At 47.8% G+C, this 72,089-nt stretch overlaps 2 pseudogenes; both read right to left on the bottom strand.

Moving 5' to 3' along the window:
* Nucleotides 1–25,128: 25,128 nt before the first annotated feature.
* Nucleotides 25,129–26,226, bottom strand: LOC147984974 (uncharacterized; annotated as a pseudogene).
* Nucleotides 26,227–38,976: 12,750 nt separating this feature from the next.
* LOC147984973 (uncharacterized) lies at nt 38,977–40,875 on the bottom strand (annotated as a pseudogene).
* Between the last annotated feature and the right edge of the window lie 31,214 nt (nt 40,876–72,089).

Genomic DNA, 72,089 nt, shown 5'->3' with positions numbered 1-72,089 from the left:
CTCTAGGCCGTGGTGGCGCGAGACGAGGTCGCGTGCGGCAGATGCGGCTTGGCAACAGCCGGGCTCGGTGGATACAGGATAGCTCGCAGTGGCTCGGGGTGAAAGTGAAGCTGGAGCAGAAGCAAGGGCAGCTCACCGCATTGGCCCGACACGATGGCGACTCACATGCAGCTCCACAGGCGGCAAAGGTAATGAATCATAAAGTACTTCTGTAGTTACTTCCCCGTAGTAGTGTACTCAGGCGCAAGATATCCAAATGTCCTTGCCACCCTTGTCATCATCGATTCACCTATGTTATTAGCAGGCTTAACCAACCCAAAGTCTGAAACTTTGACCAACGCGGCGGATGGGGCAAGAGGACGCAGGCTGGTCTCGCGGCTGTGGGTTGTGAACAGGCAGGTTGGAGGCGCGATTTGAGACCATCTCGCGGCAGTGTCTGCACCGACCGCTTGGTTGCGTCCATGGATGAAGAGCCAAAACCTCGAGGGAGCAACACAAATCATCCGTTGGTGCTCGAGGAGGCCTCAATTGGGGTGGAATTCGGTTTGTAAACGGTGATGGAGGCCGACTCTCGATGACAGAACACCCACGGCGGCTCAGAAACAAGCAGAGGCTGGAGATGGAGATACGGCTGTGGGTGCCTCCCTGGTGAGGCGAGGCAGCTTAGTGAGGCCGTGGTAGGCCATTTCAGATCGGGCAAAGGTGGCTCGACGCGGCTGTTGAAGCGGAAACAACCCGGGGCATAGGCGCGGCAGTGAGGTAAACCGGCAAATTGTTTTGAGATCCGGCGGCTCAGGGCGCGGACGGCGACGCCGCCTGGCCTGAGCGACTCAGGGCGCGGTTCGGATGACGGGGGCTCACCTTGCAGCGGCAGCAGGCGGTTTAGACCGTAGTTTCAAACTTCGGCGATTTAGGGGAGACGGCCGACCCGAACGGATTAATCCAGCATAAAAAACTGACGGAAAGCGACAGCGGCGCAGGTCCGGTTCGAGGCAGAGCGAGGCCGAGGCGGGCTGTAGCAGCGGCTCGGCGCACCGGCGAGGCCGGTTCAGGCGCGACTGGTTTGACGAAGCGGTGGCGGCTGACTCGAGGAGTGACTGCGATGGCAGTACCAGGTTAATGCACAGACGGTTTAGAAGCAGAGCAGAAAGCGCCCCGGTCTTGGCGGATCGATATAGACTCAAAGCCATGACAGCAGAGACGTGCAGCGGAGGCAGCTCGGAATCGGGTCGAATCTGTTTCCGGGTCATGACCGCGGCGTCTCGGCGGCAATCCGCGGCAGAGGAGCAGGGTGTCGAGGACTCGAGGCGCAGACAGCGGAGGAGTCCGAGTTGTATCATATTTGTTTCCGGGTCGTGGCCTCCATCAGCTTGGCATTTATTCCGTCGTTGTTTTTGCTAGTCTCACCGAGTAGTGGCAGTGGAATCTCAATTTAATAACACTACTAGTAGTACGTATTGATTGCTTTGCCCTTGGGGCTCGCGCCGATGCAACTCTGATCCGCCGGATACTAGTAGCAGAACTAATTTTCTAACGGATCAACCTTGTCTTCATAAAAAATAACATCCATGGAACCCTTTTGGGTATTGCCTACTATCATCACTGCAGAATTTAAGTTGTCATAGCGAATTCGGGTTATCACCATGGCTCGACTTGTGATCCGCCGCGTAATCCTAATTTTTCATAGACTCCTAACTCTCACATATTGTAAATCTGAATCGATGATCTTCAAGCTGATGTAGATCCTCCCAAACCGGCTCATTCGGAAAATCACAAACTTTTCGATCCCTTAAGAGATCCCTTCAAGAACTCAACACCACCGTGCGCGAGCCCCACGGTGGGCACCAACTGTCGTGCTTTTGTCACGGCAGATGTTCTTGTGAAAGGACTTAGTCGTGGAGCCATCGCTACGGGTTAGCTTAAAGGGGTTAAAGCGGACAATGGACACGAGAGTTTTATACTAGTTCGGCCCCTTACGATTAAGGTAAAAGCCTACTCCCGTTGTGATGGAATTGCTAGGGTTTCGATGACCAGGGAGCGAATCCGCTTTGCTTGGCTCTCGGGTTGTTGTCTGTTGTCCCTAAACCGCCGCCGGGTCGTCCCTTTATATACATAGGTCGACACCCGCCAGTTTACAGAGTCCCAGGGCCGGATCATCAACGTGTCCGGCTCGGTATCTATTCCTTCTACCTTACAATACAAGTTATATGTTAATGTCGGTTCATGTCTACATGCCTTAACCCGCCTTTGGGCCTTGGGCCTTCATAAAGCTCCACCATCCTTGTCTTCATGGGCTCTAAATAAAATAACCATCATGGGGATAATCCGGCCTCTTCTAGCCGGTTTACGTCCAATAGTGATATCCCCAACATTAGGCCCCGGATTGATTTGAACTTGTTCATGTCAATCTTCAACACTTAGAAACATTCTTCCCCTTGCACCTTCGCATAAATCTTGTAAACCGCCATGACGTCATCCTCCAAATCTGTAGTAAACTGCCGTGATGTCACCAATTTATTGAAGTCGAAGGTACCCTTTATTAATGAGCATCCAACCATCGAGGCGACAACTTTATTAAACATCCATCTTTGAGCTCCTCGATTCCCGCGCATGTCGCTGATCTCTTTGCCTTATAAATAGGGTTGAAGATCCCTTTCTTTTTCCTTCCGTTGCCTCTTCGTCTCTTCTTCCTCCTCGCAACGACTCTGCACCCGAGCACCGCCACCGTCGTCGAGCTTTACCTCTGCCTCATCACCGGCCGCTGCATCAACCTGCCTGGATCAGAAATACGCGGCGCACCTCCTCTGCTTCAACAGCTTCGGTAAATCTTCCCCCTTTTCTTTGTAGATCCACTTAGGGTTTTAGTGTTCATCGGAGTTCATCGAAGCTCCGGTGCTGTTCTTCTCTTTCCTTCCCAGTAGCATCAAAGACTAGTTAGATCTGTTAGCTCTTTGTGCGACTGTAGCCATAATCTCACTTTTCCTTATCACACAAACCCCTTCATATAGGAAAAACTCATCTGAACCTGATGAACTGGTATCTGAAATTTAGGTCTGAATATATTCTAGTTTTCTGTCGTACAGCATATCTGAAATCATCATATAACTCTTGTGAAACTTGTTTTCCTTCACTTAGGCATTTGTAGATCTGTACTCTTCATACCAATATAGGCGGTTTAACTTTTGAAAGTATGATAATCCGGCATATATCATTAGTCCCCTCCTAAACCGCTGATTCATTTATTCTTTCACTTCTTCCATCGCTAAACTCCAGCTTAACAATATGCATATACCTCTATTTCTGCTTATCGCTTTACTATTCATAACTGCATCGGCCTCCGATTTAGCCATTTTATCTACTTAAATTCCTTTCTCTTTACCCTGTTACACTTTATGCCTTGTCAATTACTAATCGTAAACCGGCAGTAATCTTTTCCAGCTCTTCATTTGCAATGGCCAAACAATTTTATTCCTGTAACTGGGTCCCCTCCCAGGTTACTAAGGTGCAATTAGAAGGATGTGTCAAGATTGGCACTTTACCGAAGCGGAGTGAAATCAAGTGGCATGTCCCTGGTCCAGAAAACCCTCCTACCCCCAGAGATGGCGAAGTGGTAGTGTTTGTTGACCACATAGGTTGCGGCTTTAAACCGCCTGGATCCAAATTCTTCCATGACGTACTTGCCAACTTCCAGATTCACCCTCAAGACATTGGACCAAATTCTGTGTCCAACATTTGCATTTTTCAAGTATTTTGTGAAGCATACCTGCAAGAGGAGCCAACTGTTGAGCTATTCCGGGAATTCTTCTACTTGAACCGTCGTACTGAATTTGTGGATGGGCCCAATACCGAACTGGGCGGCATTTCAATTCAGAAGAGGAAAGACGTCAGTTTCCCTCATGCCAAACTCCATAGCCATCCGAAAGAATGGAACCATACTTGGTTTTATTGTAAAGACACTTCCCCTAATGATGAAAATCCTCTGTCGGGTTACCGTCCCCACCGGCTTATGAACGCTCATCCATTTCCGCAGCGGTTGTGTACTCAAGAACGGGCTACTTATGCTCCACAGCTCTCTAAACTCAGGGCCTTTATGGTTAACGGTCTGATAGGAGTTGATTTTGTTCACTGCTGGATCTCATGGAGCATATTACCCTTAAGCCGTCGCTCCGGTTTAATGTGCGAGTATATCGGTGATGAAAATGACCCTCAACGTCACATTAATATCCAGCTGGAAGAAGCTGAAGTTACTGAACCTGTGAAGAAGATATTGAATGAATCACAGGCTGTCTGTAGTCGGACCGGGTTAAGTCCCTTCTACACCAAGAACAAACCACCAATTGTAAGCATCGTATTGGTTCTGCTTTATACCTGATATTCTTAACTGTGCAATCTTTAATACTTTCTGTCCATGTGGAACAGTGGACATGTGGCTTTTGGTGGGAGGGAGGGGGCGGGGAGATAGATATTTCCGAAGTGGCAGAGAAATTTCGCTCAGTGCCGCGAGAAACTAGCGCGCAAGTGTGGTTCAAGCGCGGGCGGTGGACTGTAGATGACGAAACTTCCAGCATAAGCCAGACAAGACGGTGCGCCAAGATATTTTATATCGCATCCCACCCGATTCTTGCTAGTAAACTGTTTATGGTATACTTGATTTTATTCATTATGTTTTGAAAGACAAAATGGTGTTACGGAGGGAAATGATGTTGTTTGAATTGCTAGAACATCTATCTACAGTGAACATGCAACTACAAGAGTGTCGTGTTAAAATTTGGAATAATTCCGGGTTCGTTTGGCATTTTTATGCATTAATTGAGTTTCTAGGCATTTAATGTGCATAATTGGAATTTGTACTACAAGCATATGTGCCAATGCACCAAAGTTTGTTGAAAAATCACATGTGTGTCTTTGGGTGAATTTATAGGTCCCATGCAAGAATGGGAATGAAATTAAAACATCTGGGTGTCGTGGCTCTGCCGAAAACATTGAGAAACTTGGTTTTTAAATTCCTGTAAATCCCAACTCGCTTGAAAATCATGAAACTTGGCATAGTGTCAGTTCATGGCACCAACATGCTGTGGTAAAAAAATTGGCCGAAACAGGACAAGTTTTTGGCATAAGCTTCTTGCAAATTGTAACTTCTCTAAAGAAGGTGTGTGGTTTCGAGAGGGAGTGTGTCACCTTTGTGTGTGAAACGACATATGCTGCCCCTCCTTGCTTTTTTACAAAGAAAGCATAGAAGTATATGAATGTCGTGTTTAAATTTGGAATTATTCCAGGTTCGTTTGGCCCTTTTTATGCATTAATTGAGTTTCTGGGCATTCAATGTGAATAATTCAAATTTGAACTACAAGCACATGCTCCAGTCCACCAAGGTTGGGTGAAAAATCACATGTGTGTCATTGGGTGAATTGCTAGGTCCCATGCAAGAAATGGGAATGAAATTCACATATCTAGGCATCGTGGCTCGACCGATTACATTGAGAAACTTGGTTTTTTTAAATCCTGTAAATTCAAAACAAAACTGAAAATCATCAAACTTGGCATGGTGTCATTTCATGGCACCAACATGTTGTGGTAAAAAAATTGGCCTAATTTGGACAAGTTTTGGTATAAGCTTCTTGCAAACCGGAGCTTCTCTCAAGAAGACTCATAGTTCCTGAGGGGGAACGTGTCACCTTTGTGTGCGAAACGATATACGCTGCCCCTTGATTTTTTATGGAGGCAACATAGAACCATATGAGTGTCGTGTTAAAATTTGGAATTATTCCGGGTTCGTTTGGCCTTTTTTATACATTAATTGAGCTATTGGGCATTTAGTGTGCATAATTCAAATTTGAACTGCAAGCACATGCTCCAGTGCATCAAAGTTGGTTGAAAAATCACATGTGTGCCCTTGGGTGAATTTCTAGGTCCCATACAAGAAATGGGAATGAAATTCAAACATCTGGGCATCGTGGCTCGGCCAGAAATATTGAGAACTTAGTTTTTTAATTCCTATAAATCCAAAACATGCATGAAAATCATGAAACTTGGCATGGTGTCATGACATGGCACCAACATGTTGTGATAATTTTTTTGGCTGAATTGGGACAAGCTTTGGTATCAGCTTCTTGCAAATCGGGGCTTCTCTCAAGAAGGCTCGTGGTTCCGAGAGGGAACGTGTCACCTCCACATGCGAAACGACACACATTGCTTTCTCCCACCTTATTTTTTACACAGGCAGCATAAACCACATAGGAGTTTCGTGCTAAATTTTGGAATTATTCCGGGTTCGTTTGGCCTTTTTTATACATTAATTGAATTTCCAGGCATTTAATGCACATAATTCAAATTTGAACTCCAAGTGCATGCTCCAGTGCGCCAAAGTTAGTTGAAAATCATTTGTGTGTACTTGGGCGAATTTGTAGGTCCCATGCAATAAGTGGGAATGGAATTCAAACATCTGTGCATCTTGGCTTGGCCGGAAACATCGAGAAACTTGGTTTTAAAATTCCCATAAATCCAAAACTCGCCAGAAAATCATGAAACTTGGCATGGTTTCATGACATGGCACCAACATGTTGTGGTAAAAAATTTGTCTGATTTGCGAAGGCGCACATATTAACAATCAATAAAGTCATTTTGGAACAAGTGTTGTCACATTACAAATCAGAAACAGAAGTATTATTGAAACCGTGGGCGTTCTACTTACCATTTGCGTGCCGCCACGCGTCCCCTTTTTTATTCGCTAGGTGGTGCCGTGCGGGGTAGCTATTTGAGTACGGGAGGCGTGCAATCAGACCCCTGCGTGTGCTCATCGGGAGGATAGCCCTTTGACCTCTATCCGTTGCCCACCTCCCTCCCAACGTCTGCATTAATGGCGCCCTAGCCCCTGTTTCATGGCGTGGCTATGTCTCACTCGACTGAGATTTAAGACAGAGAAAAGAAAATATGAAAAGAAAGGTTTGCACATATCTTGATGTAAGATCTGATGGACATATATAACATCGACTGCAACTTATAGCAAGACCGGTGAATATAAGGACGATGACAGTGGATAATAAGTGTCTTACATATTTAGGAAGTTAATTAAAGAAGCCACATGCGGCAATGCCCGAAATACACAAGGGCAAAAGATGAAGTAAGACAACGATCTGGCTTGCCAATCTCTACTTTCTTGATGCGTTGCTATAGGCCATGGGAACTAGTATCTGCGGCGAGCGGCGATAAGCTCTTTCGTGTCCTCAAGATGCTGCTTGAGAGCATCCACGGATTCCTCCACCAGCCTTTGGTGCTCGGTGCGGAGCCTGGCATTCTCGTCCATAAGTTTCTTGACGATGACGATGGTCCTCTACAACATGGTAGTGGTATCCTCGTGCTACTTCGTCCTCGGCAGGTTACGCTCGGGGCGGATCTTCGCCCTCAGCAGGTCATGCTCGGTGCGGAGCTTCACCATGACCTCCCCTAGTCCTCGGATAATGCTGGTAGCATTTTCAAACGAGGCATTCATCTTGTCATGCTGCTTCATCCAGTCAGAGATCTAACCCATCAGGTCATCGAGCATAACGCACATGCGCTTGTGTGAGTCCTCGCCTGCCCGCGAGACATTTTCCCAGGCCACCGCGGTGCTGGAGGACATCTCTGCTGCATTCACGGCGTGGCGGGACATCTCTGCTGCTTCTGTGGGACGGCCGGACTAGTCTGCTGCATCGACGGCACTGCGGGACCTCTGTGCTGCTTTGGCGGCGCGGCGGGACCTCTGTGCTGTTATGGCCTCACGACGTGACATGCCGGCTGCTTTCGTGGCGAGGCGGGACATCTCTCGTGCTTCTGCTTCCATGCTCGCCTCTCCTTGGAAGTAATCTCTCGACCCAGAACTCACGCTGGCCATGGCAGACACAAGCGAACGATGATGAATGACTTGTTTGTTTTTGTGGATGATGAGTTGAGGATGAATGTGCAATCATCTTGGAGTAGTAGTATTTGTAACCGAGTACTGATACGCTCCTAAGTGGGAAACCATTTAGGTTTTGATCCGTGTGAACAGGTTTGCAAATAAATATAACATGGTAGTAATTTGGAATGTGACAGGACGCAAGCTCAAAATTTATTGACGGTTTTATAATTTCGAAGTGCGCCACTATTCCCGAACGGTGTAACGTGGGCACGGTTTCTCGGCCGCGTACGTGGTGTTTGCACCATAGGGTGCACCGCAATAGGCAATGTCAGCACACGTCTTGTTCCAACAACCGTGCGCGCTCGTTATTACCATCGCGCATGCTTCTTTTTATTAGAATGTGTTCCCATCTAGCGCACACACGTTGATCTGTCTAACTATTTCTATTTGTTGTGGCTAATCACAAATAGTTCAATCTATCGGATTCGGGGTTCCGCAGACCCTTCAGAGGTTCGAACACTAGGGTGCGTGCGAAGAACTCTCCCCTCCCGGCCTTCCTACTCGATGATTCCATGGCCTAGCTCGACGAACCCAAGGGACTAGAGACACAGTGGTTTGACCTGGTTCGGGCCGCCTTGTGGTGTAATACCCTACTCCAGCTTTGTGGTGCATTGCCTCGAGGGGCTGAGGATGAAGTAGTACAGAGGTTGAGCAGCCTCAGGAGGTGAGGTGTTCTTGAGCTCGATGAGCTGGTGGGTGAGAGCATGACCTGAATGATCCCCCTCCTCTATGGTGGTGGCTAAGTCCTATTTATAGTGGCCTTGGTCCTCTTCCCAAATGTAGGCGGGAAGGGATTCCATAACGGCCCAATTTAAAGGGGGACAGCCAGTACAAGCTATCCTGACAAAAGTAGTCTTCGCCTGCAAAAGGCTCTGGTGGTGACGTAGCGGTGGGCTCCGCGATGACCTCCGTCCAACCGTCCTAGCGGTCTTGGTCTGGTTGCACCGATATGGAAACCTTTGCTTGATTCCTTAGGACTCCGCACCTGCGCTTGCCTCCTTAGCACCAAAAAGGAAACTGGTACACTGCGCCCGCTGGCGCTTGCCTGGCCTTGGTTGACATGGCTCACGTCATGTGAACCTCGCGAGGTGCAGCCTGCCTTGATATCTCCGCTCCCCAGGAGCCAGCCTGGTGAGGCCGCCCCCTTAGGGAGGTCTTGGTGTCGTCCGCCTCACGATGCTTGGCCCCTCGTGAGTGTCTTGGATTGTTGTTGCTGAAGCTGGGCCATACCAAGTTGTTGCCGGAGTCACGTCATGGGCCGCAGGCAGGCAAGTCCGGGTACCCCCGTTCCCAGGACGCCAACAGTAGCCCCCGGGCCCAAGGCGCACTCGAACTTGGTTTCGAGGCGAATCTAAAGGGCAAGGGCGGAGCGCCACAGGCCCCAACCGCTTGCAACCTTGGTTGACGTGTGGCGATTAATGGGACGTGGGCGCCTCCGCTTCCCTATGCTGCCTCGGCAACCGTTTGACTTGACGAGACCCTGCTGCATGCAGAGAAAACCATCATTATGCGGATCGTGGAGGCCGGCGGTTGTCCTCCTCTCGGCTATAAATGAGGAGAGGGGTGGACACCCCTTGCTCATCTCCTTCTTCCCGTCGCCCGCTTCTTCTTCTTCCTTGTCTCTCCATCTTGTTGTAGCTCCCATGGCGCTGATCAGGAGGTTCTCTGCGGTGAAAAAGGGAAAGGCCCCTCGGGAGGAGCCTGAGCCACTTCCGCCAAAGAAAAGGTTCAGCCGCCGTCACGACGTCGGGGAGAGACAGGAGGTGACGCGACCCTGGTACAAGCGGCCATCGCGTGGCTTCCCGCTCCACTTGTACGCCCGAGCGCAGGGCCCCGGAGTGGGCGCCAGCACCCGACACCGCACGGGCCATGACCATGGGGGCCAGGCTGAGGCTGCGCGGCTAGCCAGTCAGCGAACCCACGCCGAGGGCACCTCGCGTGAGTTCATGATATGGGCGGCGATGCCGCCGCGCACTTGGGTCAGTTCCCGCGGTTCTTCGCTGAGGATATGTCGCAGAGGGGGCCGCTTGAGTTGTGGCTACAGCACGCCGAGTGCTGCAGCCTAGCCACGGGGGTGGAGGTCGAGGTCGTCCCTCCGGGTGGCATCTTCAGGACCTGAGGATGGGGCGAGGTTGCCCGCGCCTGCTGCGCGGACGGGGCCCTCGCCATCCACTTCGAATACGATGGCACCTCCACGCTGTTCTTCAAGGTCTTCGACAAGGAAGGCCGCCTCCTGGAGTGCTGCCCCGGGGGAAGCCGCCAGCATGACGCGGCAGCAGGCACTGAGCCTGCTTTCGGTCATGCCGACAGCTCCTCCAGTAGCAGCGACGACTCCTGGGAGTCTAGCGACTCTCCCGAGCCCAGCGAGTCTCCTGAGTCGAGCGATGACAACTACGTGCCTTCGAGCTCTTGTCGTGCTTGGAGCGAGGCAGCGGCATCCGCACGGCGTCGACGGTGATTTGGATGTGGTTGGCGCTGGCCTCGCGAGGCCCACTGTTGATGATGGAGTCGACAGTGTCGCCCGTAGCCAGGGTTCCTTGCGTTTTTTCGTCTTTGGTTCTGTGCGAGGAATCGAGGCAAACTCCGCGGGGGCATGTAAAAACCATGTAATGCTTTCGCTCTAAAGTTTATTCCCGAGTATAAGATTGCAACTGTGTGTCCCGCTTCGACATTGTTCCCCCTTTTCATTCTCACGGTAGCTTAGCACTCTACGCTGAGAGGTCCCAGTCCCCATGCAGGTTTCATCCATCGCTGGTATGTCAGGTCGCGATGCCGTGGTCAAGGCCAGCAGGTGAGCGGCCCGAGGTCCGGTAAGAGCTCCTGAGGCGCGATGCTCAAGAGGTCCCCTTTGGCGTGCAAGCAGCTCCCTGAAGGCCGAAAATGGAAGTAGCGTTGCCGGAGCGAGTTTATGAGAGTGGAAAACTGCGGACGGAGAGGTTCGCGCTGTCATGCACAGGTGACTTATCTTTTGGCAAGCCTGAGGTGGTTCCTTGTGCGATGCCCGATTTTCGCTTTAGCGGTGGTGCTACTAGGTAGGGCTCACGCCAGCCTCCCCTTTCCTCGCTCATCTAAATGCTCTACGTCCTCGGGTCCCGACCCTCGAGCGAGGCTCAGCCGCCACTGGTATGCCAGGTCGCGATGCCGTGGTCAAGGCTAGGCGGTGAGGGATGGAGAGTCAGTAGGAGCCCCTGAGGCGTGATGCTCAGGAGCCCCCTTTAACGCGCAAGCGAATCGCGTAAAAAAGGGGCGGCCCGCGGGGCCGCCTGTAGATAAGCTCCGGAGATTCCTGCGGGTTAGTCTGAGACGAGAGCATAACTCATAATCGTGTTCGCTGCTCTGCCACTGATCTTTTCGCAAGAAGATGAAGGCATTGAGGATCTGGTGAGGTGACGTGGCCGGAGCGGGCCGTGAGCCAGAGCTCGATCTCACAAGTTTATCAGCATTGCAGGGACGGACCCGAGCATAAGCGTCGTGCCAGCATGTGCAGCCCCCATTGCGGGATGAGCAAGAACTCGGTCAGCAATGCGGGGAGCCGCGAAGGGCATCAGGCAAGCAGGTGATAACATAAATCATCTTATGGAAGGAGGTAAAGCTAGTCCTGATAGGTGTAAGAATGATACATGCCATAGGGACAGACCCACGCGGCCTGGGGATCATGCAGCCCGAGGGGCGCCCCCAACAAGGAGAATTAAAGATGCAAAAGGATACATGTCGCAGGGACAAGCCCATGCGACCTGGGCATAATGCGGCCCATGGGGCGCCCCCAACTGAGTAAACTGGAAAATGTCACCTGGCTTCGTCGCTGAAGAGATGTTGGAGTAGTTGAAGATGCGTGTCGAAGAAGTCGCTCCTCACGAGTCGCCTGGGTCCCAAACCACGGGAGGCTCTGGAGGCTCAGGAGGTTCGTGAAGAACTGTCGCCATCTCCTCCAAGACCGCATGGTGCCTGGCCTCCTGAGCCGCCACAATGCTCGGCAGGCGATGTTGGAAAGTAACAGCTGCGCTCGGCAGGCCAAAGGGCATGCGAACGTAGCTGTGAGGCGGGCCCTCACATCGACCAACGTGCGATGGCCAGAAGCACCCCTGGGATGCGGCCCTGTTGAGCCCTGGAATGTTGATGCAGATGCGCAGCTCGTTGTCCTTGCTAGGACAAGGAGCCGCGCCAGGCGGTGAGCGGCGGTCGACGCGCATGGCTCTTGCCTCTTGAAGCTCCTCGGTCGCCTTGGTGATGAACTCCTGAGCACCTGGCACCCCATGCCTTGTGCCCTCGTGAGGGAAGCGTGCGATGAAGCATGCCTCTATGTGGTGCCCGAGCTCCTCCCTCATGACATTGGCTAAGTCAGAGGCCCTCCAGAAGAGAGCCCCTGAGCCCAACCTGAGGAGGGCGCCGGGCACGCCTTTGATGACCCACAAGTATAGGGGATCTATCGTAGTCCTTTCGATAAGTAAGAGTGTCGAACCCAATGAGGAGCAAAAGGAAATGATAAGCGGTTTCCAGCAAGGTATTCTATGCAAGTACTGAAATAAGTGGTAACAGATAGTTTTGTGATAGGATAATTTGTGACGAGCAACAAGTAACAAAAGTAAATAAAGTGTAGCAAGGTGGCCCAATCCTTTTGTAGCAAAGGACAAGCCTAGACAAACTCTTATATAGAGAAAAGCGCTCCCGAGGACACATGGGAATATCGTCAAGCTAGTCTTCATCACGCTCATATGATTCGCGTTTGGTACTTTGATAATTTGGTATGTGGGTGGACCGGTGCTTGGGTACTGCCCTTACTTGGACAAGAATCCCACTTATGATTAACCTCTATTGCAAGCATCCGCAACTACAACAAAAGTATTAAGGTAAACCTAACCGTAGCATGAAACATATGGATCCAAATCAGCCCCTTACGAAGCAACACATAAACTAGGGTTTAAGCTTCTGTCACTCTAGCAACCCATCATCTACTTATTACTTCCCAATGCCTTCCTCTAGGCCCAAATAATGGTGAAGTGTTATGTAGTCTACATTCACATAACACCACTAGAGGAGAGACAACATACATCTCATCAAAATATCGAACGAATACCAAATTCACATGACTACTAATAGCAAGACTTCTCCCATGTCCTCGGGAACAAACGTAACTACTCACAAGCATATTCATGTTCATAATCAGAGGGGTATTAATATGCATATAGGATCTGAACATATGATCTTCCACCAAATAAACTAACTAGCATCAACTACAAGGAGTAATTAACACTACTAGCAACCTACTAGCACCAATCCCGGACTTGAAGACAAGAATTGGATACAAGAGATGAACTAGGGTTTTGAGAGGAGATGGTGCTGATGAAGATGTTGATGGAGATTGCCCTCTCCCGATGAGAGGAGCGCTGGTGATGACGATGTCGATGATTTCCCCCTCCCGGAGGGAAGTTTCCCCGGCAGAACAGCTCCGCCAGAGCCCTAGATTGGTTCCGCCAAGGTTCCGCCTCGTGGTGGTGGAGTTTCGTCCGGGAAGATGGCTTATGATTTGTTTCCCATCGAAAGACTTCATATAACAGAATATGGCCACCGGAGGGCCACCAGGGGGCCCATGAGGTGGGGGAGGGGGGCAGGGGGGTAGGGCGCGCCCCCACCCTCGTGGGTAGGGTGTGGCTGTTGGGGAACGCAGTAATTTCAAAATTTTCCTACGCACACGCAAGATCATGGTGATGCATAGCAACGAGAGGGGAGAGTGTGATCTACGTAGCCTTGTAGATCGACAACGGAAGCGTTTGGTTGATGTAGTCGTACGTCTCCACGGCCCGACCGATCAAGCACCGAAACTACGGCACCTCCGAGTTCTAGCACACGTTCAACTCGATGACGATCCCTGAACTCCGATCCAGCAAAGTGTCGAGGAAGAGTTCCGTCAGCACGACGGCGTGGTGACGATCTTGATGCACTATCGTCGCAGGGCTTTGCCTAAGCACTGCTACAATATTATCGAGGACTATGGTGGAAGGGGGCACCGCACACGGCTAAGAATATGATCATGTGGATCAACTTGTGTCTTGGGAGTGCCCCCTGCCCCCGTATATAAAGGAGCAAGGGGAGGAGGCCGGCCGGCTCCTATAGGCGCGCCAGGAGGAGTCCTCCTCCTAGTAGGAGTAGGACTCCTACTAGGTTGGGGAAGGAAGTGGGGAGGGAGAGGGAAAGGGGGGCGCCCCCCCTCTCCTAGTCCAATTCGGACCAGGGGGAGGAGGCGCGCGGCCCACCCTGGCTGCCCCTCTCTCTCTCCACTAAGGCCCATATGGCCCATTACTTCTCCCGGGGGGGTTCCGGTAACCCTCCGGCTCTTCGGTTTTCTCCGAAATCACCCGGAACACTTCTGGTGTCCGAATATAGCCGTCCAATATATCAATCTTTATGTCTCGACCATTTCGAGACTCCTCGTCATGTCCGTGATCACATCCGGGACTCCAAACTAACTTCGGTACATCAAAACTCATAAACTCATAACATAACTGTCATCGAAACCTTAAGCATGCGGACCCTACGGGTTCGAGAACAATGTAGACATGACCGAGACACGTCTCCGGTCAATAACCAATAGCGGAACCTTGATGCTCATATTGGCTCCTACATATTCTACGAAGATCTTTATCGGTCAGACCGCATAACAACATACGTTGTTCCCTTTGTCATCGGTATGTTACTTGCCTGAGATTCGATCGTCGGTATCTCAATACCTAGTTCAATCTCGTTACCGGCAAGTCTCTTTACTTGTTTTGTAATACATCATCTCGCAACTAACTCATTAGTTGCAATGCTTGCAAGGCTTATGTGATGTGCATTACCGAGAGGGCCCAGAGATACCTCTCCGACAATCGGAGCTCTCGAAATACGCCAACCCAACATGTACCTTTGGAGACACCTGTAGAGCACCTTTATAATCACCCATTTACGTTGTGATGTTTGGTAGCACACAAAGTGTTCCTCCGGCAAACGGGAGTTGCATAATCTCATAGTCATAGGAACATGTATAAGTCATGAAGAAAGGAATAGCAACATACTAAACGATCGGGTGCTAAGCTAATGGAGTGGGTCATGTCAATCAGATCATTCACCTAATGATGTGATCCCGTTAATCAAATAACAACTCCTGGTTCATGGTTAGGAAACATAACCATCTTTGATTAACGAGCTAGTCAAGTAGAGGCATACTAGTGACACTTTGTTTGTCTATGTATTCACACATGTATTATGTTTCCGGTTAATACAATTCTAGCATGAATAATAAACATTTATCATGATATAAGGAAATAAATAATAATTTTATTATTGCCTCTAGGGCATATTTCCTTCAGTCTCCCACTTGCACTAGAGTCAATAATCTAGATTACACAGTAATGATTCTAACACCCATGGAGCCTTGGTGTTGATCATGTTTTGCTCGTGGAAGAGGCTTAGTCAACGGGTCTGCAACATTCAGATCCGTATGTATCTTGCAAATCTCTATGTCTCCTACCTGGACTAGATCCCGGATGGAATTGAAGTATCTCTTGATGTGCTTGGTTCTCTTGTGAAATCTGGATTCCTTTGCCAAGGCAATTGCACCAGTATTGTCACAAAAGATTTTCATTGGACCCGATGCACTAGGTATGACACCTAGATCGGATATGAACTCCTTCATCCAGACTCCTTCATTTGCTGCTTCCGAAGCAGCTATGTACTCCGCTTCACATGTAGATCCCGCTACGACGCTTTGTTTAGAACTGCACCAACTGACAGCTCCACCGTTTAATGTAAATACGTATCCGGTTTGCGATTTAGAATCGTCTGGATCAGTGTCAAAGCTTGCATCAACGTAACCTTTTACGATGAGCTCTTTGTCACCTCCATATATGAGAAACATATCCTTAGTCCTTTTCAGGTATTTCAGGATGTTCTTGACCGCTGTCCAGTGATCCACTCCTGGATCACTTTGGTACCTCCCTGCTAGACTTATGGCAAGGCACACATCAGGTCTGGTACACAACATTGCATACATGATAGGGCCTATGGCTGAAGCATAGGGAACATCTTTCATTTTCTCTCTATCTTCTGCAGTGGTCGGGCATTGAGTCTTACTCAATTTCACACCTTGTAACACAGGCAAGAACCCTTTCTTTGCTTGATCCATTTTGAACTTCTTCAAAACTTTGTCAAGGTATGTGCTTTGTGAAAGTCCAATTAAGCGTCTTGATCTATCTCTATAGATCTTAATGCCTAATATGTAAGCAGCTTCACCGAGGTCTTTCATTGAAAAACTCTTATTCAAGTATCCCTTTATGCTATCCAAAAATTCTATATCATTTCCAATTAGTAATATGTCATCCACATATAATATCAGAAATGCTACAGAGCTCCCACTCACTTTCTTGTAAATACAGGCTTCTCCAAAAGTCTGTATAAAACCAAATGCTTTGATCACACTATCAAAGCGTTTATTCCAACTCCGAGAGGCTTGCACCAGTCCATAAATGGATTGCTGGAGCTTGCACACTTTGTTAGCTCCCTTTGGATCGACAAAACCTTCTGGTTGCATCATATACAACTCTTCTTCCAGAAATCCATTCAGGAATGCAGTTTTGACATCCATCTGCCAAATTTCATAATCATAAAATCCGGCAATTGCTAACATGATTCGGACAGACTTAAGCATCGCTACGGGTGAGAAGATCTCATCGTAGTCAATCCCTTGAACTTGCCGAAAACCTTTTGCGACAAGTCGAGCTTTGTAGACAGTAATATTACCGTCAGCGTCAGTCTTCTTCTTGAAGATCCATTTATTCTCAATTGCTTGCCGATCATCGGGCAAGTCAACCAAAGTCCATACTTTGTTCTCATACATGGATCCCATCTCAGATTTCATGGCTTCAAGCCATTTTGCGGAATCTGGGCTCACCATCGCTTCTTCATAGTTCGTAGGTTCATCATGATCTAGTAGCATGACTTCCAGAACAGGATTACCGTACCACTCTGGCGTGGATCTCACTCTGGTTGATCTACGAGGTTCAGTAGTATCTTGTTCTGAAGTTTCATGATCATCATCATTAGCTTCCTCACTAACTGGTGTAGGTGTCACTGAAACAGTTTTCTGTGATGCACTACTTTCCAATAAGGGAGCAGGTATAGTTACCTCGTCAAGTTCTACTTTCCTCCCACTCACTTCTTTCGAGAGAAACTCCTTCTCCAGAAAGTTTCCGAACTTAGCAACAAAAGTCTTGCCTTCGGATCTGTGATAGAAGGTGTATCCAATAGTTTCCTTTGGATATCCTATGAAGACACATTTCTCCGATTTGGGTTCGAGCTTATCAGGTTGAAGCTTTTTCACATAAGAATCGCAACCCCAAACTTTCAGAAACGACAACTTTGGTTTCTTGCCAAACCATAGTTCATAAGGCGTCGTCTCAACGGATTTTGATGGTGCCCTATTTAACGTGAATGCGGCCATCTCTAGAGCGTATCCCCAAAACGATAGCGGTAAATCAGTAAGAGACATCATAGATCGCACCATATCTAGTAAAGTATGATTACGACGTTCGGACACACCATTACGCTGTGGTGTTCCGGGTGGCGTGAGTTGTGAAACTATTCCACAATTTTTCAAATGTACACCAAACTCGTAACTCAAATATTCTCCTCCACGATCAGATCATAGAAACTTTATTTTCTTGTTACGATGATTTTCAACTTCACTCTGAAATTCTTTGAACTTTTCAAATGTTTCAGACTTATGTTTCATTAAGTAGATATACCCATATCTGCTTAAGTCATCTGTGAAGGTGAGAAAATAACGATATCTGCCACGAGCCTCAATATTCATCGGACCACATACATCTGTATATATGATTCCCAATAAATCTGTTGCTCTCTCCATAGTACCGGAGAACGGTGTTTTAGTCATCTTGCCCATGAGGCACGGTTCGCAAGTACCAAGTGATTCATAATCAAGTGGTTCCAAAAGTCCATCAGTATGGAGTTTCTTCATGCGCTTTACACCGATATGACCTAAACGGCAGTGCCACAAATAAGTTGCACTATCATTATCAACTCTGCATCTTTTGGCTTCAACACTATGAATATGTGTGTCACTACTATCGAGATTCAATAAAAATAGACCACTCTTTAAGGGTGCATGACCATAAAAGATATTACTCATATAAATAGAACAACCATTATTCTCAGATTTAAATGAATAACCGTCTCGCATCAAACAAGATCCAGATATAATGTTCATGCTTAACGCTGGCACCAAATAACAATTATTTAGGTCTAATATTAATCCCGAAGGTAGATGTAGAGGTAGCGTGCCGACTGCGATCACATCGACTTTGGAACCGTTTCCCACGCGCATCATCACCTCGTCCTTAGCCAATCTTCGCTTAATCCGTAGTCCCTGTTTCGAGTTGCAAATATTAGCAACAGAAACAGTATCAAATACCCAGGTGCTACTGCGAGCATTAGTAAGGTACACATCAATAACATGTATATCACATATACCTTTGTTCACCTTGCCATCCTTCTTATCCGCCAAATACTTGGGGCAGTTCCGCTTCCAGTGACCAGTCTGCTTGCAGTAGAAGCACTCAGTTTCAGGCTTAGGTCCAGGTTTGGGTTTCTTCTCTTGAGTAGAAACTTGCTTGCCGTTCTTTTTGAAGTTCCCCTTCTTCTTCCCTTTGCCCTTTTTCTTGAAACTAGTGGTCTTGTTGACCATCAACACTTGATGCTCCTTCTTGATTTCTACCTCCGCAGCTTTCAGCATTGCGAAGAGCTCGGGAATAGTCTTATTCATCCCTTGCATATTATAGTTCATCACGAAGCTCTTGTAGCTTGGTGGCAGTGATTGAAGAACTCTGTCAATGACACTATCAAGAGGAAGATTAACTCCCAGTTGAGTCAAGTGATTATGATACCCAGACATTTTGAGTATATATTCACTGACAGAACTATTCTCCTCCATCTTGCAGCTATATAACTTATTGGAGACTTCATATCTCTCAATCTGGGCATTTGCTTGAAATATTAGCTTCAACTCCTGGAACATCTCATATGCTCCATGACATTCAAAACGTCGTTGAAGTCCCGATTCTAAGTCGTAAAGCATGGCACACTGAACTATCGAGTAGTCATCAGCTTTGCTCTGCCAGACGCTCATAACATCTGGTGTTGCTCCAGCAGCAGGCCTGGCACCCAGCGGTGCTTCCAGGATGTAATTCTGTTGTGCAGCAATGAGGATAATCCTCAAGTTACGGACCCAGTCTGTGTAATTGCTACCATCATCTTTCAACTTTGCTTTCTCAAGGAACGCATTAAAATTCAACGGAACAACAGCATGGGCCATCTATCTACAATCAAACATAGACAAGCAAGATACTATCAGGTACTAAGTTCATGATAAATTTAAGTTCAATTAATCATATTACTTAAGAACTCCTACTTAGAAAGACATCCCTCTAATCTTCTAAGTGATCATGTGATCCAAATCAACTAAACAATAACCGATCATCACGTGAAATGGAGTAGCTTTCAATGGTGAACATCAATATGTTGATCATATCTACTATATGATTCACGCTCGACCTTTCGGTCTCAGTGTTCCGAGGCCATATCTGCATATGCTAGGCTCGTCAAGTTTAACCTGAGTATTCTGCGTGTGCAAAACTGGCTTGCACCCGTTGTAGATGGATGTAGAGCTTATCACACCCGATCATCACGTGGTGTCTGGGCACGACGAACTTTGGCAACGGTGCATACTTAGGGAGAACACTTTTATCTTGAAATTTAGTGAGAGATCATCTTATAATGCTACCGTCAATCAAAGCAAGATAAGATGCATAAAAGATAAACATCACATGCAATCAATATAAGTGATATGATATGGCCATCATCATCTTGTGCTTGTGATCTCCATCTCCGAAGCACCGTCGTGATCACCATCATCACCGGCACGACACCTTGATCTCCATCGTAGCATCGTTGTCATCTCGCCAATCTTATGCTTCCACGACTATCGCTACCGCTTAGTGATAAAGTAAAGCATTACAGCGCGATTGCATTGCATACAATAAAGCGACAACCATATGGCTCCTGCCAGTTGCCAATAACTCGGTTACAAAACATGATCATCTCATACAATAAAATTTAGCATCATGTCTTGACCATATCACATCACAACATGCCCTGCAAAAACAAGTTAGACGTCCTCTACTTTGTTGTTGCAAGTTTTACGTGGCTGCTAAGGGCTTAAGCAAGAACCAATCTTACCTACGCATCAAAACCACAACGATAGTTTGTCAAGTTGGTGCTATTTTAACCTTCGCAAGGACCAGGCGTAGCCACACTCGGTTCAACTAAAGTTGGAGAAACTGTCACCCGCAAGCCACCTATGTGCAAAGCATGTCGGGAGAACCGGTCTCGCGTAAGCGTACGCGTAATGTCGGTCCGGACTGCTTCGTCCAACAATACCGCCGAACCAAAGTATGACATGCTGGTAAGCAGTATGACTTATATCGCCCACAACTCACTTGTGTTCTACTCGTGCAAATAACATCAACATATAAAACCTAGGCTCTGATACCACTGTTGGGGAACGTAGTAATTTCAAAATTTTCCTACGCACACGCAAGATCATGGTGATGCATAGCAACAAGAGGGGAGAGTGTGATCTACGTACCCTTGTAGATCGACAATGGAAGCGTTTGGTTGATGTAGTCGTACGTCTCCACGGCCCGACCGATCAAGCACCGAAACTACGGCACCTCTGAGTTCTAGCACATGTTCAGCTCGATGACGATCCTCGGACTCCGATCTAGCAAAGTGTCGGGGGAGAGTTCCGTCAGCACGACGGCGTGGTGATGATCTTGATGCACTACCGTCGCAGGGCTTCGCCTAAGCACTGCTACAATATTATCGAGGACTATGGTGGAAGGGGGCACCGCACACGGCTAAGAATATGATCACGTGGATCAACTTGTGTCTAGGGGGTGCCCCCTGCCCCCGTATATAAAGGAGCAAGGGGAGGAGGCCGGCCGGCCCCGATAGGCGTGCCAGGAGGAGTCCTCCTCCTAGTAGGAGTAGGACTCCTACTAGGAGGGGGAAGGAAGTGGGGAGGGAGAGGGAAAGGGGGGCGCCGCCCCCCCTCTCCTAGTCCAATTCGGACCAGGGAGGAGGAGGCGCGCGGCCCACCCTGGCCGCCCCTCTCTCTCCACTAAGGCCCATATGGCCCATTACTTCTCTCGGGGGGGGGGGGGGGGGTTCCGGTAACCCTCCGGCTCTCCGGTTTTCTCCGAAATCACCCGGAACACTTCTGGTGTCCGAATATAGCCGTCCAATATATCAATCTTTATGTCTCGACCATTTCGAGTCTCCTCGTCATGTCCGTGATCACATCCGGGACTCCGAACTAACTTCGGTACATCAAAACTCATAAACTCATAACATAACTGTCATCGAAACCTTAAGCGTGCGGACCCTATGGGTTCGAGAACAGTGTAGACATGACCGAGACACGTCTCCGGTCAATAACCAATAGCAGAACCTGGATGCTCATATTGGCTCCTACATATTCTACGAAGATCTTTATCGGTCAGACCACATAACAACATACGTTGTTCCCTTTGTCATCGGTATGTTACTTGCCCGAGATTCGATCATCGGTATCTCAATACCTAGTTCAATCTCGTTACCGGCAAGTCTCTTTACTCGTTTCGTAATACATCATCTCGCAACTAACTCATTAGTTGCAATGCTTATGTGATGTGCATTACCGAGAGGGCCCAGAGATACCTCTCCGACAATCGGAGTGACAAATCCTAATCTCGAAATACGCCAACCCAACATGTACCTTTGGAGACACCTGTAGAGCACCTTTATAATCACCCATTTACGTTGTGACGTTTGGTAGCACACAAAGTGTTCCTCCGGCAAACGGGAGTTGCATAATCTCATAGTCATAGGAAAATGTATAAGTCATGAAGAAAGCAATAGCAACATACTAAACGATCGGGTGCTAAGCTAATGGAATGGGTCATGTCAATCAGATCATTCACCTAATGATGTGATCCCGTTAATCAAATAACAACTCCTTGTTCATGGTTAGGAAACATAACCATCTTTGATTAACGAGCTAGTCAAGTAGAGGCATACTAGTGACACTTTGTTTGTCTATGTATTCACACATGTATTATGTTTCCGGTTAATACAATTCTAGCATGAATAATAAACATTTATCATGATATAAGGAAATAAATAATAACTTTATTATTGCCTCTAGGGCATATTTCCTTCAGTGTCCCCCTTGGTGAACTTCTTGCGCTCAATATTTATTATATATTCTGAAAATGTCTTCTGTGAAGTTTCAGGACTTTTGGAGCTGTGCAGAATAGGTCTCTAATATTTGCTCCTTTTCCAGCCCAGAATCCCAGCTGCCGGCATTCTCCCTCTTTATGTAAACCTTGTAAAATAAGAGATAATAGGCATAAGTACTGTGACATAATGTGCAATAACAACTCATAATGCAATAAATATCGATATAAAAGCATGATGCAAAATGGACGTATCAACTCCCCAAGCTTAGACCTCGCTTGTCCTCAAGCAAAAGCGGAAATCGAAAAATATGTCCACATGTTTGGAGATAGAGGTGTCAATAAAAATAAAATACGGACATGAGGGCATCATGATCATTCTTAGAACAACAACTTACATAATTCTTGTCATATAATCTCTTATGCTAGAGTAATAATTCAATCACAATTCAAGTATGAATCGTAAACTTCATTGAAAACTAAAAAACTATAATCTCAGACATTGGAGCAATTGCAATTTATCATAACATAGGAAAGAGTCAATATATAAGAGCTTTTCAGCAAGTCCACATACTCAACTATCATATAGTCTTTCCCAATTGCTGACACTCACGCAATACTTATGGGTATGGAGTTTTAATCGGACACAAATAAAGATAGGGGCTTATAGTTTTTCCTCCCAACGTTTTACCTCAAGGGTAATGTCAACAATAATAGTTCATGAAAACTCACATCCAATTAGCCATATATACCCGGAACCTTACAACATACTGTGCTTGTAAAAAGGAAGGGTGAAGATCACCATGACTCTTATGCAAGGTAGGAGATAAAAGTAAAAGATAGGCCCTTCGCAGAGGGAAGCAGAGGTTGTCATGCGCTTTTATAGTTGGATGCACAAAATCTTAATGTGAAAGAACATCACTTTATATTGCCACTTGTGATATGGACCTTTATTATGCACTGTCGCTTTTATTTCTTCCGTATCACACGATCGTATATAGCTTATTTCTCCCACACTAATAAGTCATACATATTTAGAGAGAAATTTTTATTGCTTGCACCGATGACAACTTACTTGGAGGATCTTACTCAATCCATAGGTAGGTATGGTGGACTCTCATGGCAAAACTAGTTTTAAGGGAATTTGGAAGCACAAGTAGTATCTCTACTTGGTGCGATGAATTTGGCTAGCATGAGGGGGAAAGGCAAGCTCATCATGCAGGAAGATCCAAGACAATGTAATTCATCTCAGATGTAAGAAAACATAACCCATTATGTTGTCTTCCTTGTCCAACGTCAACTCTTTAGCATGTCATATTTTAATGAGTGCTCACAATCATAAAAGATGTCCAAGATAGTATATTTATATGTGAAGACCTCTCTTTCTTTATTACTTCCTATTAATTGCAATGATGACCAAAACTATGCTTGTCAACTCCCAACATCTTTTATTCATCATACTTTTTCTATGTGAGCTCATTACTCTCCATAAGATCCATATGGTCTCTTTGTTTCCCCTTTTTTATTCTTTTTCTTTTCTTTTATTCACTTAGGATCATGGCAAAATAATCAAGCCCTTGATTCAACACTAATCTTTATTATATATATATCTCACAGACTCGATTACATAGAGGAATTATAAAGCAAAACTCACAACTAGATCATACTAAGAACTTTTGTTCTACTAGATCAAGATATTACCAAAAGGATCAAACTAGGAAAAACGATAAAGATAGAAGTGATGGTGATACGATACTGGGGCACTCTCCCAAGCTTGGCCATTGCCAAGGTGGTATAGGGTGGAACCCTAAGTGGATATCTTTCACGAATTGGAGGGGGAATCCCCAAGAACAAGATGAACACAAGAGGGAAAACAAGAGGAACACTCAAGAACAAGTCCAATCACACATCCACTAGACAATCAAACACACAAGATCCACAAGGTACATGAACAATCAAAGGGAGATAAGATACATGGTAGATTTCATCCCAAATACTATGAAGGAGATGAGGGCTTGATGATCTAGATAGATCCTTCCCTCAAGGGGGTCTTGAATCCACTAGGGATCTTCTCCAATGGAGGCCTTGAACTCCAATGGAGTGTCTCTCTCTCAAGAGGAATCCCACAAGGGGAGATACATGAGCTAAGCTCTAGTGTTTAGATCTATTCTTAGCTAAGTCTAAATGGAGGAGATGAAGGAGTATATATAGTCCTAGGCAAAGAGAGGGATAAGTGGGGGCGAAATGGTAAAACAAGGGCAAAGCCCGCAACATCACACAGGGGCCCCCGTGTGCACGGGGTAAGTGGGGCCCGTGTGCACGGGGTATCCAGAGACCTGACGCAAGGGCCCGTGCGCACGTGGTCCGTGAGGCCCGTGGGCACGGGGTTCCCATGGGCACGGTACATGCCCGTGCGCATGGGGTCTTCAGGACCGCCAGCCTGGGAGGCCCGTGGGCACGGGGTCGGAGGGGCCCGTGTGCACGGGGTCGCCTGGGAGTTGCTGCCTTCTTCCTGGTGCTTCCTTCTCCGCTTCCAGGCTTCCCTCTTGGATGGTGTAGATGTTCTCTTCTTCTTCGACTCCTCGTCGATGAATGTGTAGCTCCGCTCACACCTATGTATGCACATGAGAGAGGGGTCAAGTAGTATACCATCCTCGAAAGGTACAAGTGGACACATGTAAAGGAGATGATTCACCTTTGTATGTATGAAGTGGATGTGGCACGTGTCACTTTCCAAATGGAATCTTGACATGGTGATGTCCATAGGATGCTCCACATCATCCCCTCCCCCTTGGGAAAGATCCGACCTCGGATCGAAATCCAAATCACCATGGGAAAGAGATGCTGCTACCGTGTAGTAGTGGACGATCACCAAGCATTCATCATCTTGTAGTTCCAAATGGGCACTCTCCGATGTCGTACCGTCTTGTAATTCCTTCAAAAGGAGCAAAGATAACAAGCACTTGGAAAAACAAATGTGGTTGGTATAAGAGCAAAACCAAGCATTCAAGAGGTGATTCACCCAACAAGTGTTGTCATCAAGCATATCATATGGTTTGACAAAGAAGTGTGGAATGGCATTTAAGCATATAAGGTGAGCACAATCAAGGACATCATGGAAACAATTATGCAAATGGGAGGTAAAGATGCTAACATGTGTAACAAGTGAATAAGCATCAACCTCAAGATCATAGCAAGAAGGCGCAATGTGCTCAACAAAAGGTCTATGGTAGGCATAGGAATCATTCACAACACCAAGTATAATGAGATGTCTAAACACATGGGGCAAGTGCAAGACAATCCGAGCATAATGTGCATACGGTGTAGTGAAGATATCGTGGCACTCAACACAAAGGAGGAGCAATTGTTCAATATGTGTGAGGCAATCAAGTCAAGCATGTAGCAGTCAATGGGACATGGCATGTGTGAAGTGATGACATTGTTGCAACCAAACATGTGTTAGGAGCAAGTAATCCAAGAATTGGATGCAACACACAAGGCATATATATCATGATGCATGGAATTGTGAAAATGACAAGTGTAAGCAAGATCTCTAACATGTGCGCAAGCAAGGGGTCCAAGATGACAAATAAGTCGCATGGTGCAAGCAACACAAGTAGTATGACCCACAATATGCATGCTCATGGTTTGGGGGTTCTAAAAAGAGAAGGATATCACCTTGAAAGCATGTTCTTGTGCGTCCTTCAGAATGCCGAAGTACAAGCAAGTGCGATGTAGAATCATCGTGGTAGAAGGTGGTTCCCTCTTAAGAGCTCGGATTGTCAACTCACGTGATGTGGAAGTCGACACGAAGTCCAAGTATCCTACACATGCACACAACAAAAGAAAGAACGCATGCGCATGGTAGATAAACACATCATCCATCATGATGGTTCTCTTCTTTTGCACATAACCATTAGAAGCACAAGTGCATGAAGAATATGATGCAACAATGGCAATATTCATGGCACTAGGTATACGGTGCAAAGAGGTAAGACAAGCATGCTTCATAAGGAATATGTCAAAATCTCCAAATATATGTGAGAATGCTATGGGGGCAAACTCATTATCAAGACTAAAGGCATAATTGCACTCAATACATGGAAATCAGCTAGCATGAGAGAGGCAACACATGGAGATATATGACAAGAAGCAATAACAATCATGTGCAAAGCATGTAGATGGTTGTCATCACCCGCATGAAGTGAGCAAGTATGAATCATCGGTGATGCAACAAGGCAAGCAATCATAAGAATCAAGTCGTGCAAGCTAGTAGTGCGAAGATGCAACATACTAGAGGAAATCATGGCAATCATGTCATGTGAGCAAATAATAAGCATAGGCAATGCACATGGCATATCGCAAGCACGAACACAAAGCAAGATGAAAGTATCATCATAGGTATGGGGCACAAAGCAAACATGGCAATAACAAGCAATATCTCCATCAAGCTTGCAAATACACATACAAGTATGAGAATCAATCATCATGTGTAATGCAAAGCATGGGTCACGAATGCATGGCAAAGGCATAGTAATGAACATATCATGCAAAGTGATCATGGCAAGATGGGCATATAATATGTAATGGACAATAACCCATAACCATGTGAGAGCCATGTAGAAGAAATGTGTGAAGTCTTTGCGTGAAGAGAGCGGTGGGAAAGGAAATCCATGGGATCCCAAGTCATCATTGCTCTCTAGAGCTCGTTCCGTCAACTCATGGGATTGTGAGGTTGACAAGTATTCATGGGTACCTACACAAAAGAGACACAAACCAAAGAAATTGTGCGCGTGGTAAATGTACACATCATCCATCATGATGTGTATGTGCATGTGTGAGTTAGCACAAGATAAGCATCGTTCAAAGAATTTTGATGCATGGTATAAGAACATGTCATCCATCATGAAAGAATAGTTATGGTGTATGACACGATGGGGATGCAAATTTAGCATACAAGTATATGGCACATCAATTGCATGTTTATTCATGGGGAGCATATGATTGTAGGATCGAAAGTATGTCTAGAGGGGGGTGATTAGATGTCTTCGTCTTGTGTAGCTCCTTGATGATTTTTCCTTCCTTTCCGAATCCTTGCTTCTCCGTGAGTATCTTCGTTCATAACGATCATCTCTACTCCTCCTCTCTCTTGGTGGTGATTCTTTGCTTCTTCTTTTTGGAGAATCTTCTCTTCTCTTGTAGGGAGCCGTACACTCATTGGAATAGTGTCCGGGTCTTCCACAACTGTAGCAATTTCGCTCTCGACTAGAAGATCTTTTGTCATTGTAGGACCTTGACTTGAAGCTTCTATCTTTGCTTCTACTCTTGTAGAACTTGTTGAAGTTCTTCACCATTAAGCTCAATTCTTCATTGAAGTCTTGTTTCTCACTTGATGATGTAGGGGCTTCACATGAGGCTTTATAGGCACCACTTGATTTGTTGTGAAGTTCCTCTTTATCCTTAAGTGACATCTCATGAGCAAGAATTCTTCCAATAACCTCCGTTGGCTTGAGATCTTTGTAATTGGGCATCATTTGGATCAATGTGCACACGGTATCATATTTTCCATCCAAGGCTCTTAGAATCTTCTTGATGATGAATCTGTCGGTCATCTTCACTTCCTAAGCCGGCAATCTCATTTGTGATGAGAGCAGGCCTAGAGTACATTTCAGCGACACCTTCACCATCCTTCATGTTGAACTTGTCAAGTTGGCTTTGAAGCACATCCAACTTGGATTCCTTGACGGAGTCGGTACCTTCGTGCATATCAATCAAAGTGTCCCAAATTTCCTTCGCATTCTCAAGACGACTGATTTTTTTGAATTCTTCGGGGCACAATCCATTGAAGAGAATATCACAAGCTTGAGCATTGTATTGCAACATCTTCAACTCATCCGCGGTAGCTTCATGGTTTGGTTCTCTCCCATCAAAGAAGTCACCTTGCAAACCAACACACGCAATAGCCCAAACGGCGGGGTTATGTCCAAGAATATGCATTTTCATTTTATGCTTCCAACTAGCAAAATTAGTACCATCAAAGTAGGGACATCTACGGTGGTAATTTCCCTCGCTAGACGCCATACTCTCCTAGGTTGTGAAACCAAGGCTATGACCACCAAAGCTATGGAGATCAAAGAAAATGGAGACCAAAGCTCTGATACCACTTGTAGGATCGAAAGTATGTCTAGAGGGGGGTGATTAGACTACTTGACCAAATAAAAGCTTAACCTTTTCCCAATTTTAGTTCTTGGTAGATTTTAGCTATTTTAAGACAAGTCAAGCAATCATCACATAATTCAAGCAAGCATGCAAAGAGTATATTGGCAGCGGAAAGTAAAGCATGCAACTTGCAAGAATGTAAAGGGAAGGGTTTGGAGAATTCAAACGCAATATGAGACACGGATGTTTTTCCCGTGGTTCGGATAGGTGGTGCTATCCTACATCCACGTTGATGGAGACTTCAACCCACAAAGGGTAACAGTTGCGAGAGTCCACACAGGGCTCCACCCACAAAGGGTAATGGTTGCGCGAGTCCACACAGGGCTCCACCCACGAAGGGTCCACGAAGAAGCAACCACACACAAAGGGTCCACAAAGAAGCAACCTTGTCTATCCCACCATGGCCATCGCCCACACAGGACTTGCCTCACTAGCGGTAGATCTTCACGAAGTAGGCGATCTCCTTGCCCTTACAAACTCCTTGGTTCAACTCCACAATCTTGTCGGAGGCTCCCAAGTGACACCTAGCCAATCTAGGAGACACCACTCTCCAAGAAGTAATAAATGGTGTGTAGGTAATGAACTCCTTGCTCTTGTGCTTCAAATGATAGTCTCCCCAACACTCAACTCTCTCTCATAGGATTTGGATTTGGTGGAAAGAAGATTTGAGTGGAAAGCAACTTGGGAAGGCTAGAGATCAAGATTCATATGGTAGGAATGGAATATCTTGGTCTCAACACATGAGTAGGTGGTTCTCTCTCAGAACATACGAGTTGGAATGGTGTATGTGTTCTGATGGCTCTCGCTCGAATGAAGAGGAGGTGGAGGGGTATATATATAGCCTCCACACAAAATCCAACCGTTACACAGTTTTCCAATCTCGGTGGGACCGAATCAACAAACTCGGTCGGACCGAAAATGTAAACCTAGTGACCGTTAGAGATTTTCGGTGGGACTGACATGCAACTTGGTAGGACCGATATGGTTAGGGTTTGGGCATAACGTAATCTCGGTGAGACCGATTACACAAACTCGGTGAGACCGAATTTGGTAATTAGCTAACCAGAGAGTTGGTCAGGCAAACTCGGTGGGACCGATTTGCTCTTTCGGTGAGACCGAAAAGTTACAAAGGGGAAACACTGAATTTACATTGCAATCTCGGTGGGACCGATTCGCTCTTTCGGTGAGACCGAAAAGTTATGAAAGGGAAACAGAGAGTTTGCAATCCCATCTCGGTGAGACCGAGATCCCTATCGGTAGAACCGAATTGCTAGGGTTTGGCAGTGGCTAATGACAAGTGAAACTCAGTGGCGCCGGATAGGAAGAATCGGTAGGACCGAGTTTGGCTTAGGGTTTAGGTCATATGTGGATATGGGAAAGTAGTTGAGGGTTTTTGGAGCATATCACTAAGCACATGAAGCAAGAGGCTCATTATGCAACACCTCATCCCTCCTTGATAGTATTGGCTTTTCCTAAAGACTCAATGTGATCTTGGATCACTAAAATATAAAATGAAGAGTCTTGAGCTTTTGAGCTTGAGCCAATCCTTTTTCCTTAGCATTTTGAGGGTTCCACTTTCACATCCATGCCAATCATTGAGCTTTCCTGAAATAATCATCTTGGAATAGCATTAGCTCAATGAGCTATATGTTGTTATGAATTACCAAAACCACCTAGGGATAGTTGCACTTTCAATCCCCCCTTTTTTGGTAATTGATGACAACATATAGATCAAAGCTTCGACAAGTGATAATAAGCATGAAACATATCGTCGCTTTGAGAAGTATGTGATAAGTAAGAGCTCCCCCTAAATTTGTGCATATTTAAAATTTGCTTTGGACTGCAAATGCACAAGGAGTTAGAGTCATGGGTTACTCTTCCATGTCACATACATCTTGGTGGAGCGCTTAAAATGATAAGAATGAAATACATGCACTCATCACCAAGAATAGTGAAAGATCACATAAGATAGATAAGATAATAGCATTAAGCAAGCATTAAGTGTAGCTTATGATCAAACACATGATCATCAATGTCTCACAAATAATGACGTAGTATCTCAAGCACTCAAAAGCAAACAAGTTTGAAAAATCACCAAATAAAGCAAGAGAGAAAAGCAACACTCTCTCTCTCGAAGCCTATGATCTATACATTTTTCTCCCCCTTTGGCAACAAGTTACCAAAAAGTTCCTAGAAAATGCATAGTACTAGATCGACGCTCAGGCTTGATCTTCTGGTGGTGGTGGAGTCCGGATCACTCCAAGGACGAAGGCTTCTGTAGACGCTGAAGTAGACGTTGGAGTTGGAGCTGAAGTAGATGCTGGAGCTGGTGGAACTGAGGCTGTAGCTGGTGCTGAGGTGGTGGCTCTTGTGTCAGCAACTGGCACGGCAGACGACCTCGGACCTCGTGGCACTCTGGCAAAGGCATGAGTGGTAGTCCTGCCTCTCCTCTCCTGCATATCATCTTGGAGCTGCTCCACTGCAGTCTGAATCTCCGTTACCTTGACATCCAAGTCATAGAACTTTTGTTCCATGATTCTCTCTAGGCTTGCCTGGTTTTGAGTTAGGGTGGCTAGTCCTTGCTCAATCCGCAGGGTGGATGCAATCAGGTAACCAAGCTGCTCTTGTCTGGTCTTCAAGAAATACTCAGATGCCTCCTCTTGAGTTGGCATCTTGGCAGCTTTCTCCTTCCTTGCCTTCTCCTTCTTTGCGTATGCTTGGGCAGATGATGGCTCGTTCTCAGTCATGACAACTTGATTGTCCTCAAAATCTGGACGGATGGGCAGGTGTTCCTTGTCCAATAAATATATGCCCGTGCCCATCTTGGAGTTAATGAGCTCCTGGATCTGAGAGGCATATCCGCAACTCCTCTTCTGATCTGCTGCAGTCCTTTTGATAGTTTCCACTATGAGGCTCATCACCTTGAACTTCTGAGGCACATCAAATACATGTAGCAAGTTGATAGCATGGCCTCTGATCATCTTGTGATCTCCAGACTTGGGAAATAAGGCGTGCCTCAAGATCCAATTGATAGTTGGCAGCCCTGACAGAAGGTAATGCACAGACCCAAATTTGAAGGTGTCAAGAGCTTCATTGGGAATTTCCTTGTACATATTTGACATCGAGTTATGGTCCATCTTCTTCTTGGCATATATGTCCAAGTCATCATCATGCTCCTCTGGGGCATTAATGATTTGTGCCCACTCAGCAACTGTGGATTGGTACCTTGTACCCTCAGACATCCATGTGATCCTCCCATCTGAATAAAAATGTGCTGTGGAGTAGAACTGCATTATAAGCTCCTCAGTCCACTTTGTGAGCTTCTGCCCAACAAAGTCAGCTACTCCACAAGCTATGAAGCTGTCTTGCACTCCAGGATAGTGCTCCTCATTGTCCTTGATGTACTGCCAGTCAACCCATCTCATATCACAGACTATTGGCTTCTTATCAAGCAGTACTGTCTCATAGAAGTCCTGCTGTTCCTTAGTGTGGAACCTGTAGTCAATAGCAGTCCTCCTCCTTGAAGCATACGGGTCTGCTTCTCTCCACTTCCTCAGCCCTGAATCTCTCCTGAGCTTCATGTCCTCAGCCACAGGATGCGCATCGTTGTGGTCTGGGATCTTGGGCTTGAGCTTTCTCAGAACTTGCTCTTCATCCTCTTCTTCAGCAACAGTCTCAGGCACTGGGGCCTTGTTCTTCTCAGCTGTAGGAATGCTCCTTGTATTCCTCTTTGGTTTTGGCTTGGAGGCAGCTTTGGTCTTAGATGCAGTAGCCCCTGATCTTATGGCATCACCCATCAGCTTGGGTGCCTTGGGTGCTGGTGCATCTACCTCTTCTTCCTCTTCCTCTTCCATGATGGAAGCCTTTCCTAGCACTCTGGCTACGGTCTTCTTGACTCTTTCCTTTCTTTTCTTTCCCTCAGCAGCAACTGGCTCTTTGGGTGCAGGCTTCTCAGTTGAAGCTCTTGCCTTTGACATGGGCTGCCTGCCTGCTGGCCTTTTGATTTTTAGCCCTGGCTTTGTGCCTTGAGCTGGCTCAACTCTCTTTGATGTGGCCTCTTCCTCTGGCACATAATCTTCATCTTCGGAATCAGAAGTTCTCTTCTTCCTCTGTCTGGTGGCAGCTTTTGGCAAGTTGCTAGGGGTGCTCCTGCTGCCCTCATCTGAAGAGCTGGAGGGACTAGTGCCCTCACTCATGTGCACCTGCTGCTCTGACATGTTCTAGCTGTCACTTTGATCAGACATGCTGCAAACTCTGACTGCTGACCCTGTGAACAGTTTATAGATGAGGTAGAAAAGATGAGCATCACAAAATGCAGAGAATTTTGCAAAAGAATGATCCAAAAACTTAGTTTTAGTTTCCCACTGAAATCATCTCAGATCTATCGATTTTCAAACTCGGTGATACCGAAGCAGTTTTGGAACCTAAACTAGTGAACTCGGTAGGACCGAGTCACAGTTCGGTGGCACCGAGACTGCTAGGGTTTCACAGAGTTCCAAAATCGGTCACACCGATAAGTAATTCTCGGTAAGACCGAGTCTCACTTGTGCAATGGCATAAGCCAAATCGGTGGGACCAAGTTTTTCAACTCGGTGGGTCCGAGATGGTTTCGGCGGAAACCTAACCCTAAAATTTTCGAATCAAAGCTAATCTACGGGCGTATTGACTAGATAGGAGTGTTTCAATCGTGGCAAGAATCATGAAGAACACAATGTGCTAGGAATCGGACGGGGAATAGCACTGTGATCGAGTCCATACCCTAGTTCGGCAGAGACTCGCTACGGCGGCAACGGCGGGGCAGAATTCCCGTTGACGGCGACGGAGACCAGCGACTGGAGGCGGCTGGCGGCGAGAAGACGATCCGGAGACAATGTTGGCAGAGCAGGCTATCGCGCGGGCGAAGGGGTTCGGAGAAATTTCCAAATTTTGCCCGTGACTATATATAGCCCGACCCTGTCGGTGTGACCGAGTGGAACAACTCGGTGGCACCGAGATTCATAACTGCAGGCAGTTACTGAAACTCGGTGTGACCGAAATGTTCAAATTGGTTGCACCGAGATCGAAAACCTAGATCAACTTAATGATCTCGGTAGGACCGAAAGTGGGGTATCGGTCAGACCGAGAATCATAAAGAGGTTTTGGAAGTTTAAGTCTATGACGAATCGGGGACTCCGAGCGCTCCTCACACAGAGTGGTTCGAATCTGACTTGATCAAATTTTGTGATACAGCATGAATAGAGTTTGAGACGAGAAAAGCATAGATAGCTAGAGGAGGTACTTAGGCATTCTTGTCCATCCACTTGGCAAAAAAAAAATAAAACCAAACAATCAAAACAACAAGTGGATGTCCTCGAATGAGTAAAATATGCAACCAGCATGCTCACACAATAAGATGGCAAATGAAATATGTGGCAAGGCATGCACAACCAATTCTAGCATCTATCAAGCAATTTGCGATGACAAGGTCATCTATATATGAGTATATTGACTTAGGAGTCAAGTGAGAGCACTTGATCATAGGTCATACTCATCGTTTAAGCTCAAGTGGGGTTACCACTTTTACATAAAGCATTGTTGTGTTCACATCTTTAGAGTTGCTTTAGCTCAAGTCTTAGAGTAAAGCTCCCCCTAGATGTGATATCCCCCCTTAGAGGGATGAACTAACCTTGGGTTTTGTCGATGATGACTTCATGTAGATGTTGAAGATGTGGATGCTCAATGTTGATGTAGATCACTTGGAGCTATCCATTTGAGTGAATTGCACTTTCAATACCTACATGGGTTAGTCCCACAAGGAACAAACAAGGATATCCATAGACATAGAGTGATGCACACAAAAGATGATGTCCATGAAAACTTTTAGGTTACCTTGTCCCTTGTCTTACCAACAAGAGGGTTTGTGACTCCTTGAACTAGTGCAAGATGTGGAAGTTGATTGCACTTGTTCTTGCCAAAATGATAAGAGTGAAGTATGTTGGCGGAGTCACCCTCAAGAACTCTCTAGTTCTTCTTCTTTTGGATCCACATCATCTTGATGGGAATCCTTGGAGTTGTAGTCGTACTTGATGAAGTGGAACTTGAAGTTGTCTTGGGAATCCACTTGACTAAGGTCTTAGGAGCTTCTTCAAATGCGTCAATTTCCTCTTGAAGCTTGCCTTGCCTTTTTTCTTGTAGTCTTGTGGTGGAAGATCATCTTGAGCTTGTGTATCCTTGAAAGAAGTATCATACTTCTCTTGTTGAGGAACAAACTTTGTCTTGGGGTATTGATCTTCTTCCCACTCAACTCCATTGGCATTGAACTTTCATTCAAAACCAACACCTTGATTCTTCCGGTGCATTCCTTGCTTGCGCACAATTTCCTCGAATTGCTTACTCCCGGTAAGGCTTTTGTACACTCCTTTCTCTATAATTCCCTTCAATAAACTATTTTCTTGCTCAAGTGTAACTTTGCTAAGAGAATCATTAGTGGAATCAAGAGAACTACTAGAAGCAACAATATTGGATTTAGCATGATCATTGTTACTGCTAGAGGAAGAATCTTTCTTGTTCTTGTTACTAGACTTGACTTGAGGCATGTAAGTGGATAAGAGTAAACGCTTGGCAATGTAAGAAGAGCTTTTCTTGCGGAGATCATCATTGATTGCTTTTAAGAACTCATGCTCTTGCTCAAGATTGAGCTTTTCAAAGCGTAATTTTCTCATGAGCTCTTAAAAGTTCTCGATGATCTTCGAAGATAGTTTCATGAGCTAACTTAAGAGTGTTTAGTTCTTTAGTTAGAGCCTCAAATCTTCTCCTTATCATTGTCATTCATTTTATCTTGATTAGCATGTTTAATTGATGTTTCATCATAGTATTCATCACTAGAGTTGTCAACAAGCAAATCATCACCTAACAAGTCATCTTCATCACTATTGAAATCAACATACTCGGGGTGTGTTACCTTAGGACCTTTGGCCATGAAGCATCTTCCAATTCCTTCATTTGGTGAGTCAAATATGTCGTAGGAGTTGGTTGACACAAGTGCTAGACCGGCAACACCTTCATCTTGAGTATCTTCGGAGTCGGAGTGATAACTTCTCTCGGAGTGGCTGTCGGAGTCGGAGCCGGATACCCATTCACCAACATGAGCTTGATGTCTTCGTCTTGTGTAGCTCCTTGATGATTTTTCCTTCCTTTCCGAATCCTTGCTTCTCCGTGAGTATCTTCGTTCATAACGATCATCTCTACTCCTCCTCTCTCTTGGTGGTGATTCTTTGCTTCTTCTTTTTGGAGAATCTTCTCTTCTCTTGTAGGGAGCCGTACACTCATTGGAATAGTGTCCGGGTCTTCCACAACTGTAGCAATTTCGCTCTCGACTAGAAGATCTTTTGTCATTGTAGGACCTTGACTTGAAGCTTCTATCTTTGCTTCTACTCTTGTAGAACTTGTTGAAGTTCTTCACCATTAAGCTCAATTCTTCATTGAAGTCTTGTTTCTCACTTGATGATGTAGGGGCTTCACATGAGGCTTTATAGGCACCACTTGATTTGTTGTGAAGTTCCTCTTTATCCTTAAGTGACATCTCATGAGCAAGAATTCTTCCAATAACCTCCGTTGGCTTGAGATCTTTGTAATTGGGCATCATTTGGATCAATGTGCACACGGTATCATATTTTCCATCCAAGGCTCTTAGAATCTTCTTGATGATGAATCTGTCGGTCATCTTCACTTCCTAAGCCGGCAATCTCATTTGTGATGAGAGCAGGCCTAGAGTACATTTCAGCGACACCTTCACCATCCTTCATGTTGAACTTGTCAAGTTGGCTTTGAAGCACATCCAACTTGGATTCCTTGACGGAGTCGGTACCTTCGTGCATATCAATCAAAGTGTCCCAAATTTCCTTCGCATTCTCAAGACGACTGATTTTTTTGAATTCTTCGGGGCACAATCCATTGAAGAGAATATCACAAGCTTGAGCATTGTATTGCAACATCTTCAACTCATCCGCGGTAGCTTCATGGTTTGGTTCTCTCCCATCAAAGAAGTCACCTTGCAAACCAACACACGCAATAGCCCAAACGGCGGGGTTATGTCCAAGAATATGCATTTTCATTTTATGCTTCCAACTAGCAAAATTAGTACCATCAAAGTAGGGACATCTACGGTGGTAATTTCCCTCGCTAGACGCCATACTCTCCTAGGTTGTGAAACCAAGGCTATGACCACCAAAGCTATGGAGATCAAAGAAAATGGAGACCAAAGCTCTGATACCACTTGTAGGATCGAAAGTATGTCTAGAGGGGGGTGATTAGACTACTTGACCAAATAAAAGCTTAACCTTTTCCCAATTTTAGTTCTTGGTAGATTTTAGCTATTTTAAGACAAGTCAAGCAATCATCACATAATTCAAGCAAGCATGCAAAGAGTATATTGGCAGCGGAAAGTAAAGCATGCAACTTGCAAGAATGTAAAGGGAAGGGTTTGGAGAATTCAAACGCAATATGAGACACGGATGTTTTTCCCGTGGTTCGGATAGGTGGTGCTATCCTACATCCACGTTGATGGAGACTTCAACCCACAAAGGGTAACAGTTGCGAGAGTCCACACAGGGCTCCACCCACAAAGGGTAATGGTTGCGCGAGTCCACACAGGGCTCCACCCACGAAGGGTCCACGAAGAAGCAACCACACACAAAGGGTCCACAAAGAAGCAACCTTGTCTATCCCACCATGGCCATCGCCCACACAGGACTTGCCTCACTAGCGGTAGATCTTCACGAAGTAGGCGATCTCCTTGCCCTTACAAACTCCTTGGTTCAACTCCACAATCTTGTCGGAGGCTCCCAAGTGACACCTAGCCAATCTAGGAGACACCACTCTCCAAGAAGTAATAAATGGTGTGTAGGTAATGAACTCCTTGCTCTTGTGCTTCAAATGATAGTCTCCCCAACACTCAACTCTCTCTCATAGGATTTGGATTTGGTGGAAAGAAGATTTGAGTGGAAAGCAACTTGGGAAGGCTAGAGATCAAGATTCATATGGTAGGAATGGAATATCTTGGTCTCAACACATGAGTAGGTGGTTCTCTCTCAGAACATACGAGTTGGAATGGTGTATGTGTTCTGATGGCTCTCGCTCGAATGAAGAGGAGGTGGAGGGGTATATATATAGCCTCCACACAAAATCCAACCGTTACACAGTTTTCCAATCTCGGTGGGACCGAATCAACAAACTCGGTCGGACCGAAAATGTAAACCTAGTGACCGTTAGAGATTTTCGGTGGGACTGACATGCAACTCGGTAGGACCGATATGGTTAGGGTTTGGGCATAACGTAATCTCGGTGAGACCGATTACACAAACTCGGTGAGACCGAATTTGGTAATTAGCTAACCAGAGAGTTGGTCAGGCAAACTCGGTGGGACCGATTTGCTCTTTCGGTGAGACCGAAAAGTTACAAAGGGGAAACACTGAATTTACATTGCAATCTCGGTGGGACCGATTCGCTCTTTCGGTGAGACCGAAAAGTTATGAAAGGGAAACAGAGAGTTTGCAATCCCATCTCGGTGAGACCGAGATCCCTATCGGTAGAACCGAATTGCTAGGGTTTGGCAGTGGCTAATGACAAGTGAAACTCGGTGGCGCCGGATAGGAAGAATCGGTAGGACCGAGTTTGGCTTAGGGTTTAGGTCATATGTGGATATGGGAAAGTAGTTGAGGGTTTTTGGAGCATATCACTAAGCACATGAAGCAAGAGGCTCATTATGCAACACCTCATCCCTCCTTGATAGTATTGGCTTTTCCTAAAGACTCAATGTGATCTTGGATCACTAAAATATAAAATGAAGAGTCTTGAGCTTTTGAGCTTGAGCCAATCCTTTTTCCTTAGCATTTTGAGGGTTCCACTTTCACATCCATGCCAATCATTGAGCTTTCCTGAAATAATCATCTTGGAATAGCATTAGCTCAATGAGCTATATGTTGTTATGAATTACCAAAACCACCTAGGGATAGTTGCACTTTCAATGATGCACACAAGTAGTGGGATCATGCAATGGATAGGATGAATCAAAATCTCCTAAAATGTATGAGGAAACTATGGGGGTCTCCTCATGAGCAATAATGGAAACATCATATGGAGAAAATGGACAACATCCAAAACAATGCATATCCGAAGCTAGGTGTTCATGGCATGGCATATGAGATAAATGATGCAAAGGGAGCATATCAATGTCATAACAAGAAAAACAAATGCCAATAACCATGGGCTTGTCATCTATGCCATAAGTGCAAATTGGGTTAATCTTAATGGCATCTGCATAGTCACTATGAAGAGATTGCAAATATGACATGTGGTCGATCTCATGCATAGCATATGACAAGTCAAGCGGATTGGCAAACATGATGTGACCGAGAGAATTAGCACAAGAAATCCTATGTAACATGGCTTCACAACTAATAGACTCCACATGGCAATCATAATACTCATCATAAATGGGTAAATCATCGCATGGGAAAGTCACACTAGCAGGAAGCATGTAAATAGGTTGATCAACATCATGCAAGCAATCAACGTCAAGAATGTCCACTAGTGGGACTAGAGCATCACCTTCACCTATGTTACCTTTGTCATTCCACTCATGTGGTGTAGGTGAGGTGGGAAAGACCAAATTGTGGTCATCTTCATCTTGATGGAACCATGTGGGGGGTGCATCACATTCCGCCATGGCCATCGTCTTGTCCAAAGGTAGGACGAAGTCGTCGAGAATCGGCGCGTCATCATATAAGGGACCTAGCACCAAATGAGAAGACACAATAGAGGTAGAGGTCAAGTCGTTAGAAATCATAGTGGCCTCACATGCCCTATCAACTACCTCACTCTCTCTATGTGGTGGTTCACTCACTCCCTCACAATAGGTGCACTCAAACTCACATATGGTGGAGTCACTCCTCTCACTCAAGAGGTGGGGGTTGTGGTTATCCTCACATGGGAATTGTGGAAACACATCATATATGGGGCTAGGGGTGAAGTCACTCTCACTCTCAATATGGTGGTAAAAGTCACTTAAGTCATCATGCGTCGCCGTGGTCGAGGTGACATACTCAACCATCTCATCGCCGTCGCCATGGATGAAGGCCGAAGATGGCACATCATCACTCTCGCCTCCTAAGATGGAAGCATCATCCTTGCTCGCCACCATGTTGCTCGCGTACAAAGCTTGGTCGTTGAAGGTCTCCGTAGTTGAACTCGTCGCCGCACCGTCTTGAAAAAGAGTCATAGGAGACTCGACATCATCAATGCCACAAAGAGGGATGGCAGTGAAGTCAAACTTGGGAGCATCGTCTTGGAGCTCGTCGGGCTTGGACATCATGGTGGTACTAGCCTCATGCTCGTCGTGTTGGAGCTTGGTCTTCGAGAAGTGTGCTTGGGGTGGAGAAGCCTTGGCCTTCATGAGTTCTTGTTCCGCCTTGAGAGCACCAATGTAGTTGTCATCGAGGGACTTGTAGTTCTCGAGGAAGATAGGCTTGGAGATGTCGTTGTTCAATCCCATCATGAAGTGGAACTTCATTGACATGGGGTCGTCCACGTCGGCACGTCGCAAGGCATGCTTCATCTCCTTGAAGTACTCGTTGATGGACTTGGATCCTTGGATGGTGTTCTCCAATTGGCGTAGAAGTTGTTCCGTGTAGGTTGGAGGCACGAACTCTCGCCGCAAAACTCTCTTTGTCTTGGGCCAACTCATGTCGTAGCTCTCCGAAGGTGTGTGAAGCCACCATGTGGACGCGTAGTCGTGGAAGTTTCTTGAGGCGCACTTCACTTGATCTTCGGGAGGGACTTGATGTAGCTTGAGGTAGTCGTCCATCAAACGCTCCCACTCGAGATACTCCTCGGGTTCTAGAGTCCCATAGAAAGGAATCTCATGGTTGGTGTCGAGGTCGTAGTAGCTCGAGGGAGTAGTGGACTTGAGCTCGTGGAGTAGGCGAAGATGTCGTACGTCCGAAGGATAAGATGCCTTGAAGTCACTTGGCGAAGATGCCAAAGGTGTTGAAGAAGCTGTAGCCTTGTAGTCGATGTTGTTGTACTGTATGGCCCGTGCGCACGGGGGTGCTGGAGGCCGTGTGCACGGGGGTCGAGGGCCCGTGTGCACGGGGGTGGCAGAGAAGCCAACTCTCGTCCAGTAGGTTGCTCTTCATGGTCTTGTCGATGTCGATGCTTGTGTGTACTTGCCGGAGATGGTAGCACGGAAGTCTTTGCACTTGAGCGTCTTCTCGACGATGAGGAAGACCGCTTGCCATTCTTGATGAGGACCTTGAGCTCCTCCATGTGCTTGTCCATCTTGGCGTTGATGACGTTCTTCATAGCATCGAACTCGTCGTCGTGGTTGTAGACCGGAGGTGAAATGCCTTGCCTATGCATCACAAAACTCGAGCAAAGGTGAGTAGGAAATGAGATAAACAATACCAAGCTACCTTTTCCCAAAGTTGAGGATGTATCTCGTATCACTCAATGTGAGATGAAAGAATAGTGGAATTGGTACCGGACTTGTTCACTCACACCTATCAAGTAAAGCTTATGGTGGAGCTCGGTGAGGATAGTGGCACAAATTTTTTATGCAAAATGTTAGCGAGAGTCAATAATGTTGGAAAAGATTCACAAATTCGCAAGTGAAACAAGTAGACCAATAGCAATATGTGGCACACGGAAACACACACACGGATAGATAAATGGGGTCGTGCAACCAAGGAATGAGCACAAAATGTGGAATCCACAGAAAATGCTCGTGTTGCACAACTCAAGAGAGACGCTAGCACGATTGCTCAATAGGCGGATACGACACTTGTGCACAACCTATAAGATGCAAAATGTATGAGCTTTCTATCCCAAGTATGCTATATGTATGATGTTCCCGTTGTTCTTCTCAAGATGATCCGATATGACCATCTTATGCGCAATGTGGTATGATGCTATGGCACTTGCTTACAAGCTCTTTGCTCTCTTTTCTTTTGCTTAAAAGCTTATTCTCTTTTTTTTTGATATGGCCACTATGCGAAATGCACAAACCAAGATAGAAATTGTGTATATGCGGGAACAATCTTGTGACACAAGAGATGATATGATGATACCAATATGATATGGTATGTATGCAATGGAAGGTGTAGATCACTAATGTGCACAAGTAACGTTGTCGGCAATACTCAAATGGCTAGTCTCGATAGGCAAGTGACGCAAAAGGGGCTATGGGTTATCAATGCAACTGTAAGGGGGAATGTACAATGGTGTCGTCGAGGTTACCGTCCTTGAAGATGGTGAGTGGTGGTGTTCTTGATGTAGATACCAAGATGATGGAGACTCATCCCTAAGTAGCCGAAACACCTTAGGAAACGGTAAAAACCGCGAACTCAAAATCTCAAGGGCAAAAGTCAAAAGGTGGTAGCGGAGATGGCAATGTGGAAGTGGTGGTGATGGATGATGAAGAAGCAACCATCCCTAAGTAGCCGAAACACCTTAGGAGACTCAAGTCACCACTCAAACAACCACAAATGCTAAATGGAGCAAAATGGGTTAGGTTGCGGAAGGCTATGGTGGTTTTGCGGATGATATGGTGGAAGGCCTAGGCAAAGATGCCAAAATGTCAAATTTTAGATGGAGTGAAATGGTGATGGAACCTATCTAGGTGGATGGGGGATGTCCAATGGTACTCATCGAGCTAAAGAATGCGAAAATCGGACTCCGGATGTGGAAGTTATGGGCGAAATGGTGAAGTACTCGCGGCTGCTGTAGGGGGGGGCGTGCGCACGGGGTCTAGGGCCTGTGGGCACGGGGTGCCGTGCGCATGGTACACACACCGAGGGCACAGGGTCACCTGGAACACACGGGTTTGGCAGATTTCTTCCCGATCTGGGCTCCAGATGGATAGATCTCGTTGCTGGGGTTTAGCTGGGAGTATGGGGGTGGTATGGGAGGGTGGGTGGTCGAAGGGGAAGCGGCCGAAACGCACTGGAAGGGTCGTGCGCACGGGGTCTGTCTGGCCCGTGTGCACGGGGTGCTCTGTGAGCGGATGAACTGCTCCGGATCCGTGGGTAAACTTGAAATTGGGGTCAAAATCGAAGGATGGAAGGTAGGGGAAGGTGGAGGAAAGCTAGATCCACTTGAAACGAAGCAAATCCATGGATCAAATCCAACAAAACATCATCAAAACAAACAAATCACAAAAAATTTTGGGGCTATTTTTGGTTGGGAATTTTTCGAATTTAGGACGAAATCAACAAAACTAGGCTAGAAAACAAAGAGGGGGGCTCCAATTTCATGCGAAACCTTGGCTCATGATACCAAAATGGTATAGGGTGGAACCCTAAGTGGAGATCTTTCACGAATTGGAGGGGGAATCCCCAAGAACAAGATGAACACAAGAGGGAAAACAAGAGGAACACTCAAGAACAAGTCCAATCACACATCCACTAGACAATCAAACACACAAGATCCACAAGGTACATGAACAATCAAAGGGAGATAAGATACATGGTAGATTTCATCCCAAATCCTATGAAGGAGATGAGGGCTTGATGATCTAGATAGATCCTTCCCTCAAGGGGGTCTTGAATCCACTAGGGATCTTCTCTAATGGAGGCCTTGAACTCCAATGGAGTGTCTCTCTATCAAGAGGAATCCCACAAGGGGAGATACATGAGCTAAGCTCTAGTGTTTAGATCTATTCTTAGCTAAGTCTAAATGGAGGAGATGAAGGAGTATATATAGTCCTAGGCAAAGAGAGGGATAAGTGGGGGCGAAATGGTAAAACAAGGGCAAAGCCCGCAACATCACACAGGGGGCCCCGTGTGCACGAGGTAAGTGGAGCCCGTGCGCACGGGGTATCCAGAGACCTGACGCAAGGGCCCGTGCGCACGGGGTCTGTGAGTCCCGTGGGCACGGTACACGCCCGTGCGCACGGGGTCTTCAGGACCGCCAGCGTGGGAGGCCCGTGGGCACGGGGTCGGAGGGGCCCGTGCGCACGGGGTCACCTGGGAGTTGATGCCTTCTTCTTGGTGCTTCCTTCTTCGCTTCCAGGCTTCCCTCTTGGATGGTGTAGATGTTCTCTTCTTCTTCGACTCCTCCTCGACGAATGTGTAGCTCCGCTCACACCTATGTATGCACACGAGAGAGGGGTCAAGTAGTATACCATCCTCGAAAGGTACAAGTGGACACGTGTAAAGGAGATGATTCACCTTTGTATGTATGAAGTAGATGTGGCACGTGTCACTTGCCAAATGGACTCTTGACATGGTGATGTCCATAGGATGCTCCGCTTCACAAGGGGAGTGCACATACCAGATGCTCAATTCTTCTTTGTTGGTGGAGAAGATGGTGGTTTTGTTGATGGCGTAGGCTTCTTCCTTAAGTTGAGCTTGAGGATAGAATTTTGGTCCCTTAGGTCCTCGATCTCCTGCTCTAGGCTCAGTATCTTTTTGCATAGTTAATGTTTGTTTTCCTGCAAGAGGCGAAAAGGGATAAACTCGATCTTAGGTGTCTTTATTTGTCAGGGAGGATTGACTTTTTGAACTCCACATGCATGTCCCCAAGTTGAGGTAGTGGGACTTCATCTTCATCTGAGCTCGTCTCCTCCTTTCCCTTGGGTTCATAGTCCTCTTCTTCTTCCATGGTACAACCACAATGCTCCACAACCCCATATACTGTATGATCTGCAAGGTAATCAGCCACATAGCTCTCTCCTTTCGGGACGACATGTTGCTCAAATCTGGGATGACATGTTGCTCAAATCTGCAGTAGGACAGCTCGAAACAAAGACAGGAGATATTTGCGTGATACGGGAGTCAAAACCCCCGGGAGATTATATAATGAATTTTTACGGACCAAAATACGTACCGTGTAAGAAAATGGAGTCCGGAAAGCACACGAGCTGCCCACCAGGTAGGGGGCGCACCAGGGCGCGCCCTCCACCCCCGTGGAGCCCTCGTGTCCTTTCCGGACTGCTTCTTATTTTTCTAATTTTCTAAATATTCCAAAATGGAGAAATATTGCCTTAAAAACTACTTTGGAGTCGGTTTACTTACCGTACCACATACCTATTCCTTTTCGGAGTCTGAAACATTCCGGAAAGTGTCCCTTATGTATTCCTCCGTTGTTACAGTTTCAATAACATTGGTTTCAATAACATTGGTTTCAATATTTATGGGATTACCTGAGATATAATGTTTGATTCTTTGACCGTTCACCACCTTCGGATTTGTGCCTTCGAAGTTGTTGATTTTTATGGCACCGGAACGATAGACCTCCTCGATAACGTAAGGACCTTCCCATTTAGAGAGAAGTTTTCCTGCAAAAAATCTTAAATGAGAGTTGTATAGTAATACATAATCACCTACCTTAAACTCACACTTTTGTATCCTCTTATCATGCCATCTTTTAACCTTTTCTTTAAACAACTTGGCATTTTCATAGGCTTGGGTTCTCCATTCATCGAGTGAGCTAATATCAAATAATCTCTTCTCACCAGCAAGTTTAAAATCACAATTGAGCTCTTTAATAGCCCAATAAGCCTTGTGTTCTAGTTTGAGAGGTAAGTGACATGCTTTTCCATAAACCATTTTATATGGAGACATACCCATAGGATTTTTATATGCAGTTCTATAGGCCCATAATGCATCATCAAGTTTCTTGGGCCAATTCTTTCTAGATCTATTAACAGTCTTTTGCAAAATTAATTTGAGCTCTCTATTACTCAATTCTACTTGACCACTAGACTGAGGGTAATAAGGGGATGCAATTCTATGATTAACATCATACTTAGCAAGCATTTTACGGAAAGCACCATGAATAAAATGTGAACCACCATCAGTCATTAAATATCTAGGGACTCCAAATCTTGGAAAAATAACTTCTTTAAACATTTTAATAGAAGTGTTATGATCAACACTACTAGTTGGAATAGATTCTACCCACTTAGTAACGTAATCAACAACAACTAAAATATGTGTATATCCATTAGAGGAAGGAAAAGGTCCCATATAGTCAAAGCCCCAAACATCAAATGGTTCAATAACGAGTGAATAGTTCATAGGTATTTCTTGACGTCTACTAATATTACCAATCCTTTGACATTCATCACAAGATAAGACAAACTTACGGGCATCCTTGAAGAGAGTAGGCCAATAAAAACCAGATTGCAATACCTTATGTGCAGTTCTATCTCCAGCATGGTATCCTCCATAAGCTTCAGAGTGACACTTGCGTAGGATCTATTCCTATTCATGCTCAGGTACACAACGTCTAATAACACCATCTACTCCTTCTTTATAAAGATGTGGGTCATCCCAAAAGTAATGCCTCAAATCATAGAAGAACTTTTTCTTTTGCTGGTATGTGAAACTAGGTGGTATAAACTTAGCAACAATGTAATTAGCATAATCAGCATACCATGGAGCAGTATGAGAAGCATTTATGACATTTAATTGCTCATCAGGAAAGCTATCATCAATAGGTAGTGGGTCATCAAGCACATTTTCTAACATAGACAAGTTGTCTGCAATGGGGTTCTCAGCTCCCTTTCTATCAACAATATGTAAGTCAAATTCTTGTAGCAAGAGAACCCATCTAATAAGTCTAGGTTTAGAATCTTTCTTTTCCATAAGATATTTAATAGCAACATGATCAGTGTGAATAGTTACTTTAGAATCAACAATATAAGGTCTGAACTTATCACAAGCAAATACAACTGCTAAGAATTCTTTTTCAGTAGTGGCATAAATTCTCTGAGCATTGTCTAGAGTTTTACTAGCATATTGAATAACATTTAATTTCTTATCAACTCTTTGCCCTAGAACAGCACCTACAACATAATCACTAGGATCACACATAATTTCAAAGGGTAAATTCCAATCAGGTGGCTGAACAATAGGTGCAGAGATCAATGCTTTCTTAAGTATTTCAAATGCTTCTGCACAATCATCATCAAAGACAAATGGTATATCTTTTTGTAACAAATTAGTCAGAGGCCGATAAGTTTTTGAGAAGTCCTTAATGAACCTCCTATAAAAACCGACGTGACCAAGGAAACTTCTTATACCTTTTATGTCCTTGGGACATGTCATCTTCTCAATAGCATCAACCTTGGCTTTCTCAACCTCAATATCTCTTTCAGAAACTTTGTGCCCCAAGACAATACCTTCATTAACCATAAAGTGGCACTTTTCCCAATTCAAGACAAGATTAGTTTCTTCACATCTCTGCAAAACTCGATCAAGGTTGCTCAAGCAATCATCAAAATAAGATCCATAGACGGAGAAATCGTCCATGAAAACCTCACAAATCTTTTCACAAAAGTCAAAGAATATAGCCATCATGCATCTTTGAAAGGTAGCAGGTGCATTACATAAACCAAAAGGCATACGCCTATAAGCAAAAGTACCAAAAGGGCAAGTAAAAGTAGTCTTTGATTGATCCTTGGCTGACACAGGTATTTGAGAGAAACCAGAATAACCATCTAGAAAGCAAAAATGTGTATGTTTGGATAATATTTCTAGCATTTGATCGATAAAAAGGTAAGGGGTAATGGTCCTTTTTAGTAGCCTTATTTAATTTGTGGAAATCAATTACCATCCTATAACCTGTAATAATTCTTTGAGGAATCAATTCATCTTTATCATTAGGAACGACAGTAATACCTCCCTTCTTAGGGACACAATGGGCAGGACTTACCCACTGACTATCAGCAACGGGATAGATTATACCTGCCTCAAGGAACTTTAGTATTTCCTTTCTTACCACTTCTTTCATTTTAGGATTCAGCCGTTGTTGATGATCACGAACTGGTTTAGCATCTTCTTCCAAATTTATTTTGTGTTGACATAGAGTGGGACTAATGCCCTTAAGATCATCAAGAGTATACCCAATAGCAGCACGGTGCTTCTTTAGAGTTTTCGATAATCTCTCTTCCTCATGCTCTGAAAGGTTAGCACTAATAATAACATGATATATATTTTTCTCATCAAGACAAGCATATTTAAGAGTATCAGCCAACGGTTTAAGCTCAAACACGGGATCACCCTTGGGTGGAGGAGGATCCCTAGGATTTCAACAGGTATATTGTGTTTAAGAATAGGTTCCTGTTTAAAGAATACTTCATCTATTTCCCTTCTTTCATTCATAAACATATCATTTTCATGGTCTAGCAAATATTGTTCTAGAGGATCACTAGGAGCTACGGCAATAGAAGCAAGACCAATAATTTCATCCTTACTAGGTAATTCTTCTTCACGGTGTTGTCTACTAAATTTAGAGAAATTAAATTCATGAGATATATCATCTAAACCGATAGTAACAACATCCCTTTTGCAATCTATGGTAGCATTAACAGTGTTTAAGAAGGGTCTACCAAATATAATGGGACAAAAGCTATCTTGTGGGGACCCAAGAACAAGAAAATCAGCAGGATATTTAGTTTTCCCACACAAGACTTCAACATCTCTAACAATTCCCATTGGTGAAATAGTATCTCTATTGGCAAGTTTAATTGTGACATCAATATCTTCTAACTCAATAGGTGCAATATCATGCATAATTTCTCTATATAGGCTAATGGGTATTTCACTAGCACTGGCACCCATATCACATAAACCATGATAACAATGATCTCCTATTTTAACAGAAATAACATGCATGCCTACCACAGGTCTAGGTTTATCTTTAGCATAAGGTTTAGCAATTCTAGCAGTTTCATCACAGAAATAAATAACATGCCCATCAATAATATCAGCCAAGAGATCTTTAACAATAGCAATACCAGGTTCAACTTAAATTTGCTCAGAAGGTGTATAAGTTTTAATATTGCTTTTACGAACCACAGTTGAAGCTTTAGCATGATCCTTTATCCTAACAGGAAAAGGTGGTTTCTCAACATAAGTAGTAGGAACAATAGGATCATTATAAGTGATAGTCTTTTCTTCAACTTTAATAGGTGCAACTACTTTTACTTCTACGGGAGGATGATATTTAAACCACTTCTCCTTGGGGAGATCAACATAAGTAGCAAAAGATTCACAGAAAGAAGCTACTATCTCAGAGTCAAGTCCATATTTAGTGCTAAATTTACGGAAAACATCGGTATCCATAAAAGATTTAACACAATCAGACCTAGGTGTCATACCTGACTCCTTACCTTTGTCGAGGTCCCAATCTTCAGAGTTGTGTTTAATTCTTTCCAATAAATCCCATTTGAATTCAATAGTCTTCATCATAAAAGAGCCAACACAAGAAGTATCAAGCATGGTGCGATTGCTATCAGAAAGCTGAGCATAAAATTTTTGAATAATCATTTCTCTCGAGAGCTCATGATTGGGGCATGAATATAACATTGATTTAAGCCTCCCCCAAGCTTGAGCGATGCTTTCTCCTTCGCGAGGGCAAAAATTATATATATATAATTGCGATCACGATGAACAAGATGCATGGGATAAAACTTCTGATGAAATTCCAATTTCAATCGTTTGTAGTTCCATGACCCCATATCATCACATAGCCAATACCATGTTGATGCATCTCCCTTAAAAGATAAAGGGAAGACCTTCTTCTTAACAACATCTCCGGGTACACCTGCAAGCTTAAATAATCCACAAACTTCATCCACATATATTAGATGCTCATCAGGATGCTTTGTTCCATCTCCTACAAAAGGATTAGCTAGCAGTTTTTCTATCATACCCGAAGGAATATAAAAGCACACATTTTCATTTTCATTTTCAGTAGGTTGAGTTGGTCGAGGAGCAACTCTTTGTTCTACTGGTCGGGGTGAAGATACCCCGAACAAACCCCTCAGAGGATTACTTTCCATAGTAACAAGTGACAGTAAATTTCAGCACACTATATAAATTTTTCCTTACCAAATTCCACCTACCAAAGGCGATTCACTCCCCGGCAATGACGCCAGAAAAGAGTCTTGATGACCCACAAGTATAGGGGATCTATCGTAGTCCTTTCGATAAGTAAGAGTGTCGAACCCAACGAGGAGCAGAAGGAAATGATAAGCGGTTTCCAGCAAGGTATTCTCTGCAAGTACTGAAATAAGTGGTAACAGATAGTTTTGTGATAGGATAATTTGTAACGAGAAACAAGTAACAAAAGTAAATAAAGTGCAGCAAGGTGGCCCAACGAGGAGCAGAAGGAAATGATAAGCGGTTTCCAGCAAGGTATTCTCTGCAAGTACTGAAATAAGTGGTAACAGATAGTTTTGTGATAGGATAATTTGTAACGAGAAACAAGTAACAAAAGTAAATAAAGTGCAGCAAGGTGGCCCAATCCTTTTGTAGCAAAGGACAAGCCTGGACAAACTCTTATATAGAGAAAAGCGCTCCCGAGGACACATGGGAATATCGTCAAGCTAGTTTTCATCACGCTCGTATGATTCGCGTTCGGCACTTTGATAATTTGGTATGTGGGTGGACCGGTGCTTGGGTACTGCCCTTACTTGGACAAGCATCCCACTTATGATTAACCTCTATTGCAAGCATCCGCAACTACAACAAAAGTATTAAGGTAAACCTAACCGTAGCATGAAACATATGGATCCAAATCAGCCCCTTACGAAGCAACGCATAAACTAGGGTTTAAGCTTCTCTCACTCTAGCAACCCATCATCTACTTATTACTTCCCAATGCCTTCCTCTAGGCCCAAATAATGATGAAGTATTATGTAGTCACCGTTCACATAACACCACTAGAGGAGAGACAACATACATCTCATCAAAATATCAAACGAACACCAAATTCACATGACTACTAATAGCAAGACTTCTCCCATGTCCTTAGGAACAAACGTAACTACTCACAAAGCATATTCATGTTCATAATCAGAGGGGTATTAATATGCATATAGGATCTGAACATATGAACTTCCACCAAATAAACCAACTAGCATCAACTACAAGGAGTAATTAACACTACTAGCGACCTACTAGGACCAATCCCAGACTTGAAGACAAGAATTGGATACAAGACATGAACTAGGGTTTTGAGAGGAGACGGTGCTGATGAAGATGTTGATGGAGATTGCCCTCTCCTGATGAGAGGAGCGTTGGTGATGACGATGGCGATGATTTCCCCATCCCGAAGGGAAGTTTCCCCGGTAGAACAGCTCTGCCAGAGCCCTAGATTGGTTCTGCCAAGGTTCCGCCTCGTGGCGGTGGAGTTTCATCCGAGAAGATGGCTTATGATTTTTTCCCATCAAAAGACTTCATATAGCAGAAGATGGCCACCAGAGGGCCACCAGGGGGCCCACGAGGTAGGGGGCGTGCCCAGGAGGTAGGGCGCGCCCCCCACACTCGTGGGCAGGGTGTGGCCCCCCTGGTGAACTTCTTGCGCTCAATATTTATTATATATTCTAAAAACGTCTTCCGTGAAGTTTCAGGACTTCTGGAGCTGTGTAGAATAGGTCTCTAATATTTGCTCCTTTTCCAGCCCAGAATCCCAGCTGTCGGCATTCTCCTTCGTTATGTAAACCTTGTAAAATAAGAGAGAATAGGCATAAGTACTGTGACATAATGTGCAATAACAGCCCATAATGCAATAAATATCGATATAAAAGCATGATGCAAAATGGACTATCAACCTTCCTATGTGCGAGAGGGAGGGGCCCCATCCATGGGCATAGGTCTCAAGGTGGTGCCGCTGGAGACACCGCTCCCCTGAGGCTCTTGGCGGAGCAACTGCTTCTTCTTCTTGGGGACAGCCTCAGGAGGGTAGATGGTGCCTTCGTTATCTAGATCTTCGACCACTGCGGCCTGGTAGGCGCGCTTGAGGGAGCACACCGCATCCCTCTCGTCACAGGCGATCGTGATGATGTCGCGGTTCCCTGGCATCTTGAGGATATTGTAGCCATGATGAGTCACCGCCATGAACTTGGCCAGGGCTGGATATCCCAGGATGGCATTGTACGGAAGGCGGATGTGGAAACCTCAAAGTCAATGAGCTCGGTCCGGTAGTTGTCGCGCTGGCCGAAGGTGACAGGGAGGCGGATCTGCCCTATCGGGGTGGTGGAGCCGTCAGTTACTCCTGAGAAGGCCTTGGTGGGCTGCAGCTGATTATATGGCACTTGGAGTCGATCGAACGTCTCGATGGAAAGAACATTGATCCCCGCGCCGCCATCGATGAGGGTCTTGGTGACAAGGACATTGCTGATGATGGGCGAGGAATGCATCGGAAGGGCACCGGCAGTTGCCACACACTTGCACTAGTCAGACGAGCTGAAGGTGATGATATACTTGGACCACCTGAGCGGACGTGTGGTCTCGAGCCTGGGGAGGACCCCGTTCACCTCACGAGCGAACTGCTTGAAGACGCGCTGAGAGGCTGGGGCATGGGCGCCGCCCAAGATACTGGCAATGGCGCGTGGTTCCTGGAAGCCCCACCCCCCTCATCCTGGTGGTGGTCATCGTTTCTTCTTGGTGGCGGTGGCAGCGGAGGGAGGCCGGCATTGCCCTGAGGACGGTCCTCACGAGGCTGATCACTCTAGGCGCCCTCGCGAGGCTGGTCTCGCCACTCCAGGCAGGGGCCACGGTCGTCCCAGCGTCCTCCACTTCAACGTCCTCAGCGGTCGTAGCCTCGATCGTTGCGCTCGGGGCATCAACCGAGGCGTCCATCGCGTATGGCCCTGAGCTCCTGACAGTCATTGGTGTTGTGGCTGTGTACGTTGTGGAAGACGCAGAATGGATGGCTGCCCTTGGATGACTCTGGGTGGTTGTAGTCGCGCTTTATCTCTAGTTCAGCTGTGAGCACCACTGCCCCTTTGTGCTTGACGTCCTTGGCCTTGGCCTTCTTATCTTCTGGGTTAGCCACTGGGAGCTCGAGGAGGGAGAGGTGCCCTTCCTCGGCTCCCGCGCACTTGGTTGCCATGCTGAACATCTCCAGAGTTGTGCATGGGTCTTCATGGACGGCGAGCTCCTCCTTCATCTTGACATCATGGACGCCATCGGAGAACGCCGAGATGATGTCCTCGTCCGAAACCTTGGGGATCTTGAGGCGAACGCTGTTGAAGCGCTGGATGTACTTTTGCAGGGTTTGCCCTGGCTGCTGCTTGATGCGTCGCAGGTCACCCGCGAAAGGCGGGCGATCGCAAGTGCCCTGGAAGTTGGCGACAAAACGCTCGCGCATCTCGCCCCAGGAGGAGATCGATCCTGCGGGCAGGTTCAGGAGCCACGAGCATGCGCCGTCCTTTTGAGCCATGGGAAACCAGTTCGCCATGACCTTCTCGTGGCCGTTGGCCGTCTCGAGGCTCAACTCATAGAGCTGTAGGAACTCAGCAGGGTCGAGGGTATTGTCGTAGTGTGGAGGTAGGTCGGGCTTGAACTTGCCCGGCCAGACGACGCTGCGCAACTCGGGAGTGAAGGATCAGCAGCCCGCGGTGGTCATGGGAGCCCATCGTGGAGGTGGAGCCTAGTCTTGGTGCTCACGCACCGCCACCGCAAGCAGCACGCGGTCTTGACGCGGTGGCACAGGGAGCGCTGGAGCACCTTCTTGCGGCCGCTGGACCTCCTAGCAGCTTTCTTCTCCGTGCGTGGGCACCCTGCGTGACGGGTCACGCCGTGGGGCCGCGCATCTTGTACTGAGGGCGACGTCCTAATGGGGAGGTGGTTGAGGCGCTCCATGGGCTACGTCGCCCGCCGCGGGCGGCGGGCGAGGCAGCAAGAGGGATGGTGCAGGGGAGCCCCCATCCGCGCCGACAAGCTTGACGATGCGGTCTAGCCAGTCCTCATAGAAGGTTTCTAACGGGCGGTACCGCAGGATCTCGCGCGCCATGAGCAGCGCGGCCTGAGCATCCGCCGGCCCGCGACGAGCGTGAGATGACGTGCTAGCCGGAGTGAGCGACGGGGTGGCGGTACATCCATCCCGCCACACGGAGGGGGCGCTGTGACGAAGCTTGTTGCTCATGCCCTGCCGGGCAAGCATCCGACGGGCGCTGTCTGGGCAACGCAAGCGGCGAGAGTGGCTCAACGCTCGTCACAGGTGAGGGAGTCCTGGACTAAGGGGTCCTCGGGCGTCCAACCCGTTATCTATGGGCCGGACGGATGGGCTATGAAGACATAAAGACCGAAGACTGCACCGTGTCCGGATTGGACTCTACTTGGCGTGGAAGGCAAGCCTGGCGACCGAAGATTCCTTCTTATCTAACCGACTCCATGTAAACCCTAGATCCCCTAGGTGTCTATATAAACCGAAGGGGATAGTCCAGAAAGGACACCACATATACTCATTACCATATTCATAGGCTAGACTTCTAGGGTTTAGCCATTACGATCTCGTGGTAGATCAACTCTTGTAATACTCATATTCATCAAGATCAATCAAGTAGGAAGTAGGGTATTACCTCCATAGAGAGGGCCCGAACCTGGGTAAACATCGTGTCCCCTGTCTCCTGTTACCATCGATCCTAGACGCACAGCTCGAGACCCCCTACCCGAGATCCGTTGGTTTTGACACCGACATTGGTGCTTTCATTGAGAGTTCCACTGTGCCGTCGGCAGAAGGCTCGATGGCCCCTTCGATCATCAATAATGACACTGTCCAAGGAGGAACCTTCGTCCCCGGACAGATCTTCGTATTCGGCGACTTCGTACTACGGGCCAACTCAGTTGGCCATCTGGAGCAGATCGATAGCTACTCCCCTGGCCATCAGGTCAGATTCGGGATCTTGAATTACGTCGCAGACATCCGTGGAGATTTGATCTTCGACGGATTCGAGACCACGGCAGCCGCTCCCCATTGCCTCGATGAACATGGCTTAAACCTGTCATCGGGCAGCACCCAGGAGATAGCTCCTGTAGCAGCTCCGGCTTTAAATCTGGAGCAGATCAAATCTCCCGAAGATGGGAAGCTTGACTCCATCACGAGGCCTACCGATTCCGCGGCGTTCGAGCCGCACGCGGATTCCACTTCCTACGGTATCCGCATCAACGAAACCCCGGACTCGCCTCTGACTTCGAACTCTGAACCCTGCGAGCCCGCATATACCGAACTCGATCGGTTATCGATCTTCAAGTTCAACGCCGCAAATGTCTTCCAACACGTGCCCATGGGTGACATACTAAACTTTCTAAAAAAACCTATCCCTAGCAAACGACCCGTCACCGAACTATGTTTGGTTCGAACTTTTAGCGAACGATGGAGAATTTTGTTTCCCACCCGCCACCCAGCTCGTAGCCACTATTGAAGACCTAACCAACATGCTCGGCCCCTGCCCCGAAGACATCGACGGTTTGGACGACGATGAGGGGCAAGGCCAGAGCTTATTACCCGTTCGACATGCGAAGACCACTTCCTGGTATGACATGTGTATGAAAGACACACCTTACATCGCTCTCGACGATCATAAGGAGAATCCGGTCGAGAATAAACCGCCTGGTACATAGCCCGAAAACCGGCACCCTAGGCCACATCGCCCAAGAGAAAACACTGCCAACACCAGAGAAGACGACACCCCGGACAACAAAGACCCAGCTGAGGTAGAATCCGAGCAGGATGAACAGGAAGGCGGGCAAGACAGCTCTGTTGAACAGACCACATATGGGGACTCAGAGGACAACAATTATCTCCCACCCTCCGAGGAAGAGGAGATCCTCGGCGACAAAGACTTTATCATGCCCAAGAAACCTCTCGAGCAGGAGCGCTTTAAATGCCAGCTTATAGCCACCACAAGGAGCCTAAGAAAGAAGAAGCTGCAGCTTCAAGCAAGCCAAGATTTGCTCAATGATAGATGGACCAAGGTCTTGGATGCCGAAGAACACGGCCTTAGGAGCCCAGTCAAAAGCCACCCAAAGAATAGGTGGCTCCCTCAATACGATGGCAGGGCGATGGAGCCCATACCACCATCGAATAATGCGGTGGGCTGACCACAGTTCGGTCCAGTCAAAGCAGAAACCCAAGCAGAGCACCATACCAACCCATCCGCCCGTCAAAACAAAACATCTCTAAGGAATACTCGCGATATCAACCAATACACTGAGGGTAGAGCAGGACGTACACGATCGACGTACAGATCATGAAGATATATCCCGACCGATGATGATGGTTGCCTATTCGGACGCTATAAAGCCGACCATGCCCGGGCCGTACAACGTAAACGGAACCCGCAGGAGGTGCTTCATATTGTGGCCCAACATAGAGGATCCGCACACCCTCTCTGGTTCACTAACGAAGTAATGGAGCACGAATTCCCAGACGGGTTTAAACCCATCAACATCGAATCATACGAGGGAACAATAGATCCCGCGGTATGGATGGAGGATTACCTCCTTCATACTCGCATGGCCCGTGGAGACGACCTCCACGCCATTAAATACCTACCTCTCAAGCTTAAAGGGCCAACTCGGTACTGGCTAAACAGTTTGCCAGAAAATTCCATTGGCAACTGGGAAGATTTGGAAGACGCCTTTTGAGGCAATTTCCAAGGAACATATGTGCGGCCATTATACGCTGATGACTTAAGTCACATTGTCCAAGAGCTCGGCGAGTCATCCAGGAAGCTCTGGACCAGGTTCTTAGTCAAAAAGAACCAAATTGTCGACAGTCCAGACACAGAAGCCCTTGCGGCCTTCAGACACAGCGTCCGAGACGAATGGCTAGCGCGTCACCTCGGCCAGGAAGGACCCAAATCCATGGCATCCCTTACCGCTCTAATGACCCGCTTCTGCTCGGGAGAAGACAACTGGCTGGCTCGTAAAAGCAATGACGCCAGCAGCCCGGGCACCTCCAAAATCCAAGATGGCAATGGAAAGCCACAACGAACCGAACACAACAGTCGTAGTAACATACGCGACACAGCGGTGAACCCGGATTTCACAATCCGAAGCCCGGTCAATGGAAGAAGCCACTAAAGGCAAACCAAGATGGACCATCCACCCTCGATAGGATATTGGACCGACCTTGTCAGATTCACGGTCAACCTGATATGCCAGCTAATCATACCAACCGAAACGGTTGGGTGTTCAAGCTGGCAGGCAAGCTTAACGCTGATCACAAGGGGAGGATGCCACTAGGCGATAAAGACGACGGATCGGCTCGCCAGCAGAACGCCAGGGGCCAGAAACAGTTTCCCTCCGACGTTCGACTACTCCGGGAACGCGAATAGTAGTCCGTCTTCCGCCACCCATGTACTGTAATGGCAAAATTTGCACCACGCGCACATCACTACGCACTCAAGATACCATGGGCATTGGCGGAAGCATAATATGGACAACCCTGCAAGCATTCCCGTAACATTCTTTATATGTTTACCTTACTTTTTCTGTAAAACACAGGTGACCAGCTGGACAGCATCTACAACGGACTTTATCAGAGTTCGGATCCGTATGCTCACCTAAGGGGCTACTCCCTGAGGACGGGCGATGCAGACGTGCGACAGGAGGTCCAAAAATAACTTTTTGTGGACCGCACTCTTTATTCCGAGCCTGTACTATGCCCTCTTTCCTCTGATCCTAACCCCGTGCATATCAAATAGCCGGGTCCGTGGTTTTTTCCTTATTATTATTATTATTATTATTATTATTATTATTATTATTATTATTATTATTATTATTATTATTATGTATACATTAATTTATCATTGGCACATCGCCCCGTTCTCAGCAAGTCTCATCCGAATTGATCTTCCATACTCCTTTAAGTGCGGCCTTAACGGCTGCTCTGCGGATACTCCTCGGCATACCCTGCCACGGGCTTGGCATGGGAACGAATGAGATGCTAGTTAAAGTCCGAACAGCTCTATAGAGAACTTCGGTGTCGCAAGTTTGGCCTTATATGCATCAGCTCCGAATCATTGTCTTGGGTCAATAGTTGGGTTGTCCGGCTCCTGTGTTTGCTACCCTACGTTCCGCTCTATCTGCTAGGGTAGTAAAGGGAGAACTACTATGATTGTGCCCTGGCCTAGACCGGATGAGGACCTCAGTAGAGAAAGACGAAAACTGACTGTCATGATGCGGCAAGAGCTGGTCAACCACTTGATGACTTATTGGAATCCTTAGCGATTCTCCGTGTAACACGAAGGATCTTTTTCAGATCAGATATGCAAGGCACCACACACCGCATACACACCAGGGGCTATGTCATAGCCCCACCATAAAACTCCTATGGTTAAGTGAAAGTGTTAACGCCTTATAGTACGATTGCCTGGTTCGCCGCATTATCACCTCCTTCATGGACCAAGACATTGGATAAAGAGTGATTAAATGCTTTGCCGAACACCCCCGTACTTCCTACGAGGGGGCTGAAGCCGACGACTGGAAAACTTTCAGATTATATTAAAACAACCGCACAGGAGGAATTCAAGCTTTCGAGCAAAACACAAATAGATTAACTATAAAGTTGTCTTTTATAATCATCGTACAGCTCACTCGAACATTATGTTTTTCGAACATTGACCCTCTATCAAGCGGGCGGCCTCCAGGACGTCTTCAGAATAACTTTCCGGTTCCGGACGGTCCTTGCCTTCAGGAGGACCCTTCGTTGCGATGTCGATGGCCTTCATCTCTCCCCAAAATGTCTTGACTCGGGCAAGGGCCATTCGTGCACCTTCAATGCACGCCGATCGCTTCGCAACATCGATTCGGGGCACCACGTCGACAAGCTTCTGCACCAAACCGAAATAACTACTCGGCGCAGGCTCGGTTGGCCATAGCCGGATTATAACATCCTTCATGGCAGCGCCAGATACCCTATGAAGTTCGGCCCATTGGGACATCTGCTCATTAAGCAGCAGCGGGCACTTCGACGCACCGAACTGTGACCAAAAAAGTTTCTCCGTTGCATATCCAGCTCGTTCTTGGTAATACCGTGCTGCATAGGAAGAACTCTTCGGAAGTCCAAATACTCGTCCAGAGAACTCCACACTTGGTTCAGCTGAGCATAGTCCGGGTGACCGAACTTAGTCTGCAGCAGAAAAGGCTTTCCAGCCACTATCTCTTTCGCTTGCCGAACTTCCTCACGAAGTGCTCTGGACTCTGATCGCGCTTCTTTCGCCTCCTAGCAGGCCTTGTCCAGTTCGGCCGCTAAGGCTTTATTCTCCTTGTCAAGAAATTCGCAGCGGCCAGCAGCGTTCTCCAAAGCGAGTGTCATCGTGGATACCTTCTCCTCGCCCTGGCGTCGCGCACCTTGTTCGGCATTTAGTTCAACCGATGCCTCTTTAGCAGCAACATCACTAAGCCGGACCCGCTCCTTGGCCCGGACTAGCTCCGCCCGAAGGACCTCCACGGCGGCAGCACCATCTGCATTGTATGCACATTTAATATACATCACTTTCCTGCGTCAAGTACACTAGTGTAAAGAATGCTCGAAATATGTACCTTGCGAGTCGTCAAGACGCCTGTTGATCAATGCAATGTCATCCTCCGCAATATCCAGCTTTTGCTGTAGTTCGGCCACTTCCGTACTCTGGGCAGTCACAGGAGGGGTAGCAGACTGTATTTCAAATTAAACCAAGGTTAATACCTGAGCATATCTCTTTGATCCTCCGATCGCTTCCTTCGGAAGACAATCCGAGTCTCAGGGGCTACTGCATATACAACAAGTGCATTTTATCAATAAAATTCAATTGACAAAACTACATCACAAACCTCAAAACCTCTCAGAAGGCCCGTGATGGCCTCGTCCAATCCACTCTTCGCGAATAGAACCTTTTTAACCACCATAGCCATCAAGGTACGGTGCTCTTCTGAAATAGATGTCCGTCGTAGCAGGCCCGTCAGCATGTCCAACGCTCCTGGGTCTTTGGACACGGCCGCCAGAGTACGACGTTCCTGTGAGGGAACCCGCTTACTTGCCTCTAGAATCATCTCCGGCTGTAAACCATACGGTTCGGAGACGCCAGTCTTGATCCCGGAACCCCGAGTGACAGAGGCACCGCCTTCGGGTAACACCTGCTTCGCTTCCTGTACTACTTGGCGTTCAGGAGGAGCCCGTCAGGACGATACCTCGGTATCATCTTCCCTGTTGGGTGATGCGGCCGGAGCAGGCGTGTCACTCTCCATCATCTCCAGAAGAAGATCTCCCAAAGAAGAGGACGATTGAGAAGCACCAGGCGTTAACCTGCATGGATGAACATATATCGGATGATTAATTCACTAATAGGAAAAGAATGAGCTGCGTTCAAAGTACCCCAGCCTCGCTTACGGTCTGCCTCGAGGCTGGTCCTCATCATTAAACGCTATAGCAGCCTCGCTCGCCCGGCCCAAGCCGCTCGACGACGGTGTTTTTCCTCTCTTGGAAGGTTTCCCCTCCCGATCTTCGGAGGCGGCCCTCTTCTTGCCTTGTAGGACCCCCTCCACACTCTTTCCCTTGGGCAAAAGGACTTCAGTTTCCCTGAACGTGGCCACCTGGTACGGTGTCGGAACTAGGATCCTCGTCAACAGGTCTGTCGCAGGGCCTTCGGGAAGAGGCGCCGGACACCATATCAACACCACTTTCTTTATCCAGTCCTGTACAGGGACGGATTGTTCAATATCTTGTTAAGAGATACCTGAATGGAAGGTACTCGGATACCAAATACTTACCAAAGTGTCCGAATGATTGCAGTCAAGGCCAACGTCTTCGGTGGTGTCCGGCCATTGCTCTCGTTCCCCGAAATATAATTTCCACATTCCTTCGTGCGTAGTGCCGAAGAAGTGCTGTAGGGTCCGCCGCCCTTCTGGGTTAAATTCCCACATACGAAGAGGCCGCCGCTGACATGGCAGGATCCGGCGGACTAGCATTATTTGAACGATGTTCACAAGATCGATGCCCTTCTTGATAAGGCTTCGGATGCGACTTTTCATAGTCTGCACTTCATTGACGGATCCCCAGTCCAATCCCTTATTGACCCATGAAGCAAGCTGAACTGGGAGGGCCAGGTCGGAACGCAGGTGTAGCTTCCCACTTGGAGCTCCGCAGCTCGTTGACATAAAACCACCCCTGCTGCCATAGGTCTGAGGATTTGGCGAAAGATCCTTCGGGCCAAACCACGCCGGCCAGTTTGCCTATTATGACGCTGCCGCACTCTGCCTGCTCCTCCTCTGCCACCCACGGCCTCACATCAAAGGTCTTGAGCCACAAACCAAAGTGTGGAGGAGTCCGGAGTAAGGCCTCACACGTGACGATAAATGTCGAGATGAGGAGAATAGAGTCCGGGGTCAAATCGTGAAAATCTAGCCCATAGTAAAACATGAGCCCTCGGACGAAGGGGTTAAGCACAAACCCTAGCCCGTGAAGGAAGTGAGACACAAATACAACCCTCTCGCCAGAACTGGGGGTCGGTATGACTTTCCCTAGCGCCGGAAGCCGATGAAAGATTTCCGAGGTCAGGTACCTCGCTACGCGAAGCTCCGCAACGTCCTCCTCTGTGATAGAAGAAGCCACCCACCGGCCCTGACGGTTGGATCCGGACATGACTAAGGCGGGTGGTGATTGGGACCCGAGGGTGGGAACTTGGGGTGGCTGGGGTTGAGGAAGGAACAAGTGCAAGGGAAGAAGAAGAGACAAGCTCTCTATAAAAAGGCCCCGGATATTGGTCGTCTCTCCGAGGGTCTCTAAACTTACCTATCACCAAGGAGTTGTACCCGGGGGACGGTTGGGTTACCCACGCCTGCATTAATGAAAATCCCGTAAATACAGGGACACGATCTCTGCCCTGACAAGACGTGCCAGTAAAACCGCACCCCGAGACATGGGGCGGCTCGCTAACGGTTGGAAATAGCAACCAGGCAGGCATGATATGATGTCATGAACAGTTATCAACAAGTTGGTATCATGAGTTATTACATTCTCTGCCATTATATACACAGGTCTGGATATACTTACTTTGTCCGATGACTGTTCTAGAGTTCGGAAGGAGGGAACCCGCCTTGCAATGCCGAAGACAAATCTGCGCGCTGGACTCGTCGTCACTGAAGCCAGGTTCAGGGGCTACTGAGGGAGTCCTGGACTAAGGGGTCCTTGGGCGTCCGGCCTGTTATCTATGGGCCGGACTGATGGGCTGTGAAGACATAAAGACCGTAGACTACACCGTGTCCGGATTGGACTCTACTTGGCGTGTAAGGGAAGCCTGGCGACCGAAGATTCCTTCTTATGTAACCGACTCCATGTAAATCCTAGATCCCCTCGGTGTCTATATAAACCGAAGGGGATAGTCCGGAAAGGACACCACATATACTCATTACCATATTCATAGGCTAGACTTCTAGGGTTTAGCCATTACGATCTCGTGGTATATCAACTCTTGTAATACTCATATTCATCAAGATCAATCAAGAAGGAAGTAGGGTATTACCTCCATAGAGAGGGCCCGGACCTGGGTAAACATCATGTCCCCTGTCTCCTATTACCATAGATCCTAGACGCACAGTTCGGGACCCCCTACACGAGATCCGCCAGTTTTGACACCGACAACGGGCTCGACGAGCATCGGCCATGGGGGTGGTAGACCGACATCTGGTCAATCGACGGAAAAGAGGCTTCGACGCACCCCTACCTTGCACGCCAAATGTCAGATTCGGGGTTTCACAGATCCTTCAAAGGTTCAAACGATGGGGTGCGTGCAAAGAACTCTCCCCTCTCGGCCTGCCTACTCGATGATTCCACGGCCTAGCTCGACGAACACAAGGGACTAGAGACACAATGGTTTATCCTGGTTCGGGCCACCTTGCGGTGCAATACCCTACTCCAGCTTTGCCGTGGATTGCCTCGAGGGGCTGAGGATGAACTAGTACAGAGGTTGAACAGCCTCAAGAGGTGAGGTGTTCTTGAGCTCGATGAGCTGGTGGGTGAGAGGATGACCTGAATGACCCCCCTCCCCTATGGTGGTGGCTAAGTCCTATTTATAGTGGCCTTGGTCCTCTTCCCAAATGTAGGCGGGAAGGGATCCCACAACGGCCAAATTTAAAGGGGGACAACCAATACAAGCTATCCTGACAAAAGTAGTCTTCACCTGCAAAAGGCTCTGGTGGTGATGCTGCGGTGGGCTCCGCGATGACCTCCGTCCTGGTGGTCTTGGTCTTGTTGCACCGATATGGAAACCTTTGCTTGATTCCTCGGGACTCCACGCCTGTGCTTGCCTCCTTAGCACCAAAGAGAAAACTGGTACACTGCACCCGCTGGCGCTCGCCTGGCCTTGGTTGTCATGGCTCACGTCATGTGAACCTCGCGAGGTGCACCCTGCCTTGTTATCTCTGCTCTTCGGGAGCCAGCCTGGTGAGGCCGCCCCCTTAGGAAGGCCTTGGTGTCGTCCGCCTCGCGAGGGTCTTGGATTGTTGTTGCTGAAGCTGGGCTATACCAAGCCGTTGCTGGAGCCACATCATGGGCCGCAGGCAGGCAAGTCTGGGCACCCCCGTTCCCAGGACGCCGACACATTCATGTGAAGTGTATGCCGTCAATCGCAGACACGTTGATCTGGCTCACCATTTGTGTTGTATTGCCTAATTGCAAATAGTTCATCCGTCTGAAGTGTATGCCCTCAATCGCGCACACCTTCATCTGGCTGGCCGTTTCTGTTTTTCCGCCTCATCACAAACAGTTAATCCGACTGAACTGTATGTCGTATATCGAACATGCCTTCATATGGCTGCCCGTTTATGTTCTTCTTCCACATCGCAAACAGTTCATTGAACTGAACCATATGCCCCGCATTACCTGAACCGTGTTTGATGTATCCGCCATCGCAAACGTTTTGCATCTTTTTTGACGGTTTTTTAAATCATTGTTTGCGATTAATGCATCACACACAGTTTCGCCGAAGGGTCTCTGATTGCAATGTCGCGTTAGCAGTATCCTGCAGTAGTGCTCCCAGGATGAAAAGCCCATTTTCTGCCATATTTTGTCAAAGAAGTAGGGGCCCACCACATTCATGATGATACGTGCTTTCATCATAATTCTCCTCATGGAAGTGTCACTTCAATGACATTAACTATTTTTGTTCGGGCCATAATGTCACTGATATGTCCTTTTCTTGTAGTGTGGGGTATAGGATCCTATTCAGCTATATTCTGGGAGGCATAGTCCTCCACGGATCTAGCATCTTGGAGTATAAGTCAAGTCTTCCAGATCTTACTTGTAATCATTATGGCCTACCCAAATGTCGGTGCAACGAACATGCATGCTTGTTGACCGAACCCATGCACAGGCATGCTAATAACCATGCAGTTAGCACCAATATACTACACAAAGGCCAAGACATAGAAACTACTCTTTGTGAGATCAAGGAGCGCATCAAGAAGACCACGCAGTCGTATAATCTAAGGACCCCAAGAGAATATCCCTCACTGGCTATGCGAGGCCAGCGAGGCAAATGCGACAAGTAGCAGTGGATCCAAGCCGCGCTAGCCGCGCCCCCGGGGCAACTAGAAACTGCGGCGGTCACCCCTCCTAGAAGGCCCGGTAAACCCTGTCCCTGGCAGGCACAGGCCAGTCACTTGTCGATGAGGTGTCGAGCCCCCAAGTAGCTAAGTGGCCCTCACTAAGCACGTGGCATTATGAGGAAAGAGAGATCATCCTCACTTGACACTCGTCCAAGGGCATGTCAAGAAGATAAGCAGAAGGTGATTAAGCGGTGGCATTAGCTTGCCGGGGATGCACCCCCATATGCTAGCTAGAGCAGCATTTATGGCATTTTGTCCTAAGTGCCAGAGTTAGGTATGATAGTACTGTGAGCTATCTAAACATAAGATATTTTCTATTTTTCCACTGTGGTTACCTCTTGAGCTATAAAAGGAGGCCCAAGGCAACCTAGAGAGGGATTTGGACCCCCTCACACTTCTACGAACAAAGCCCCCCCCCCCGAGGCCACCTTGCCGGGCTTGAGCGTTGCGTGTTGTTATTTTTCCACCAATCCAATCCACCAAAGGAGTAGGGTTTTATGCTTTCCAGCAGCCCGAACCTAGGTAAAAACCACCAGTGTAATCGTCGTCGCGCTGCCCCCATGGCTTTCACTCTTTGTGCAACGTGATATACCCCTTGGCCGAACCAAAAAGGGGCTCATGGCCCCATAGGTTATCATGTCCACCCACGACATCATTGGCGCGCCAGGTAGGGGGGCACTTGCGTGAACCCAAAGTTGTGAGCAGCGCGTCGATCATCATCATCGTCTTCTTCATCATCTTCTTCGTCATCCATGGCGCCCAAGAAGAAACACAGCACAGTAGCACATCCTTCCACTTTGAGGCCCGCCTCACACGCAGCCGCGAACGTCATGGGCACCACAACGGCGTTGGGTGAGGCGGGTGCGACGACACGACCGGCGCAGGCGATGCCGTCGTTGTGTCCCCCACGGCCGAAGTTGGGATAGGAAACGCCGGGGGCGGGCAGCATCAGCGCCATCCTGACGAGCTTGACCAAAAGTTGCATGGGAAGGGAACAACCAGTATCCACCTCCCCGCCGCAGTCATGTTGGCCCGGGTTCTCTGTCATATGGATGGTAGCGACACTATCATATACGTGAGCCAAAAGGCGCAAACGGTCCCGAGCCAGGTAAGGTGGCACCCGTGGGAATACCGTGTGTTAGGCCGCAAAGTGATATGATGTGTTACATGCTAGATCGGTGTGACTTAGGATCAGGGTCCTGGCAGCATTTTCTCGCTCCCAAGTAGCTTCTCTCTCAGCGTGATGAGACCATTGAACCTTGAGAAACTTGATGTTATGACGTCGAGTGACACGCTCTGCTTGATCAAGAATGCGAACAGGGTACTCTCGATATGTGAGGTTATCTTGGAGATAAGTGTTGCGTGGTCCACTCCGCGGATGGGATCCGAGAAGCAACGCCTGATTTTAGAGACGTGGAAGACATCATGAACTCGAGAAAGATGTGGGGGTAGTTCCAACTGGTAGGCAACATCTCCTCATTTAGCGAGAATGCGAAAAGAACCAATGTAACGAGGAGCCAACTTGCCCTTGATAACGAAATGATGGGTACCCTTCAAAGGAGTAACCCAAAGGTAAGCCTTGTCGCCAACTTCATAATCCACTTCCTTATGACAATGGTCATACTGGCTCTTTTAACGAGATTGGGCGGTTTTCAATTTCTCACGAATAACGCGAACTTGCTCTTCTGCTTCCTGAATCATATCCGGTCCAAAGAATTGTCTTTCCCCAATTTCTGACCAGTTCAAAGGTGTTCGACATCGTTGTCCATAGAGAACCTGAAAAGGAGCTTTCTTGAGACTGGATTGGTAGCTATTGTTATAAGAAAACTCGGTGAAAGGAAGGAACTTCTCCCAATCCATACCGAATGAGATAACGCATGCTCTAAGCATGTCTTCGAGAATTTGGTTGACCTGTTCCACCTGACCACTTGAATGAGGGTGGAAAGCGGTAGTGAAGGAAAGATGGGTTCCCGTGGCAGTCTGGAAACTCTCCCAGAAATGAGAAGGGAAAAGACTACCACGGTGTGAATTGATCCCTAGTGGTACACCATGAAGTGACACTATTCGAGAAATATATATAAGTCAGCGAGCTAACTAGTAGTGATATTCTCTCGAACAGGTAGGAAGTGAGCCACTTTGGAAAGACGGTCAATGACTACAAAGATAGCATTATTCCCTCTCTTGGTCCTGGGAAAGCCGGTGATGAAGTCCATACCAACTTTGTCCCATTTCCACTCGGGAATAGCTAAAGGCTGAAGGGTGCCAGCAGGCCTTTGATGCTCTGCCTTAACGTGATGACAAACGTCGCAGTTAGCAATGACCTGAGAAATTTCTCTCTTCATCCTAGTCCACCAGAACCTCTGACGTAGGTCCTGATACATCTTAGTACTACCGGGATGAATCCTGAGAGGAGATTCATGAGCCTCCTTAAGGATCAGTTGCCGAAGATGCTGCTTCTTGGGGACCACCAGGCATTTCCCGAAGAAAACAACACCTCGATCATATATAGAGAAACTACCAGCAATACCCTTGGCAATGTTTCTCTTGATCCGACTAATCCCCGTATCATGGTTCTGGGCTTCTATGATATGATCCACAAGAGTAGGTTTCGCCACCAAGGTAGAAAGGAATCGTGAGGAGCAATGTGAAGGTTAAGCTTACAGAATTCCTCATGAAGAAGTGGCCGACCCTGTTGCAACACTTCGACTGAGCGCGGGTGGTGATGGAGCCAAGCCTTGGGCGCGGCGGTCCTCGGGAGGCCGCTCTTTTTGCTTCACCGCTTTTATTTTCCTGCATCCATAGTTTGTGAAGAGCCCTACCGGGCATGTAATGAACTGCGGTGCTTGTGCCTTCATATTAGTGTTTTTATTGTACTCCAACATTGTATTACCGTTAATCGAAAGGCCACTGCATCGTGTAATTAGAATAACATAGCTTGGTGCATTCATGACCCTTAGCAGGTCCCCTTGTCGCTGGGGCGCAATCCTCCGGAGCTTCTCCTGGTGATGGTGCGGTTAGGGCGCGAGTCGACCTAAGGGGGGGCCCTTGACGAGCTCCGAAGCCTTGAATTGTATGCCACCAGCAAGGCCTCTTGAGAACCCACGAGGGTCTAGAGCCTCCGGGGTGCAATTTGCATAGGGCCCCTTGGTGCGGGGTCATGCATAGGCCTCTGGAGCACCCGAGCGAGGGCTGACCGCCATCAGCGCGCCCGGTGCAATGCTTGTCAGGGCCAGGAGGCGAACACTCCTGAGGGCGAGGACCCAGTGGCTCACTCAAGAGTGTCGTGCGAGGATTTTGCCAAGGTTTTGGCAAGGTGTATGCATGAGCAGGCCTGCCATCGGCGCGGTCTAGGCCGGTTCAGACATATACACCATCTCCAACCCTCGCTCACGGGACACGATAGAGGGAGCCACAGGCAGCCGCCGAACTTCTCAAAGACGAAACTCAAGAGAGGAAACACCGCTGGAAGAAGAACGAAAAGGAAATTCCGCCTTTTTTGAATAAAGACACGAGAACTGCAAGTTTCATTCCAAGAAAGAGCAAATGGGTTACAAGAGCAAAGCAAAAGAACAACATCGTCTGGCACCTACGGTAGTCTTCTAGTATTCCCGCCAGCGCGGAGCATGGGGCTTCCACTAGGCGTGGGCATCGTCGTTCATTGACCGTGTCGTCCACCAGCACAAAGCATGGGGCTTCCACTTGGGCGTGGGTGGGAGCTCTCGTGAGGCCCAGGGGAGGCACTCAAAAGACTCCGGGGAGTGTACATCCCCACTCATTATTACATGAGAGTGTCACGGGTAGAACATCCGGAGGTGCTGGATGTTCCAAGCATTCTGGATGGGGACCCCGTCCTGCATCTCCAAGCGTATGGTGCCAGGCCTGGAGACGCAGGCAACCTTTAACGGGACCTCCCACATGGGCACGATCTTGAGAAAGCCCTCCCTGGAAAGAACCCGCCTCAAGATGAGGTTTCCCACCTCGAGGGCCTGGGATCGGACGCTACGACAGTGGTAACGCAGAAGCGCCTGCTGGTATCTCGCTATGCAGAGCGAGGCTTGGCGACGGGCTTCTTCCCCAATCACGAGGTCCATCCCCCGTGAGGCATCCTGACTCGCTTCGTCGAATGCCAAGACCTGCGGGGAGTGATGCCTGACCTCATGAGGTAGGACTGCCTCAGCCCCGTAGGCGAGGAAGAATGGGGTCTCGCTGGTGGGCTTAGTCGCAATGGTGCATATAGACCACAACACAGACTAAAGCTCACCGAGCCAACCCCTTCCGCAAGCCTCAAGCTTCTTCTTGAAGCTCCTTGCCTTGAGGCCGCTCAAGAGCTCCACATTGGCACGTTCGGCCCGCCGTTGCACCGTGGGTGTGCCATCGAAGTGTAGCATATCTGCGTTCCAAGGTTAGCTCAATACGTCCTGAAGAGGTTGCTTGTGAACTGGGAGCCATTGTCAGTAATGATGCGATTAGGAACACCAAAACGGCTCATGAGGCCCTTGATGAACTTGATGGCCGAGCCAGCGGGGATGGTGTGTACGGGCTCCACCTCTACCGACTTGGTGAACATGTCGATGGCGACATAGAGGTAGCGGTATCCACCGGCCCCTCGAGGGAACAGTCCCAGGATATCCAACCCAAGACCACAAACGGCCATGAGAGCGGGATGGCCTGGAGACCTTGTGCGGCCTTGTGAATCTGCTTGGCGTGAAACTGGCAAGCCTCACAGGATCACACCAGCTCGGCGGCGTCATTGAGCGCCGTCGGCCGGTAGAAACTGGTACGGAACACCTTGCCCATGAGGGTGCGTGATGAGGAGTGGTGCCCGCGGTCCCCGCCGTGAATATCAAAGACCAACTCATGCCCTGGTTCTTCGCATATGCACCGCAGAGAGACGTCGTTGGGGCGTTGATAGTACAGATCGCCGTCCTGCAAGTAATAAGCAGTGGCCTAGCGGACCACACATTCCGCATCCTCTTCCTTCTCCGGCAAGGTGCCGCGGAGCAGGTACGCCTTGAACTCCTCGGTCCAGCATCCCGCCTGAGGTTCCAGCGCCAGGATGAGCGAGCTCCTGAGGTCGGGGCCGGTGGCAGCTCCTCCCTGGGCATCGCCGAACCCGCCACCGGGGGGGGGACGGCTTGTGGACCCTCTCCTCGAAGACGCTGGGCCTCTAGGGCTCGCGGCGAGATGCCCTCTTGGCGATGTTGTCTTCTTCCTTGTTCTCGGCCCGCGGGACGTGCTGCAATTCCAAGCCTAGGAAGCATTTTTTGATTTTAGATACCTCTTCTAGGTAAGCCTCCATGTGCTCATCCTTCGACTTGTACTCTTTCTTAGAGAAGTTGACGAGGAGTTTGGAGTCGCCCTTGATGGTGTGGTGCTTGATTCCCAGGCCTACCGCACCACTGAGGCCAGCAATCAAGCCCTTGTACTCTGCGATGTTGTTGGAGACCTCTCACCGTGCTAGAAGCAGAGTTGGACGGCATAGTAGAGCTTGCCCTTGGTTGGCGAGACGAGTACGACTCCAACCCTCGCGCCCTGTTGCACAAATGCACCATCGAAGTGCATGACCCATCCGTCGGGTGCTTCGTCGCCAGGCGCGAGGGTTGGCCCTCGTCTAGCCCCTGATCAGGAACGTCGGTTAACTCCACCATGAAGTCGGCCAAGGACACCCCATTGATGACCCTGGTCGTGCTGAACTCCAGCTGGAAGGCCTACATCTCGAGGTTCCATTCTGCAACCTCCCGACGGTGTTGGGGCTGTGCAGCACCTTCTCCAGGGGATATGTCAATACGACCTTGATGGGGTGGCCTTGGAAATAGTGAAGCGGCTTCCTAGAAGCAACGACGAGCGCGAGCAGGAGTTTCTGCTGCATGGCGTTGGGTGCGCGTGCATCGGGCAACACCATGCTGACGAAGTACACCGGATGCTCGATGAGGGGCGAGGAGTCGGGGATGTCTTGCTCTGCAGGGGGGGGGTGCGAGGGACTCGTGAGGCTCGAAGGTCGATTAAGCAATGGGATACCCAGGAGCACCACCCTGGGGCAGCGAAGGTTGTGTGGCTCCTCATAGGCCACTTTCTTTCGAGCCCGCGCCGGCGGGTCCCTCCCTGATCGCCACGAGCGCCACGCTAGCCTAGTGGGGGTGGCCACCAAGTAAAGCACTAGGAGCTCACATGGACGGGGTGCCACCATGACAGGCGGGCTCCTGAGGTATTGCTTGAGGTCTTCGAAGGCCGCCTTAGCTTCCGGGGTCCACTCGAACGAGCCCTTCTTCTTCATCATCTTGAAGAAAGGGAGGGCGCACTCGCCGAGCTTTGAGATGAAGCGCCCTAAGGAAGTCACACACCCTGCGAGCTTCTGCATCTCCTTGAGGGTCTGAGCCATGCTCATCCATTCTATTTCCTTGAGCTTCTCGGGGTTGGCCTCGATCCCTCTGTGCGAGACCAAGAAACCCAATAGTTTGCCGGACGGGACCCGAACACACACCTCTCCGGATTGACCTTCAGGGTTTTCCTCCGCAGGTTGGCGAATGTTTCCTCCAGGTCTTTGATTAGGGTCCATGATTCCCGCAACTTAACAACGATGTCATCGACGTATGCCTTAGTGTTCCTAACCAGCTGCGGCCTGAGCACAATGTGCATCAGCCGCTGGAATGTTGCACCAGCGCTCCGCAGCCCGAAGAGCATGCAAGTGTAGCAGTATATGCCGCACAGTTAGATGAAAGTTGTCTTCTCGACATCCTCTGTTGACATCTTGATTTGATGATATCTCGACAAAGCATCCAAGAAGCACATCAAATTGCTCTCGGTAGTGGAATCCATGATCTGGTCGATACACGGGAGTGGGGAAAGGATCCTGAGGGCAAGCCTTGTTGAGGCTCGTGAAGTCGACGCACATGCGCTCCTTCCCGCCTTTCTTGGGAAAGATCACAGGATTCACCAACCAATCCGGGTGCCGTACTTCCCGGATGACGCCGGCCTCTTGGAGCTTGCCAACCTCCTGGACAATGAATGCTTGCTTCTCTTGTGCATGAGCCACGCTTTTTGCTTCACCGGGCGCGCACCAGGGCACACCATCAGGTGGTGCTCAATTACCTCCCTCGGGACACCAACCAAGTCTGACGCTTCCCACGCAAATACATCTTTGTTGGCCCTTAGGAAGCCAACCAGCACCTCCTCCTGGTCCGGAGGAAGGCCCACACTAGTGGTGAAGGTGGGGCCCGAGCCCTCGGTGTCGACAGGCACCTGCTTCGTCTCGGCCCGGTCCTGAGAGAACAACTGATTTTTCTTCGCGGGAACAACCTCATGTACCTCCACGGCGCCCGCGGCAGTAGGGCATGAAGCAGTCGCGGCCCTGTAGACGAGCTTGTGGACTTGGACCGCGTCTTTCGTATCCCCGACCGCCATGATGACACCACTGCTGCCGGTGTCTTGACGATGTTGTAGCCCGAATGGGTCGCCGCCATGAACTTGGTGAGGGCCGGATACCCAAGGATGGCATTGTACGGGAGGCAGACGCAGGTGACGTTGAACTCAATGAGAATGGTGTGGTACTTGTCGCGCTTGCCGAAGGTGACAGGGAGGCGTATTTTCCCCAAGGGAGTGGTCGAGCCCTTGGCCACCCCTGAGAAAGGTTAGGTGGGGAGGGGCTGGTCGTACGACACTTGAAGCAGGTCAAAGTTTCCACCGAGAGAACGTTCAGGCCGGCGCCTCGATGAGGGTCTTGGTCACTGCAACATTGCTAATGGTGGGCGTGCACAGCATGAGGAGGGCACCCTCCACGGTCGTGGCCTTGGGGTGATCTCTGGAATTGAAGGTGATGGTGGTTTCAGGCCCGACGCGGCCCAACACAGACCCGGGTTGTGGCCGGACAAGTCCTTGCCGACTGAGAAGCTGCTTGATCTGATGCCGAGACGCAGGCGCCTGCGATCCACTGACAATGCACGCGACTGCATGGGGGCACCGGAGCCGCGAAGTACGCAACAAACTGGCTGCAGAGTTCCTCCCAAGAGGAGATCAAGGCGCGGGAGGCCATGGAGCCAAGATCGACGGGCCTCCGCGAGAGCCAAGGGGAACCAATTCGCCATGGCCTTGTCGTAACCGCCCGTCGACTCGATGGCCTGCGCATATGAGCGCAGGAACTCTTCAGGTGCCGTGACGCTGTCATATTGTGGGGGCAACGACGGCTTGAACTTCACGGGCCACTAGACATGTAGTAGATCGGGGGTGAAAGTCAGGCAGCCCGCGGTACTCCCG

The sequence above is a fragment of the Triticum urartu genome, chromosome 2A, assembly GCF_056163025.1.
Source record: "Triticum urartu cultivar PI428250 chromosome 2A, HENAU_Tu73, whole genome shotgun sequence".
Lineage (NCBI taxonomy): Eukaryota > Viridiplantae > Streptophyta > Magnoliopsida > Poales > Poaceae > Triticum > Triticum urartu.
Note: the sequence above shows the minus strand (reverse complement) of the source record. Positions and strands in the feature narration are given on the sequence as shown.